General features: G+C 47.5%; 1 protein-coding gene across 1 annotated transcript; it reads right to left on the reverse strand.

The window, feature by feature from the left end:
* Positions 1–11,225: 11,225 nt before the first annotated feature.
* Positions 11,226–56,799, reverse strand: HUNK (hormonally up-regulated Neu-associated kinase). Its single transcript, XM_027660037.1, has 10 exons — positions 56,551–56,799; positions 39,967–40,259; positions 33,619–33,674; positions 29,297–29,432; positions 28,935–29,062; positions 25,023–25,158; positions 21,173–21,341; positions 20,323–20,406; positions 16,083–16,146; positions 11,226–13,846 (listed from the first exon to the last, which is right to left on the reverse strand). The coding sequence occupies exons 1-10, from the start codon at positions 56,797–56,799 to the stop codon at positions 13,197–13,199; spliced, it is 1,965 nt and encodes a 654-aa protein (XP_027515838.1). The 3' UTR covers positions 11,226–13,196.
* Positions 56,800–61,913: the final 5,114 nt, after the last annotated feature.

Below are 61,913 nucleotides of genomic sequence, written 5' to 3' on the forward strand. Positions count from 1 at the left end.
CTCTCCCAAGGATTTTGTTATTTACCATCATAAATAACAAAATCCCAGCCAACACAGAGCAATACTGCATGCTCCTGTCAAGGGCAGAATTAACAAAGTACTTAATTATGCCTGTATTATCCCTATCCAACTCAGGAGAACACAAGGATCTGAAGCAGAAATCATAAACAGGTTGGAGAAATCAGCCAGAGGCACATGCAGACACAGTGCACCATGGAGGGATTTTTCAGGCTTTGAGGACAGAAGACATTTGGATTTGGAAACACTTACTGGGAAGGCTGAGACCACAAAGACTTTCCATTCTCTTCCAAGGCAGCCTGGCACTTGTGTGTGGCTGTGCAAGGCCACCAGTTACTGAAACAAGTGTGGTTTACAATCCATACAGTCACTGAAATGATTTTCCAGCTTCTTTTGTGGCTGTATTATTGCAGTGAGCTCTTTGATGCTGGGGTGGATCTGGACCTCCTGCATCATCATTTACAAAGCCTGTACGGTTACATTTTGGGTGTACGAGTTCCTGTCTATTAAACAAACGTTGGTTGACAAGGAAAAGGCAGGAGGAGGTGGGGAGGAAGAGGGGCTCAGCCCTTCATGTGCAGAGAAGCTCTGAGTGCTGTGCCTGCAGAGCCTCTGACAAATGGGCTTTGACAAGAGCGAGTGACAAAAGCAAGAGCCGGGGCCTGAATTCTAAGGACTCTGCTTTCTTCCCCTGCTTGTTTCAGGAAGGCTGTTGTCAGACAGCTGCCTGATGCAGAGCAGACTGATCTGTTCCCTGTGGGGATCAGGGTGGGATCCAGCAGGATCCAGCTCCCGCTGTGGCTGCCTGTCCTCCCCAGTCACACCCCAGGTACCTGGTGGCCCTCACCAGCCTCCTGCCTCCCCTCAGTGCCCATGGGGCATCTCCCACCAGTAGAGCTCCATCAGCAAACAGCCCCTGCCTGATTTCTCCATGGAACCTGGGGCGGGGGGAAATTCCCCTCTAAGCATCTGTAAAACTAATTTAGACTTTCCACATAAATGCTCCTTTTTTTTTTTTTTTTTTTTTTTTTTTTTTTTTTTTTTGCAGGGCCTGCAGAAAACAGGTATCACCTCTGGACGAGGAGCAGACAGTTTATCACACTAACTAAAATTATCTCCCTGTTACCCTGCTCTTCTCCATTTGTTTGCTGCAGTATCCTTGGGAGAGGAACCATCCTGATCACGGGCACAGTACTTGGCACAAATTCCTCACTGCTCCTTGAGGAAGTCTTCCAGGCATTCCAGCTATCCACATACTATATTAAAGCAACAGGTTGCTCCCTCACAGGGACAGGCATGCACTGCTCCTGAAATCCTGCTCTCTTTGTTTCCTTCCAAATATCGAAACAAACACTATTTTAATTTCAGGCTCCTTAACTCTTTCCCACACCTTGTGGGATCTTCCCAGCGAAAAGTGCCAGGATTCCCAAATCCTGGTGACCCTGGTTAGCATCCAAAGGTTGGCCACCCATTCCTGCTCAGGTGAGGAGAGGATTAGGCTCAGGGTTGGGAGTGAGCTGTTGGAGAGGGGGTGCCCAAAGGAGGGCTGGGCTGTGGAGAAAGCTTGGCTGTGAGGCAGATCTATCTGGGATATATCAGCAGGACCTTGTCCAGCAGTTCCATCAGGGCTGCAGCTGAGACAGAAGGCCCAGTGGTGCTTTTGGAAAGGGGCCACCTCAGGAAAGTCTTGGCTGGAAGTCAGAGGCAGACAGCTCAGGTTCAGGTGCTCCTGCAGCACAGCCCAGACCCCACACTGAGCAACTGGTGCAAACCTGGAGCAACTCTGAACCAGTTTGTGTCCTTTTTTTTTTTGTCTGTATGAGGAGAATAACAGAAAATGGCAGTTGAAGGTTATTTTTTCTGTTTAACCTCCTCCCAGTGTCCCAAACATAGATTTGTTCCCTTATCTGGGTTGCAGGGTTGGTTTGAATATATTTACTCATTGTTTCTCTCCGCTGTGGTTTGGGAGTGAAGCTGTGGGAGCTTTATTATCAAAGACAAGTTCTAAACAATTCTAAGAGCAGCTTGTTCTGCCTCCCTCTTGCTGCTCCCTATCCCTTCCAACAGCTCCTGGGAGAGCTCAGGGGCTGAGTCTGGCCCACAGGAGAGGGTCAGGGGGTCCCAGCACAGCACTGCAGCTGGGGACAAGCCTTGCTGGATGGAGAGAGTGCCCAGGGAACTTGGCAAGAAAGGATTTTCCCAGCTGCAGCCTGGGAGCTGGTGTCTTCCCCATGCCAGTCCCTGGGCTGTGTGAAGAGTGTTTCCGTACAAGTGGAAGCTCCAGAGAGTCAGGAAAGCTGCTGGGAGAAAAGACTGCTGTGTCCAACCAAATAATTGATTAATTCACTCCCTACTTCAGCCTGGCTGCCAGCACCCCCCGTGGGGACGAGTCCCTGGCGCTGAGGGCAGGGAGGGGATGCAGCTCAACACAGACAGGGCAGATGTTTGCAGCTGTTTGCAGCTGCTGCAGGGGAGCAGCACAGGTGGGTTTCAGAGAGCCTGCTCTGCCCTGCCACCTGGCATCTCCGCTTTTTGGGAGGAATTAATCATGTGCAGAGCTTCCAGGCTCTCCTGCAAGTCAGACTTAACCTGAAGTCTCAGTGCTGACGCACTGAGCTTTTCCTCGGATCACATTACCCTGCTCTCCACTGCTCCCAACATCCCTGCTTGCCCAGGGTGTGCTTTTCACCTAAAAAAAGCAACAGTTCACATTTTTGGTGGTTTGGGTTTTCTCTTTTTTGATTTATTTTGCTTTTCCCATGGCAAAGGAAACCAGTCCCAATCCAGCAAAGCGCACGTCAACCTTAAATTCATGTCTAAAACACGTGTTTTTCAGGACTGGGGCTACCACAGACTTTTTCTTAGCAGCCCTACATCAATTAGGAGGATGTAGCAGTCCAGTAGGATCTATCTGACGGACATGCCCTGAGGTTTTAAATTGTCTTGGTCTTTTACACAATTTGAACAAAACCCACAAAGCTGCCGTGTGGCTCCTGTACTTCAGTTATTCTGGGACTGTGTCCTCCAGCACTGAAATATGTGAGACTGAGGAAAAACTTGCCAAGAGTCTGAGAAGTACGAAAAACAGGCGAGGAGAGTCATCAAAACACTTAACACCTCCCGTGAATGCAATTTGCATCCCACTTGCATTGTAGAAGGACCGGGTAATTTCTCATAGTGACAGTCAGATACAAATGAGATGCGTCCCCATTATACACATAAAGAAAAGGAAATAAAGATTAAAATAAAGAATAAAAGCCCTGTTTTGGTGCCTAGTCCCAGCACTCCTCTTAGAGATAGCGGGAGCTGCTGAGTTTGTGCCTTTGGAATCACAGTAGGAAGCACCTGGTGGGATACACATCCAGCCTGGACCCCCGAGGGAACGATGACTCAGAGTAAAACCTCTCCCGTGGCATCCCCGCTGTGTTCCCACCCTGCTCCCCTCCACAGATACAGCAGCTCATCAAGACACCGCAGGCTGCTCCTCCTCAGCATGGAAACTCTGTTCTTCAGGGGAAATCAAATTGCTGTTTTCCTCCAAGTGCCAGAATTGAGGCTCGCCCGTGTTTCCCTCATGATCTCCAGCGGGAAACAATGACAGAAAAAGCTGTGCCTGACTCATGCCTTCAGTGATTCACACCTGAGAGCTCCAGCACCGGGAAGAGCCGAGCAGACACTCAGGGAGAGATGTTATGGGTGGGTTTAGTAAGGTTTGCATTTCTCCCCACACAGCCCCCGTGTCCAGCTGGGGCCCGAATTTTCCTCTCATTCCTGCAGCCCCAGAAGAGCTCAGCCCGGTCCAGGCGTTTGCTCTGCCCTTCACAAGCCCTGCTAAGCCACACTCTGGGGCCAGGGGATCTTGTAAAGCCAAACAGGCCCAGAATGACAAACAAGACAGGAGCATGTCCCCTCAGGAGAGGGGAATGTGGGGTGATTGATGAGCAGAGGGGAAGGAATTGATTGCAAAGAAAGGTTTTATGGCAATCCCCGGCCTAATAAAACTGAAATAGGGCAATTTCTTATTCTGAAATCCGTCAGTGACCTTTGGCAAATCAATTCATCTCTGTCTGTGCCTTGAGTAAATGGGAATAATACAGCCTTGCTGTCTGGAAAACCCTGGGTAATTCTGAGATGAAAGATGCTTTATTGGTACCAGTATCATCCCTCATTGCTATTAGCATGATAACAGATCTATCACCTAGCAACAGACCAGCAACTCTCCTCGTTCTGCTTGGCCACGGATTCTCCTTGAATTTTGGCTCTCTAGCAATCTGCTTCTCATTTCAAGAGGTTTTACAGCCCATGGCTGTTCTTCCCTTCCCTTTCCCTGCTGCAGACAAGCACATCTGCCATGTCCCAAGTCCTCCTGCCCCCTTTCACTCCCCCCTTTTACCTCTTCCCCGGCCCTGCTGTCCACGTGAGTGGTGAGAGTGTCACCATCAGCTGACACAGCAAACAGCATTTGCCTCTCTTATCTAAGGCACCCCAGCAGAGGTTTTGAACTTTTAAATATATGTACAAACTTAGTACGTATGTAACCTTAGAAACGCAACTATTTATCAGATGTGCACAAATTACAGGGGGAAAATGTGGTAATCTGGAAAAAGTATAAAACTTTGCAAAAGCAACCATTTTCCCAGACATTCCAGGCATCAGTTTTAAGGACAAAGTTGCACATATGTAAATAACACCAACCACTAAGGATCAGGAGTCCTGCCTAGTCCTATGATGCCTTTAGGCACATGACAGGAGCGCTCCTTCCCCCCTCAAGTGGTACACAGAGCAACTTAAACCACTAAAACCAGCATCAGCAACAAGCTGGAGAGAGGATCAAAGGGAAAGATAAGGATAGTAAATGCATTGTCCTGTTTTGTCCAAGAAAAGCCACTCCTAACACCTCCTTTTTTGCCTAAGGCAGTTTTAACATCATTGCTTAGGGGAAGCAGTTTACAGCAAAAAAAAACAGAACCAGAATCTCCAGTGCTTGAGTATGGGCCAGAACCAGAGTCCAAGGTCAGCCCTGTTGGTTCATCACTGTTCACCTCCCCCTCCCCTGAGCGCAGCAAAACATCACCATCTCCTTCAGCTGGGGATCTGAGATAAAAACACTTTTAGTTATTTTCCTACTCTCTCTCTCTCTCTTCCTGAAGTTCCCACCTCTCTGATTTGAAGGAGGATGCTGCTCCAAAAAGCCTAAAACAAGGAGACTGCACCAGTTGTGCTTGCGCAGCAAGGTACTTCATCCCAGTGCCCTTTGGGGGTGAGAGACCTGGGAGATTTGGTTTCTCCCCTCGGGAATGACTGCTGTAAAGGAGCACTGTCCCTGGGCCATCAGTCTGACACTTCCCAGCAGGACAATGTGCCAGCCTGGGGCGTTGATTGCCCAGCACGCCCCGTGCTGTTCCCTCCCGCGGCTGGAATGGAGTGATTCAATTCCTTTCCAGGAGAAGGGGCAGGAGGGAGCCCGGCTTTCAGATGTTTCTGGGCGACAGTGCTGGGGGAGAAATCCCCCCTTTCTGCCTCAGAGGATGCCTGTGAGGAGGAGCACAGATCATGGAGCTGGCACATCCATCATCATTAGATTTCCTTTGAGAGAAAACTCCGTTTGGACCGTTGCTTTCTTTTTCCACAGTGTTTGTGCTTTGGAGTGAAGTGGGTTTTTTTGTGTGTGTTTCTTTCTTAAAGGTACTCCAGTCTCGTGTATGGAAAGAAATGATGGTTTTGGTGTCTCAGGTGACTGTCAGGTTCCATTTCCCCAACTTCAGCTTCCCCGAGCCCCTGCAGGCTGCTGCTCACAGCAGCTCTTGTGAGTCCTGGAAACTTTCTCCTCTTCCTCTGTGTCCCAGAGAAGTGAGAGAGGAAAAAAACAAAGGAAGGAATCTTCCCTGGCTAATTTAATGAGCCCAGTGCAGTGCAGGAGTCAGGGATGTCTGTGCTGGTCAACATCAGCACACACATCCAGTGACCCACCCGATGGGCAACAGAGCAGGAATTAGTTAGACTGGGTCTCATCTCCCTTTCCAGGGCTTTCCATGACTCTCCCTCACTGGGAACAACACCTCTCTGGGACACATCTTACAGCCTCACAGTTGCTTGCTCCCTGAAGAATCGTTTATATAATACATGTAGACTGGAGAGAAATATGGAGAAGGTGTGCACAAGGATTTTTAGACCTGAATTTAAAGAAAAAGAATGGGAAAAAAGGAATGGAAAAAGGAAAAAAAGGAATGGAAAAATGAAAAAAGTCCTTGGTGCTTGCCGTGGATTTGAGAAGGATTGCGATGCCAAACTTAACAGCCAGCTGGGAGGAGATCCTTGCATTTTAAAGGAGGAGGGAGGGGGGCATCATTGCAGGACAAAGAGCAGTTGCATGAGCAGAGGGAGTGATTGAGCCTCCCGCGGGGGAGACAAGCAATGGCTCCTCTACCTGCCTGTGTATTCCCATGGAACTTCCAGGAACAATGTGATTTCTGCAACCATTTCCTCCCTGTGAGATGTGGCTGAGCTTGGCCAACAGCGCAGAAGTGGCCTGGGCAGACAGACACTGAGGGACAGAAAACATTCAGTGATGCTGCAAACCCTTACCTGGTGTGAATCAGCCAACAGACACTCCCCTGTGAGTTGGATATTAATGAGCAATAATATTAATGGATATTAAAATGCATGAGTGCCACCCTAGGTTTACGTGACTAGTTATTAAAAACTCTCGCAGAGTCAGTAGCTCTTTAAGATTCTGAGGGCACGGCAGCCGCTCCGAGGCATCAATTACCTTTCCTTTCAAAGCTCAAACACCCCCACAGAGCTATATCGCGTTTCCAGGTCAGTACCTGGGCCTGAGCAGGGCTGTCACCATGGTGCTGCTGGCACTCAGACACGCGGCGACAAGAGGAATTGCCAGCAGTTTGCCTTGCTTGTCCCTCATCCCCCGAGCACAAACCACAGCGGGTTTAAGAAACCGACTTTAAAGATTTCATTTAACGTGCCTGAAAGGCATTTGGGGCGAGGACGGGCAGCGTGAAAGGCCTGTCAGACTCGTTTCCGAGATGTCAGCAAACCTCTCAATAAACTCAACCTGAGCTTCTCTAATTGCCAGGTAATCCCATCCTCCCAGCCTGGGATGCACAGGTAACTAATCGGTTCCTAACCTGGCTGTAACTAGGGATTTGGTGTCTTCATCCAAAGGGGATTGCAGGTAACTGAATAAAGATGAGACAGGGCTGCCCAAGGATGACACTGTCCATGCCAGCTGCTCTCCTGGCAACCACAATTCAAGAAGGAGAAAATATCCCAAGGAAGGGATGGGCTGAGGAGAGAAGCAGCTGCCTCGGCACACAGCATTAGGCTCCTCTCTGCAAAGAGAGGAAAAGTGGAGGATGGTTGTTCCATGACATCCTTTCTTCCCTGTAATGTTTGGCCATCCTTAAATCAGGCTCATAAGATGATTTTTTGGAAGGAGCATTTTTCCACACTAGTGTGCAGTGCCTGAGGGCAAAGGGAGATTTTTCCCTCTGGACTGACACTGAGTGTGCAGGCCAGGTGCTTAGAGGGAAATTCCTGAAGCAGAAGAATCCCTATGACCTGGATCAGGCCCCAGTCACAGGCAGAGATGGAGGGAGTCAGGGCTGCTTTGTCAGAGGAATGCTCGGATTTGGATTGTTTGAAGGGTCTCCTGTCCTTCCCCTAATGGAGGGGTTTAACTCACAGAAAACCCTGCACTGTGTGTAAAGCCCTGGCTCAGGGCTGAGCTCAAAGCCAGGGAAATCAGAGGGAGCTGCAAGTCTGCAGGATCCCAAGGCAGGTCTGTGGGAGCAGCACATCCTTCCCGACCCTGGCACAGTCGGGAATGAAATGTGGGATCACAATCCAGGAAAAAAAACTGGGTTGGGGGCGAGGAAGGGAGCATTCTGCTGACACTTAAAGATGTGGTAAGTGTGTTACATGCTCTAGTCCCAGCCCCAGGCCATCTGCCAGCCTAGCTCCTCACTCAGAGGATGGAGCGCAAGCATCTCTCCTGGCTGTACCCAGCAGCATGGTGCAGGGGTCAGATGCCAAGAACACGTCTTGGAGCTGAGACTGGCACGTTTCTTAGCCATGCAAGTCCTTTCCTGGCGCCTCAGCACAGGCGGGGGGGACTGCACTCGGCTGTAGGCAGTTAAAAGTTGCCTTCTGCAGAGCAGACCTAAATGTGTCATCTTTTCTGCTTGGAAAAGAGAGCACAGCTCTGAGAAGAAGAAAATTTGGAGCATCCACGGGATTTGCCAGATCAAACTGCTCTAAAGCACTGGCGGCTCCTCGAATTCACACAGGCAGTGCTATCCCGTCCCTGCCCCCTCATCGGACCGGGAGGAGAGGGGGGATGACAGCCGTGGCCAAGGAGTGCACGGATTTATGCATCCAACCCCCCGTGCATTCAGCAGCCTTGGAGGAGCTGATTCCCCGCCAGGCACGCTGGGAAACAGCAGCAGAACAACTGCACCCTGAGGCACCCCAGTCACTGGGAAAGGACAGGGGGGTCACATCCAGGTGCATCCGTGGGTGAAATATGGAAATGCAAGGCTGTAAAAGGGACGTGGTAACACGTTGTCCTTGCAAAGCACAGGACAACTTGCTCTGTTCTGGGGCTCTGCTTCGCCCCAGTCCCATTTCTGCAGATGGACAGTAAAGGCAGCTGGCACAACCCCGGAATAATTGCTCCCTTCCATTTTCCAGTAACTTCTTGATAGAACAAATACACTAAAATACCTGTCCACAGGCACCTGGGAGTGCAGTTCTGCAGGACCTGGGACTGGCAGGGGGACTGGCAGTTCCACTCCACCTGTGCTGTTCCCGTCCCCTCCCTGATGCAGGAAAACACATGGGGGCTTAGGGGAGCCGAAAATCAGCCTGGCAAATAAGTCACTAATTTTCCAGCCCAGTCCCTGCTCGTGAAGTGTTGCAAAAACCAGCCCCGGGGTGGGAGAGGGCAGAACCAGGTCAAGCAGAGCTGGGGGAGCCGGTGGCGGGCGCAAGAAGAAAGGGATGGGTGGTCCAGGCACAGCCTTGGTTTGGGAGGCTCCGGCTGTTGGAGAGCTGCCCCTCCCCTACCCCTTGTCTTCCCGCGGGTTTCGTTTGCCTGAGTTAATAACCACGGTGGGGACCCTCGGGGAAGCCAGCCCGGCTGTCTTTGCTGGGACGGTTCCTGCCGTGCTGCTGCTGCCCGGGGCAGGCAGAGATGGGAGGGAAAAACCCCATTTTTGTCCCACAGCTGTCCCTATGCTGCAAGCACAGGACAACATTCCGCCCTTCAGAGGAACAGAAAGAGGGAAGCTATTTGGAAATAAAGCCTCTGGTGACCTTTCCTTGTTTTAGATTGAGCCTGTCCTTTCTGGTTGTAGGAGAGACAAGGAACTGGAGGATCTCTACAGGTAAAGGAAGAAGAGTGCTACTAATACAAACATTAATAAATATATTTATGATCTGTATGTCAAAAATGCCACAATTCTGTTCTTAGGTAATAACCAAAAATTTAAAACAAGCATAGAACCTCACGCTTAATCAATAAACATCTCATTTCTCCTCTCTTGGGCTTTGAGTGCCCTGGCATCAGCAGGCAAGATGCTCCGCAAAACTCCAAATCCCACTCCAGGCTCTACCCTGATGCCCTTTGTTCCTAACAACAGCCTGTACCTCAGCAACAGAAAGCATCATATTCCGGGCTTCTTTTGAGATTAAATATTGAAAAGACTCCTGATGTTTTCACCTCCCTCATACAAACATCCTCAAGCCATCTCTGAGAGAGGCAGTTAAGGCAATGCAAACACGCCCCACACCGATGTGGGGCTGGGATACAAAAGAGAAAACTGTCTATTTTTGGCCACAGAGGATTAAAAAACCAGGGAAAAGCCAGGGAAAACCCAAACTCCTGCACACAGCAATAATGTCCCTGAAGTTCCTGCTCACTTTGTGATAAGCACAGCCTGTAATGAGCTTTGGGTGCTTCAAACAGCGAAGTTTAAAGCTGCATTACAAAGGAGCAAATAGAGGGCCAGGTTCCTCTTGGGATGGAGGTTTTTCTCCATCCCATTTTTCCGGGGACTCGCTGACAAACCATTTTCCTGGTGCATTGGGGACTGAAAAGTCTCCTGCAAACCCGACCCAGCCCGTTTCCAGCTGCACACCAAGGGATTTTATTGCAAAGATCAAGTGATGTCAAGTGCAAAAGCAAGAAAGTAACTGTTATTTACTTTTAGGATTTGTAAACCTCTACACTCAGGAATTTTAATATTCAGCAGCCCATTTACAGGAGAAGTACAAAGACACAAAGACCAACACCTTTAGGAACAGCTGCTGATTTCTGTTCCTTCTCCCTGAATAAATTCAACACCTGTTTTTCCAGGCAGAAGAGCTTGAACAAAAACACTTCTACCACTACAGATCCTGAACTGCTGCCCAGCCATCAGTTAGTTTGCAAAACCCTCTTCCAAGTGTTTCACAGCTGCTCCATTAACTCCACTGGGTTCTGCACTCAGAGAGGCCCCGCAGAGGCGCTTCCCTCTCGCACCCAAAGCTCAGCACTGCTCCTTCCCTGATGCACAGTCTGAAGTGTAAAAAGGTGTATTTTCAGCTCTATCAAACAGGTCTGTTATGGGCTCGGTGCCAAACCTCTGGCAAACACCACAAAAAGAGCTCAGCTGATCATGGAGGTCTCTGGATCAGTTGTTCTGGAAACAGATTTGCATGAAGGCAGGAGGAGGAAAAAACGGTACTTACAGGAACAGCTTCGCTCCCTCCCCTCTGGACACGGCGAGGCAGCACTCAGGAGAAATTCAGTGCCATCCTTTTGGATCTCTGCTTCAAGGCAGGAAGAGCTGGACATTCCTACCAGGCTCCACTGGTCACAGAGGCTGGATAATGCCCAGAGTGGCTGCACAAGCTGCAGAGGGTGGGCAGCAGCCAGGTGCAAAGGATACACCTGGATGGGTGAAGGGATAGGTGCTGCCAATCCTTTCCTCTCCTCACCCTTCTGCTGCTTGTTTTCATGGAATCACACATGATTTGGGTTGGAAGGGACCTTAAATCTCCAGTTTCCACACATGCCATGGGCAGGGATACCTTCCACTACACCAGGTTGCTCCAAGCCCTGTCCAACCTGGCCTGGAGGTTTTTTGTGCTGAGATTATCCTTTTTTACACAGTGACCTGGCAAACAGAGTCGGCAGTCCATGGCAATCTTGTCCAAAAAGTACATGTATTTAATAATGATACCAAATACAGTTTTTCCCCCTGGAATTTCCACTGTGGCATTTCAGGAAGTCCCTTCTGTGGTCACTGCAGTTGGACTGTACAGAGCTACTGTCTACGCTGGATACATGGTTATGTTTTAGCAGTGTAGTACTCATATATTCTCTATAAATATAATAAAAGATTTAACATTTGCTTTCATTCTGATTCTTACACATATTTACTGGGTCTTCACAAAAAATACGGGTCTCTTTCCTGCCTCCCCCAACCTTTTTATTGGGTTCCAAATAAACCTGAGTTTGCAATTCAAGTCAGCATCTGCCATCTGTTCAGGTATGTGAGTCTGGCACACAAAAAAGGTGGGATTTCAGTGGTCCCTGATCTCAGTGGTCCCTGCTCGCTGCCTTGGCAGCACAGATATGTTCTTATATATAGCATGAAAGAAATGACAATGCTTTGACATTTCTAAATGAAAAGAGCTAAAATGGACCCCCCTGGGATACACAGGTGCTCTGTACAAACAGAATACAACATTTTTTGATGTGAAAATGAATAAAATTATTTCAGGGCTGTCTTTCTCATCCTTTTGGGATGCAGACTTTGGTGTAAGACCCGTGTTATGCTGCAAACCAGGAACACATGCTCAGCTGTGGGATCTGCTGGGGACCTCCTCCCTTTCCTCTGCCGCAGCCCCTGAACATCTTACTCATGAAACTGGAAGGAAAACACCTCAAACAGGGGTAACTCTCACTCTCAGCATTTGCCTGGACACCAAACCAAGGGGGCAACAAAATTGTTTGCAAAAATATGGTTGTAAATAGGGCTAAACCTTCTAATTTATAGGTAATGGGGTTGAAGACAAAAACAGAACCAAAAAAAATGTTGCCAACCTCTCAGATGTATTGTTTACTTAGAAAAACATGACCAGTACACAGGACATGGTGTCTCTTAAGAAAGTTAATTTTCACTGCTCATAATAACACCCAATTTTTGGTAACCACTGCATTACCAATCCTGGAGTATAAAACAACCTTGGTACAGGTTCATGTGTCCTTTATTAGCCATTTTAATTCACTGCAGTCTCTCAGAGAAGCCTTCAGGTGTGTCCAAAGCTGCCTTGCTGTAATAGGGACTACTGCAGGTGTGGGCTGGGTTGTTCAAACACAGCCTTCTGCAATCTGGATTTCTGTTTGAAGCATCTTCTTGCAGACCCATCATATGAAAGGAACAGGCCTTTAGTGAGGTGAATTTCCACATGACAACACTTGTTTTTAAACAATCCTCTTTCTTGTGAGTGAGGTGATTAAATCAGTGGGGATTTTTAGGGAAAAAAATTATTCTGTTTTTAGCTCCTTTATGCAACCAACAGTAAAATCTGCTTTGACTTCCACCATTCCCACTTTTTCTGAACGTTTAAATCACTTGTGTCTTCATTCAAGCTCAAAGCACCTTCATCTCCTCGGCAGTGCTCGTAAGCGAGCTGACTTTGGACAGAGTACCTGGAGTTTCTCCTCTTGCCCACCCCGTGACCAATGCCTGAGTAGTGCCACAGGCAGGAGGAGCAGGGACAGTCTTACCACAGATCCTGGACGGAACTGGCATTCCTGGCACCACACAGATCACCTTGAGGAAACCAAACCCTCGGCGCCTCCAACCAGCCCTGCTGCAACACCAGGTGAGAGCTGTGAAAATACACACTCACGTGGCTCTTTCAGGACATGTTTTACTGTACAGTCGGGTGCCAAATGCTAATATTTCTTAACAGCAGGAGCAGAGCCCTTTTCTTTCAACTTCAATATGTAGGACAACGCCTTCCTTACGAGCAAACCTCTGGTTTCCTGCTGGAGCACTGTGGTGTGTTCCGCAGCGACAGTAACATGCCTGTGGCTTTCCCTTCTTGTTTAAAGTGGAAAAAGGTGAGATCCCAGAGCAGAGCAGAGAAAATCCCAGGATGTCAGGCTAACACTGGCCGCTGACAGCATCTGCTGTGCTGAAGGAAATCTGGGTGGGGCTCATCTGCTGCAGCTGAGGCATCCTGGCCTCCAGCGGCTTCTCGCTGGCCGACTGCATCGTCTGGCTCCTCTTCCTCAGCATCTGTCCGATCCCCATCATGGGGAACCTGCCCCTGCTTTTCACACAGTTGGGGCTGCCCAGGGGGTTGTTGGACACCAGCTGGGTGGGGGACACGGCTTCTTCCTTCGCTGGATACACTTTCTCCTCGTAGGTGAAAGAGACCTGGGTGGGGTGGACGGGGGACGTGCTCCCCGGGGGGAAAAGTGGGGACAGTGTCCTTTCACTGGAGCTTTTGTAGGGGAAATTCATTGGGGAGCCTAAAATTCTGTACTGGTGAGAGGGGGAAACCTGGTCTATTTGGTCCTCTCTGTCAACTGACTCGAAGGAGTGCACAATGTTGAGGATGAGGGGGGAGTCCTTGGCTCGGCCCCCGCTCCGGGCCGGCTCCTGCTGCGGGGGAGATTCCTGCCTCTTGAGGAGCCGAGGGGTCCTGGGGGGTGGCTGCTGGACCTCGAGGTACTCCAGGGAGCTGGAAGTGACACAGCCTGTCTTGGTCGCCAGGGGTTCGTGGAAAGGGCTCACCCCTCCGCTGGAGTCTGCAAAGCAATCGGAGAGGGAACCAGGAGAGCGGGTTGGAGTCACCGGCACTGCCTTCCCTGGCAGGCAGGTCCCACATCCCCTGGGACACACTCCACAGGAGCCTGACATGCACCAGCCACCACAAGCTCTTGGGGACACATACTCAGAACCTCATTGCCTGACTTAGGGACACACTCAGAACCCAATTCCCTGACCCTCACTCAATACTTATGCTGTTGTTCCACTGGAAATTCATCTGCCACCTCCCTCAAAGGCAGCAGGAGAGCTTAAACTGAGTGGGACAAGGACTTGAAAAGGAAAACCACAGGTGTCTTCAGCTGTTTGTATTAATTATATCCTCTAAGGCCACGCCTGACAAACCTCACGTTTCTCCTCTCTTAGCACAACTTTGCCTGGCTCTTACTGGATCTTTGTCCTGTATTCACTGCCATACCTAGAGACACAGTGAGTTAATCCCTGGTGTCTTCCTCGCATTTTGGAACAGAATCTGCTCTTGGTTTCACACATGTAAATATGGAGTAGCTGCACTGGCCAGATTCAGGCTGTTAGAGTTGGAACAGATTTGCTGCAACGACTTCAGCAAGAACCTTCCTCCAGCAAGGACTGAAAATAAATGGAAAAATCTTTGCAGGATTTGGCCCAGTAAAACAAAGCAGCTTGTGGAGAAGATCTGCTCAGTTTCTACAGGATGCTGGCACTGGCTCATGCCAAGCACGTTTTGCTGCCTTTATGGAAAGCTGTCCAAGGAGCCTGATTGCCAGGTCCCTCTAATTGAATTAACCAGCAGTTAATCACTGTCTGTGAGTTCCCTCAAACCACCTAAAAGGTACCTCAAATAATTTAGGTCTGCCAGCCCTCAGGTCACAGCCACAAATCTCACACGTATTTCCTGTGAAGGGATGGTCTCATCAGGGGTTGAGACCTGAATGGATGAAGATGGAATCTCACACTCAGAGTTGTCTGGCAAAAGCAGACCAAGGTTAATCTGACCAGTTTCTTTCTAAAACCAGTCAAAATTATTTGACCATTTCATTTAAGATGTGTCAAAATATGGTTTCTAGAAAAGAAATGCTTTATCTGAGATCTGAATGATTTTCGGGTTTCAGATCAAAAAAGCAGGGAGAAACCTAAAGAGGAACAAAACCTAATAAGTTGACTTCCCCCTATGCCTTCCTCCCAAAAGGGACAACAAATGGGAGCAAAATGGGCTTTTTTTTTTTTTTTTTTTACATTTTTTACAGGAAGTATGTCCCATTTCTGACCAGCTCTCTGGACTCCTGCTACCTTGCAGCAGAGGTGCCTCTGCTGCCACAAAAACACCATTTGGACCTATTTTTTTTTCAGGGTGACAGCACCAAATGATGAATTATGAAGTCATGAGGACGAACATGAAACCACCATGAGCCACCACTCTAAATAACCCCCTGACACCACAGCAGATGCTTTACATCACTCTATTTCCCCACACTGCTCTGTAGTGATCACCCCTTATTTAGTTCCTTATTTAACAACCAGCCATATCCCCCTTCCTGCTCCTCAAGGTCTCCCATCCATGTGTGCACTACCAACACTCCCCTTTCCCTCTACTCCTTTCTCCCACCTCCTTTTGCCAGGAGCTCTCACCCATCCCTCCCACCCTGTGTGATTAATGATCTCCTCTGGCTGTCATGTCTTTTCCTTTCCCTGTTCATGTTTTTTTCCCCCTCCTTTTGCTGCCTGAAATGTGCTGAGCTTGCCAGTCCCACCTGCCTTTCCCCTTTCTCCATCATCAGCTGCTGCCCACTGCTTCTCTCAGGGATGCCACTGCTACTGGCACATCCTCAGGGTCAGGGATTCTCCGTGCTGCTCCTCAGCCCCCTCTCAGGAAAACACATTCTCTGGTAGGAAGAAGCTTGTCTACCAGCTCTGGTTTGTCAGTGATCTGGGGTGGGTGTTGATGCTTTCAAAACACCAGTGTGAGTGCAGATGATTTGGTGTAAAAAAGAAAGCTTTTTTTAAAGCACTGTCAAACACGAGGAGAAGTAAAAGTGAGGGCTCATGACTGCTGAGCATCGTTCAGGATGTTTTGCTCCATGTTTGATGACATTATCCAGTCCTTTCCCATACCAGTTCCTGAGCTGACAGCAGCGCAAGCCCATTTTTACTCACAAACACACAACACACACAGGACAGGCTCATTAACACTCATTAACATGCTCACAGGGATGCACCACAGGCGCTTCTCCCACTGACCTTTCTCAGGAGCCCCGGCCTTGGCACCTTTCCGGTCCTTCAGCAGAGCCTTGGTGTTCTGGATCTGTGAGACAAGACAGGAAGAAGGCTGTCTATATGAAACTGGACTTTTCTCAGTTTTCTCTGGGGGCTGACGGTGAAGAATCTCCCCTTTCTTTTCTCGTTCTTTGGGTTTTTTGTCCTTTAAGTTGTAAAACAAACAAGAACAGTTGGGTTTACTCAAGGGAAGGTTCAGTGAGGCACAAGCACTCCGCTTACCCAAGCTGGATTAAGAACTTCACATTTACAAGGAACTTATCCTGACTACCCAGAATAACTAAATCTTCCACGTCTCATTTTTCTCTGACACGATTTCATGGCTCCCATCTGCTCTGACATCCGGGCAGTGAGAAAGACGGCTTTGGAAAATTAAAGGAAAAGGGAAGTTTTCTCTTCAGAGGACATTTGTCATATCTGGAGGAAGCAGATACAGGTGTGTGCTCCTCCATACCTGAAATACCCTATTTTAAGCACCAAAAAAAGGCTTTGATTTCTCCTTATTCCACTTCCTCTGACATTTAAAAAGGTGAGCTGCTGAGCTTTAAATAAGTTTAAACTCTTTAAATAATTTATTTTCTGTCCAGACAAGATCTGGAGGAATATGGCCCTTGATTTTACAGCATCTCTGCAACTGCACAAGACATGGAGGGGGAGAAAATTCCTGGCCCAAGCCTTCTCTGAGCCGTAACTCCTAATCATGAAGGAGAAGAGCTGAAGGTGGGAGTGCAAGAGCACATATCCTATATAGGTTTGATCTCCAGTCATGACAGAGGAAAAACAGAACCTGGGAGTAGGATTCTGAAAAGGAATCCAATTTTCAAAGCACAGTTTTACAGTGAAAATTCACTGCCTTTTCTTTCCATCACTGCATTCAGCACAACACCCCTTACCTGCCACTGATTTCTGGGGGAGCCAAAAGTCTTATTTCACGTCCAAAAATTCAGGCATCAAATTTGTAGCTTTATTTTGCTACCCCTGAAAAGCTTCAAGGATCTCTTGCCTTTCTGGGACAGAGCAGTGTGGTGTGGTTTGAGACATCCCTCTCAAAGAAGAGGGGCTTTTTCCTGTGGTCATAATTTTCATTTAAGCAACATGTTTTGCTGTGTCTTATTAAAAAGTCACTGTGAGTACAAGTCTTTTTTAAAAAATGCAGGAAAGTTCCTTCCCCCAGTTATGTGTTTCCATCCTTTATTTCCTCCAGTTCCCTTCCCTTTGGCCAGCTAAAGCTAAAGCTGGCTGACCCCTCCATAGCCATGAGCACATCACAGAACTGTTGTCACTCTGCATGACACCTTCATCCACCCGATGCCTTTGGTGCCTTTAGAGGCTGTAAACACCTCTGGCACCAAGCATTTATTCCTGCCTGGCCACACTGTGCTTGGAGCAACATAGTGTTGGATCAGGCCCAGGCATTGCACAGTCACTCCTGATGAGGATAAAGGAGTAGCAACAGCAATGATGATGATGATATTAATAATAATATTTCTGTGAGAATAACCTGCCACAATATAGTCAGTGGCCTTCACCCTGCTGGTGTGTTTTCTCAGCCACCCCACACAATTAAAGCACCCACAGCAAAGAAAACTCACATATCCGGTGTTAGCAATTAATTAGTTCACACTGGATGAACACTGCAAATGGTCTTAGAAGTGTTTTTAAAACTATTAACGTTGCTCCTTAATGACCAAGGCTGTAAGAGGGGAAATGACCGAATCCCAATAGTGTCACACACTATTCTATTTTAAAAGGGAGGGAAGATTTCATTCGGGCGAGTTACAAAAGTTTGCTTGGCCATGTCATGCTGCCCCACAATGCAGGACTTGTACCGGTACTTTATACTTGATAGGTTGGGAATTACATCATCCTCTGCTATTTCCTGTCCTGACCTCGACCCTCAAACCTACCCTTAGTCCCAGCAATGAATTTGAAAGACAGATAAAGGGTGTTTGCCTTGGCCATGTCTGAAATGGTGATAGGGCAGTGACACAAGCTCCTAAAAACTGCACATTCCCCGTGTCTGAGCCCCCCAGCTGCCCTGGGGGAGGCAGGTACCCCCTGCCTGCTCCCCTGGGTGCTCTGGAGGGACAGCCACTCATCCCCTGAGACCTCTCCCACTAAAAGAGAGATGGAGAGAGAGACACAGACTCCTGCCTGCCTCCCTCCTCCCTGTCCATGCTGAGCGCTCCAGTGAAACCAGCCTGCAACAGCCTGGTTCCTTGGCACTGCCAGCAGCTCCTAGCACCCCAAAAAACCCTAATGGAGAACAGGGGCTTGGCATGACCATTGCCCCCATGCCCCCTGCCTGCCCCAGCTGCTGGCAGCCCCTGCCTGGGGCCAAGTCCTTATTTCACACCCCTGGAGTGAGGTGGATAAAAGAGTCCTCAGCGGGAGCCGTTGCTGACCATCCCTCCCATCCCTCTCCCTGCTATTCCCATGGCAACACACAGCTCTGCTCTTGTGCAGTGCCTGCCAGGGGACCAGTGCCTCCCAGTTCCCACTCTGGCAATGGCAGGGAGGGATAAAGGGACTCTCTCTCTCTAGCTCATGAAACTTCCTGAGCTTACAAATCCCCTGCCCCTGAGTGCTGGTGGTACCCACTGATCCCAGTGGCATGAGCTGGGCACTGCCAGGGCTGTGTTCTCACCCACATGAAGGCATTCTAGGGGAGTTTCTACCTTAGATATAAATGGCAGTAGCAGCCCAGCACCTGCATTACCCTCCCTGTGCAGCTCCACTTGTCCTGGTACAGTAAGAATCACATAATCCACTCATGGAAATATAGCTGAAGCAATAGAAAACATTGTACAATCACTGGTTTGGGTTGGAAGGGACCTTAAAGATCATCCAGTGCCACCCCCTGCCATGGGAAGGGACACTTTCCACTAGACCAGGTTGCTCCAAGCCCTGTCCAAGCTGGCCCTGAACACTTCTATCCTCAGCTGTGCCCATGCAGAAAGAGAACAGACTGTGTTATTATTATTGCAGAGTCTGCACTGTGAGTACATCCTGATGACTATTTCAAGAAAGACATGACACCCCCTCATCCTCTAAATAGCTACCCTGGGACTAACTCTGAGTGCAGGAGAGGCTTTGGAAGGAGTTTTATCCCTAAGCATGCCCACAAACCAAACTGGGGCCAAATACCAGCACTGCCGTTGGTTTCCAGTTATCCTTAGGGAACTCAAACATCGGCTCCAGGCAGGCCCTGCTGCAGCCTCCCCTGCACAGGGTCAGTGCACAGAAGCCATGAGCTCATTCCTGGATGGCTGGCAGAGCCATCCCTGGCACAGAGAAGTGGCACCAGCAGCAGGAGGAAGCCAGCCCAGGGAGCAGCGAGATGCTCCATGCAGCATCCCGGTACCTGCCTGTGTTTCCAGGGAAAGGCTGCTCTGCAACAGCTTGAATAAGCTGTCAGAGCATTGTGAACTATTATATTCATTGAGTCTACCCACTACCGATACATTTTAAATAAGATGGTTTTGATTGATGTAAGAAAAGAGTAAGTACTTTGCCCTGCTATTTCCATGGCTTGCAGCTCAGCTTGTCTTGCAAGGAGTCTTTGTGACAAACAAACCCAGCCACGACACAAATCTGCCCCTGCAATTAGATCATCAATCCAGAGCTGAGGAGCAGCTTTTGAAGCAGGCAGACTCCTCAAGAATGCTGCTCTTTGTGTTGGCAGGGAAGACTTGCACAGCTCAGATTACTCTTGTAATTTTAGTGCTTGGCAAAGAATCAGCCAGGGAAGAAAAATCCAGCCATGGTTTAATAAAAAATACCTTCTCCACTCACAGGCAGAAAGGCTGGAGACCAGAGTTCTCTGCCCTACACCACCAAGGTCTTAAGACTCAAGGAGAGTCTCAAGAAGACACAGTTCTGATGTTATAACACCAGCAACTTGCACCTCAGAATGAAACTATGGAGCCCTATGATTAAGTTCACATTATTTTGCTGAACAGAGCCTTAAAACCTTTTAATTTCTTCAAAAAAACTCAAAGTCACCTTTACACTTCTACTCTAGAGGGTTGCTATTTGTTCCTTTGAAAAGGAATTGAGGGAATTATTTGTCCTGCACAGGAATGACCATGGGTCTTTATTTTTCTCCACAGGTCCACAAATCCATCACCTTGATCGCAATCACCAAGGATGCTCAAATTCAATATGTTTTCAAAGCACTTTAACAAGCTTTGTTGAGCTTTACCTCATAGGAGTCTTTATTTGCCTTGTATTTTTCTATCTGGTAGAGCTGGTTCTTGTGGAAAACATTGTCCTGGCCTTCAGCCTTCTGTGGAGAGAAAAGCACAGAAAAGTAAAATATGTGGGACAATTAGAGAAAATTAATGTTCAGTTATTGCTTAATGTACTGTATCCACTCTTGGCATTCAGTGGAGGAGCATCAACTTACAGAGCTGATGATTTTGATCCACCACATTTTAAATGCCACTGGTGGCATCATCAAGAAAACATTCTCGTGAAAAGAACTGAGAAAGATAAAAAATTAAGAAGCTGTTGTCAAACTGGAAGGCCCAGGACATACTCAGGGGCCAGGAAGGTCAGCAGGAGGTCAGATCACGTCAAACTTTCAGCTAAGTTTTCACTTAAATGCTAAATAAAACCTTAATAAGCTCTTAAGCTTCCTCCTGATCTCCTGAATCAAGTTACACGGTGTTATTGATATTTCAAGCAACAGAACTATGCTGACACAGGGACACAGCACATCACAATCACAGAATTACAATGGACACGTAAGGCTCTGCATGGCAACAGTTTGCTTCCTGCAGGGTAACTGCCCTGCAGGAGGGGATCTCCTATGGAAACAGGGAGACACAAAGCCTATCAGCAATTACCTTTGCAACCTGGGGAATTTTTACTTGGAATAATGTTAATAATTTGGGGAATACTTCCCCTTCGTGCTACAAAATAAGGAAAAAAATCCCCACCCCAAAACTCGGGTGAAGCCTTGGGTTTCCCAGGAAGCAGGGAAACTTTCGGGCCTTTTTTCCCCCCTGATCAGCCACTCGTGTAGAGAACCAGAAAGAAGCAGGGCTCACCCTCAGGCTGGCCAGGTAACGCTCCAGCTTCTTATTGAGCAGGAAGTAGATGGCGAGCGTGTGGCTGGCCCTGTTGGAGAGCACGGTGTTGATGACATCGCTGTTCTTGTAGCCCAGCTTCTCAGTCATGTGGAGCAGCACACTCTGGCTGAGGTCCTCCAGGTGAATCCTGCACGGGGAGAGAGGCAGAGCACCGCGCTGGAGCCGTCCTGGTGTTGGAACCATCCTGGCATTGGAACCATCCTGCCGGTGACGGAGCCTCAGAGGCGATGGAGCCTCGAGGGGGGACCAGGCACAGCCTGAGGGGCTCAGGGACGTGGGAGTGATTATCTCTCTCTTCCCATTAAAAGGACAGGCTTTTTGGGAACCACTGGCATTGCAGGAAGCTGTGATAGCTGAACAAACAGGACTCTGCCCACCGTGTCCATCCCTGGTATGAAAGGGCACCGTGGTGCTCAGGATGTGCCGTTTGTTACCCTACACCCGACCAGTGAGGACCATCAAGATTATCACAGAATCACGGTATCCAATTGATTTTGAAGGAAAAGAGGTCAACTCCAACCCAGATGGCTCCCTGAAAAGTCCCTCTCCTTGCAATCAAACAACCCTGGCATTCAGCTTCACGCCTTACCTGTCGCACAATATCCGTGCTCTGAGTAAGAGAGGGAATTTCCTGCTGGAAAAGGGGGATGTGCAGGGTTATTGCAGCAGGTCTCAGAGTGGTAACACTGCTGTTATACCCCTGTCAGTTAAAAGCACGCATCCAAGCCATGTTTATGTATCTGCTCTTCTATAGAGTCTGTAACAGGCTCAGCCAAGGCGAGAAATGGAGTGGAAATGGCAAAGCATCATCTCGGTCTAAGTTAAAACCAGATTTTCCAAAGAACACTGCTCCTATTTAGGCCTCTAAGTGTGCTGGCCAGATTCCCAGATGTACCTGTCAACTCCCATCCATCTCCAAAGAAATGCTGGGTTTCACTTGATTTCTAAAGGATATTCCTTGCTCCTAATATAAAGCCTAGTATCTGGCTAAGGCACAGTGGGGGAACTTAGGCTGTGGGCATTTTTGCCAGCTGCCTTCCCCCTCCCAAAGGATCACTCCCAGCTTTCCCACTCCTGCCCTGTGCACCTGTGCTGTGAGGAATGCCCAGACAGCAGCCTGTGTCTGATCTGCAGCACTTAAACAAGATGTAAAACAGCGTTTAACAGAAAAAAACCCCCAGTCTGGAAAATCTCAAACAACTCTTTCCCTTTGTTCCCCTTGCTTATTAACAGTCTTTCTGCCCCCAAAGAAATGCTTGGGGTTGGGTTTTTTTCAAGTTCAAAAGCAAAACTTATCTTGGCCATTGCACGTTGAGACATCTGTACAGCAAAAGAAATTCAAGCAATTTCCACTTGAAGTGCTCAGCAAAACGGGAAATTTTTGCTTGCCTCCAGGGAATTTCTTTAACAAAAGCAAGCTTATAAAAAGCCTGGGAGAATATTCTCCTGAAAATGCAGTTTTTGCCGTTCTTCCACCTTATCTCCATGTTCTTCCCTTTCCTACCACGTTCCTGTCTTTGGAACAATGGGTGTTATGCCCAGAATAGTGCAAGAACGTAACACAGCTTCTTCTGTGTTGATTAAGAGGAACTGATTATTTGCAAATTCAGCAGTGGATTTTTCGCACACTGTTTCAACACACCTTATCCATATCTGCACACTAAGGAAAACTTGGAGAAATTCCATCGAAGCTGACTTCAGTGGTACTTCCTGAGGCAAACTCAAAAGGAGTCAGGCCACATATTAAAGTATTTCAAACTTTACAGATTATTTCCCCCATTAAGCTCCAGTATGACAAAGTCTAGGTAGGTCAAGCTTGGGGCATCAACTAATGAAACTAAAGCAATATTATTACCAAAAAAATGAAGTGAAAGAATCTCTGTGGCTTTTATCCTTTACAGCTTCAAATGAAATCTGGGTTCAGATAGAAGGAGTATCTACTTCCCTCTTAATTTCTGACAAAAGGATGGGAAAATCAGTGTAATGAGAAAGAAAGAAGGGAAGAAGTTGCCCACCTCACTGCACCAATAAGTAAACTCTGGAAGGGACCCACAACCTCACAAAAGCCTGACAAATGCAAACCAGGAATTAAAAATAGAGGCGTGAAAACACACCTACAAATGCAAAAGAATTGTGAAAGCACATTCAAGCCTTACTTCTGTATTTCTTCCTCTTTTCTGCAGCTAAGACTCAAACAGACAGAGAATTAAATTACCCCTCCAGGTCTCTGTTACACTTACATTGACTTAACAGATGCCACATTTAGTGGATTGATTGGGCTCATTATGACAGTGATTTCATTAGCTTAATGACTCATTCAGTTTACACTTGTTTTCCCTTTCTTTACCACACAACGTTCACATGTACCACACTCAGCACAGTCCAGTGCACGACAGACACTCAGATCTCCTTTTGCTGAACACCACACTAGGCAAATTAACCCAGCTGCTCTTAAATTTGCAGCAGGAATGTCAAAAGAAGGGCTCTGCCTGCTCTCATTCCTCGTGAAACAATTCTTTGTGGGGGTCACCTTTACATTCTGTCCACGAAGGTCTGGGCATCGCAGGCCCCACACGTGCCCTCCCCGTTTCAGTGGATGGCCCTGGTGATGTCCCCTGGCATCCAAGCTGCTCAACACCCATCCAACACAAACTTTGAGGGTGCAAAACCTGTGATTCTCCTCAGGTCAAAGACGCAAAGAGATGGCCTGGCTGGTGAACACCAAATCCTTTTTGGGCGGAGGACAGCATGTTCAGGTAAAAGTCATCACACCTCCAGGCAAACACTACATCTGGTTTGTAACAACTGAGTGTGGGGAAATTATGATCTTCACTGAGGGACTCTCCTCTTACTGAAGTCAGGACAGAAATTTTGGAGCACTATCAAATTTTAAGCACCAAAATTAGGCTTTAATTTGCTGTCTTTGCCTCAGTGTTGCCTGACCTGCTGCAGGTACTGGGCTGTGTATGAGGCACAACTGGAGGGCTTTGATAGAGCAAGGAGGTTTTATCTGATCAAACACAGACTTGTATTTCCAAGTGAGTTGCCTGAGGCTCCATTTACAGTCACTGGAGAGGAACTGGTGTCTCCTGGGCACAGAGTCATCCTAAGGCAGAATCAAAGAGAAGACAGATGAATCCTTATGTAAAGAGCGCCCTTGTTTCTCTGCACTGACTGCAAGGAGAGCCTTGCCTGGCTGGCTCATGTGGCAGCTCTGCACATGTTTAAAGTCAAACAAGATTATTTCTAACGCCAAAGTGAACCACAAGTATCTTTCCTTCTTTTTCTTTTTCCCTGGGTCGATGTTTCACTGACCGTGAGATTTGTTCTCTTCTTGCATTTAGTCATGTATTCAGCAAGGTTCAAGATGAACAACAAGGTAAGATCACTTAACTCTGACCTTTCTTTTCACTTAAACCACAGAACCTTGTGGATATAGCACAAATAGGCAGAGCCTCTGTGGGGAAAGTAGCTTGGATTTTACTGAATTACAAGAAGATCAGAAACTGCCCATCACACATCCCCATTCCCATGTCTGGAGCCAATTAATCCCATGATCTGCACCCCAGACCACCCTGCAAATAATACACTGTATGCCAGCTTCTAATTTAAGGTATTGCTTTTGACCATTCCAAGCAACACTTTACTCAATCCTAACAACTTTCATGATGGAGTCACAAAAGCAATCCCAGAAAAAGCACTGGGATGGTGTCACAGGAGTGGAACTGAAGCTCCAGAGCTGTTCACATTTTCACATACATGATGTACAGACACCCTGGCAGGCCTTCTCCTCCCTTCCAGGCAGTACCTGTTTGGATAGGTGACATTTGGTGGTGCTCTTCCGGGGTAATTCTCGTTGAGCCATCGATTTGCCAGGGCCTGCTGGATGTTTGGTCTCTTTGCAGGGTCTGGCTCCAGCAGAGATCGTAGGAAGTTTATGGCAGCTGGGAAGAAAGCAAGGAAAAACCCCAAACAATAGCTATGCCATCTGCTTTATGACTTATACAGTAGTGCAGTTACTACAGGTGTGTAGCCTGGCCAAGAGTGTACTAAAAAGCAATGTTTTCCTTACAGTGTGCTCTGATGTCCTTGGGAAAATGGAAGTACTGATAAGGCATTAGTAAGTAAAATAAACAGTGATTTATAGTCACAATGATTTATGGAGTCATAAAGGAGAGGAGAAAAAGGTTTTTTGTCTCAGAGCTCGTTTGAAGTTTTGGAGCAGGTGAGACAACACTTGATTTCCTTGTGAGAGCAAGAGGCTGGAGCAGGGTCAGAGAGAAATCACTGTGTTTAAAGCAGGAGGAGATGGACCAGGGGGAGTGGAGGGGAAGGGAAAGGATGCAGAGCTGGGAAGGAAGACATGGCAAATTTGGCTCCCTTTGACATTATGAGGAGAAATTCTCTCCTGGCTTCCATCCAGCCCACAATCAGTTGCAGAAGGTTTCAGCCCAATTAAGAGTACAGCAAAATTAATTTTCATTTTGGTTTCAGGTGCTGAACCTTTAGCTTTCAGGGGCATTCAAATACTACCCAACATTTTTGCTATTTTCCTACAACAACAATGTTCCAGAAAAGTAGCAGGAAAAGTCTACATCCAAGTTCATAAACTTGCTGGAAGCTGTTCCCTGCGTGCCGGAGTGCCCCCTCCTCATCCTCCTGGGCACGGAAATCCCCATTACAGCAAACAACAAACCCCTTGTTCTTCCACTTCATCTCTCGCTCCAGTAGTTCCCTTATCTCTGTGTTAGAAACCACACACATCCCATGGGCTCAGAGCAAAACAAATCACCCCTTCCCAAGCCAACACCCTCCTCCTTCACCACCACCACCACACTCAGCCCCCAAATCACCTGATGTCTCCTTAAATATCTTACTTCACCACCACCCCCACCCCTGCCAACAGGCAGGCTAATTAAATGAAGCTTGTGAAGCACCACAGATAACAGATTCAGACTGGGAGAAACTAATTCCGGAGAGAAGATCCCCCCGGAGGCTCCCTGGACCCAGGAAACACGGTGGAGATGAGTAACTGTGCTGGCTTTGGCTGATTTGAGCTGTCAGATGGTACAAGGAGGAGAGAAGCCTTTCCCAGGTCAGCCACATAGCTGTGGGATGACAAAATTAGTGCCCCAGGGAGCAAACATGAGCAAACATGTTCCCCGTCATGAGTGAAACCAGCTCACTGTCTCGTTCCCTCTGGGAGGCTGTGCCTGGTTGTAACTGGGTATGCAGGTATGGCCTAAAAATATCTCTGGAGAAAATGCAGCAAGGTCATTCCACAAGCCCCACCTAATGAAATGCTTCCTCCAAACCACGGGCATGAATAAACAACAGCTTTTCTTCTCATCTCCACTTAATTCCTCTGTTCCAGAAGGAAGAACATGAGCATACGGAAGAGGGAAGGAAAGGAATGTGTGCAGGGTGAATACCAACCTCCTGAGCAAATGACCTCTGCTCACCTAAAATCAGTAACCAGGTAGCTGTGTTGTTGTGGTTTCCTAAGTGGGAAAAATCAAACAGTAACTCCAAACTTCCCCTGTTGCTACACAGGTTGCTTTGGGTGCTCACGGTCACCCAATACTCTAACTTACACAAAAAAGTGTTTTATTGCTTAGTGATAAGACTGACTATTACATGATGGGTCTGCATGTTCAGTAACTGTGAAAAAAAACATTGAAAGACAATGTACTGAACAAGCCAAACAGACTCCTGTAAAAACTCTCTATATATGAATTTTATGGAAAAATAAAACCTGATTAAAGCAAAAGGTCCATAAACCCAAGAGGTTAACGACCACTACAATTCACAGAGCAGAGAAGCAGAGTTTCTACCCACTGACCCAATGCTTAATGGTGGCAGGAACAAATGTCATCTTAAATCAGAGTGTGCCATGTCAGTGAACGTGCGAGGCCACTGGCTCAGATCAGGAACTGATGTGTACCTTTGTTCCCAGTGAGGAAAGGTTAACATGCTTAAATCTAGTCCATTAATTTGCCATCATCTCTCCAAGTTCTCACAGGATAAACAAAATACTGCTTTCCCTGGAGACCAGTGTCCAGTGAGCTCCACAAATGCTACAGAGAGGCATTGGTGAGAAAATCTCACTTCCATTAAAAAGGGGAGGCTGAATGAAACAGTAAAGTGAAGCCTGTGAAAAGTAACGTTATCTTTTTTTGCTACCCAGTGTTTGCCTTCCACCTTCCACAGGCCTTTTCCTGGGTGGTTCAGCCTTGAGTTGTCCCAGTGAAGTTAGTAAAATGTCCCACTTAAAAGAGAATGGGAAGAAAACAATGATTAGGGAAACAGTCCATTGGTTCAAAGACACTCCACAGCCATCATATAACTGCTCTTTATTGGTAAAATAATTTACCTCAGTCTAGGAAGTAAATTTTTTGCCAAACTTGGAATATGTTGACCATACCATGCAAGTCCCTGAATGCAAAGGTAATTTTGCAAATGACGCGGGACCTGGCATCTAGACAAGTGCAGCAGGAACCAGTCAGTGTAATCTTTCTTTTAATTTATTCAGTGGGGCTTTAAAGCATGTGCTAGAGCCTTAAAACAGCCATTTTGTGCAACTGAATCCTAACGGGAAGTGTCCAGAGTGGAAATTCCAAACACTCTAATTGCGCCAAACAGACAGCAAAAAGCAAACAAACAAAACCAACACCAACAAAACCCAACCAAACAAAAACCAAACAGAAACCCCCAAACAAACAAAAACCCCAAACAGAAACCTGCAGCATCCCAGCTCACTTATAAACCCTCCACTTTACAACATGCCACAATATGAACTGCTGGCAGGAAAAGGGTCCTTCATACAGGAGCTGAGTGAACAAGGAACAACAGGTTACACAGGGATAAAACCCAGGTGATAAAACCCTTCCCTCCCCACTTCTTCCACAGGTAAATCTGTGCTTGGAGAATTCATCTTGTGACACAACTCCCAAGGGCTTTCTCTCACACCCTGTAACAATGGTTTCCTTCCTCAGCTGCCCTTTTTGCACTTGCAATCTTTTCATTTTACTGAACGTCCTTTGCAAACAGGCTGCCAGGGAAGGAGACAGAAGCTCTCCACGAACCACCAATTTGGCACACGAAAACAAAACCCAACTGCCAAACAGAGCTCGTTCCAAATGCTGACAGTGGTCTTGCTACAAGCTGAAAAATGATTCTGTTGCCTAGTGACACGGCTCTGAAGCAGGAATTAATATTTCTAATACTAACACATCAACAATTTTGCATTTTGTGAACACATAAAGGTTGTCCCAGGTCACTGTCCCAAAATAGCTTTCTGAGAGCATGTTGTTACTACTCCATAATTAATGTGAGGTCATTTGAGGCAGTTTATCACTCAAACCTAGTCATGGTAATGCCCAGGAATCTGCTGCTCCAAAATAATCTGTTTGTCCATCCATACACTAAAATCTGAGAGTGCAAAACTGATCAACTACTCTACAAAAGCAGTTTCACAGAATTCCACAGGTTTGTCCCTTCTCTCACACTCAGCACAACTTGGTGTTTCTTCAGCTGCCATACAGAAGTCAGAGCAAAATGAGTTCTACTACAGCAACTCCTGCAGTTCTTTCGGAGGCTAAAATGAAAGGAAGTGTTTTTCCCAATTAACACAACACACTGGCAGCAGGAGCCACAATCATTCCATGCAATGGCTCTGACCAGCTGGATCTGATCAGGTCCCACACACTCCTTTGATTACCTGAAGAGAGCTGGGTGGGAAAAGGGTTCATCTCTTTGTCCACCATCTTCTGGTATAAGGCTCTCAAGCTGAACGGCTCCACGGTAAAGGGCAGCGTTCCAGTCAACATGGCATACATGTTCACCCCACTAGGAGAAAACAGGGAGAAAAGGAAACCAAAGTGATCAGGAACAACGAAAAAACCCTTATTCTTAGTGTTTAGAGACTGTACTTCATCTTAAAGGCCTGACACTATTACATTATTGATGCCCCATCTCTGGAAACGCTCAAGGTGAGGTCAGATGGGGCTCTGAGCACCCTGATGGAGTTGAAGGTGTCCCTGCTCGTTGCAGTGACAATTATAAAGTAGAGAAGTAACTCACATGGACCAAACGTCTATTTTGGGCCCGTATTTCTTCCTTGCCAGAAGTTCAGGGGCTGCATATGCTGGGCTCCCACACTGGGTGCTGAAGGGATCAGAATAACCCAGGATGCCTGCACAGTTGCTCAATCCAAAGTCTGTGAAAGGCACAGAGACAGAGTTATGAAAGACAGCCACAGTCAGACCGCCCTAGAACACAAGTGAAAAAGAAAGAACGTTTTTTCTTTCCAAAAGCCAAGGAATGGACTGCCCGAGGAAAAACAAAAATTCATCCACATGCAAAAATTTCATGTAATTGGTTTCTACGAGGTGCTAAATAACCAGAGATTTCCACAAACAGGAAAAAAAAAGTCTTAGAATATGCACAGTCATCAACTTCAGACACAAAGCAACTCCATTTCACTGGGAACTGGATGGCAACAGCCAGAGCTGAGCTCGGCCCGGGCACTGATTTGCAGAGGGCCACCAAGGGCTGCTGTGGCTTCCACACTGCTGCAGGATGTTATGGAGAGGCCAAGTTTAAGTGGGACTCCCTCAACATTCCCTCTAAATCGTGTCAATGAGCCATCAGATGCAAGGGGGGGGATGACTTTCTGGGCAAGGCACGAGCTCCGACGGGTGGAGAGGCAGCGCTCCAGCTCTGAGATAACACAGGGAGGTCCTGGAGCAAGAAGGGGAATGTCTTGACTTGGCTGCCCCCTCCCTGACTTCTGCCTTGAATTGTTGCATTTCTGGGAGTATCTGCCACTCTTTTGCTGGCAGTAACAACAAGGGACTGGCACAGGCTGGCACCGGAGACCAGAGGGAGCCTCTCAGCAGGAGGAGGCTGAGGCTTCCCAAGTGCTCTCAGGCAGCCCAAGACCAGGCTGGCGCCGGGAAGGGTGTTCCCAAAATCTCCCCTTGTCTGCTCTGCAGGCTGAGCTGGGCTTAGGGAAGGATCTTAAAAATATAACCACTAAGCAAGGAAAGGAATCAGGGTCACACTGGTGGCAGATGTGGATGGTGGCAACCTGCAGCCAGGGGAGGGCAAACCCACCCTGCCCAGGGGCAGCCACGGTTGGCTTGGGAGAAAGCAATTAGGAGAGCTAGCAGGGAAGGGGAAATCAGTCAGGAATCCTCAGGGTATTAAAGGGCAGACACATAAGCCTTATTCCCTTACAAAACCAGGCAAAAATATAAAAATGCTTACCAAAAAAAAAAAAAAAGGCAATTATCAGGCTGCCTGTGTGAGCTGGAGTGCCCAAATGATAGCACAGCGCTTTCCACTCGACTGGCTGCATCTCTGAGAGCCAGACAAGCACAGGGAACACAGGAATCACCATATTTCACACGTAAAGAGGCTCAAGGGGCTTTCCTGGAGAACACTGTCAACACTGAAGGGGGAATCAAGACAATTTCCTTGCCTCTGATGGAAAACAATTGTCTCTGGACACTGCTTAATCACCTCTGTTAGATATGTATTATCCCTGGGGCTTTTCTAAATACTATTGAGGCTCCATTAACTTAATTAACATATTCATTAGCTGTGGCCCGAGATGAGTTATGTCAACTGTAAAATACATTTAAAGACTCCTAGAAATGATATCTCCACACAGCACCATTGCTGGTCTTTACCCTAGAGTGTCATACCCCCTCCATATTACTTCTCTATACTATAATGTCTTGCAATCAAAGTACATAAGGGCTGCATTCTGAAATGGTGTAAATCAGCATCTCCTCATCAGTGGCAGTGGAGGTTTTCATTCTCTTCTTTTATAAACACCTTCTCTTCAATTATAAACATCTTATTCACTCCCTACAGCTCATTCATCTGAGCTGCCATACCTTTTTTTCTCCCTAGTGCCTGCTGAAATGCAGAATGTGTGCCAACAAATGCATCTTGAGGACAGGGATTTCATAGCCCTGGAAATGAGAATATTGTTATTAACACTGTGGCAGCACATCGTGATCACAGTGTGTTTTTTATTGAGGATGCGCTGCTGAGCTTGGTAAGGACGGTGTGACCACCAGCGTTGGTAATTCCACTGCCATTCCTGCCTCTGCCTTGGGCTCCCTTTCAATAAGCCCAGCTAATTACAGAATTCAGATCAAAGGCCACCCTTGGTTTTCCAAAGTAAATATTATGACATGGAAACTCCCCCACCCCCACTGTTCGTGCTATCGGAGTATCGCGTCGCACGACTCCTCTGCAACGCCTCCAGGAAATCAGCAGTAATCCATGGATACACAGCCATCTCTGGAGCTGTGGCAGCCAGAACAGGGAAAGAGCTGTTAGACAGAAGCTCCTGGACAAGATGGACCAGCAGAGCTGAGTGTCACAGGTGCCCCAGCAGGACACCAAGGACTTCGCGTGGCCTGCGAGTGGCTTTTCACAGCACGAGGTGGGAGATGAAGAGAAGTGAATCATTTCCAACATTCCCAGTCCTGATGTTCTTCAGTCTGATTAACAGATTGCTAAGAATAAGTCCTCTTAAAGGGAACTTTTCTAAGAAGAATATGTAAGAGCACATCATAAACTACCTTGTCACACAGCTAAAAAGAGTAACAAAATCCAGGTGCCATTGAGCAGCTGGGTGAAGAAAGGGACTTGAGGCATTCAGTTCCCACTGAAATGCATGAAAAAGCAGGGACTTTGAATGTCACCCCCTGGCACCTTTCAAATCTTCATTTCACCTTTTCTTCTCTCTTTATGGTGGGTTTTCTTCATTTCACAGCTATTACAAGAACCAGCGTTGCTGGTGAGATACAGCATGAGCTGGCTGCAGTGTTAAATCTGGTTTTACTTACAGCAGATTTACTACTACCTTTGTTTTGCTACAACATACCCAGTTGGATGGTGGGATTTAATTGCTTTGTTTTAAAATACATACTGTGTGCAATCTGCTTTGCTTAAAAACATCAGGCTGCAGACCTGAGGACAATCTATTTCAACTTCAGTGAGGCCACAGAAGATCAAACCATCTCTTTTCTCTATTCTTCCCACACCACCCACTGCAGGGAGACCTTTCCATGCAACCAAAGCCAATGAAACTGCAGGAACAGTTGTGAAGTACATTCTTTTTGGCACAGGAGTTTTAACTGTGCATGTATCATCTGATTAGGTCTTGCTCTGGATGTCAAGTTCACATATTGTTGTGTAACCAAACACCCAATAACAGGGAAGCTGCAGAAGTTCTTTAAATCCATCAGATGCTCACACAGCACTGTTGCAAGCCATCTGGTCTCACTTATCTGCTAAATCAAGATAATGGGTGGTATCCACCATTACTGGTGAATGATTCATGGCAACATCTCAGTCTCCTCTTGACCCATGGCTGAGGTAATGCAGAGTTCTCTCTGCTGTTATTTTCCCAGATTCGGCTGATTTGCTACAGGATAATCACCGAAAGTCAGAGCAGCATTTTCAAAAACTGAATTCTCCCAGTAAACTTTGAATATTTCAGATTTCATCAACCATCCTCCTCTCATTTGTCTGGAGATGCACGTGCTTTTTATGTCAGTGAGTGTCCACTTGACCCGAATGCCAAGTGTTTTTCATCACTTTTCAGTCCACAAAACCTTTTGAAGGAAGTCGGTTGAGTTCTGAAGTCTGCAGCCACAGACTCTGCTGCAGGCAAAAGTGTAGGCATGGAAATAAATATAAACAGATGTTGGGCGCTTATTTTATGAAGGGAAGATTTTCTTTTCAATGCCCACATTAACATTAATGGGAGTTATGCAAGGCAGTGAGAGACTGTACCCACCAATGATTAATCTAAAATGTCTGCACAGCTTGAATGAATCGAGCCCCACGTACAGCTGATACCTAAACACAAACCAAGACTCTATCGCTGATCTTTTTTATTTTTTAACAGCCCTCCGAACCAATTTCGCACTGGGTGCTGGAAGCAAATTTAACAAATATAAATATAGGACCAAATTTTGCCAGCTGCTAAAAATGTGCTCAACTCCCACTGACTTCAGAGGAAGCATATGCATACGGGGGCAGGATCCAACCCTTAGCAAATATGAAATGATCAGGATAATAAAATAAATTACTTCTGTGGTGTCAATTCTTGAATTCTCTACAAAGTTCCCAAGCTGAATATGAAAACTGTGGTTTAAAGATGCAAGATTATGCCCATACCCAGTTAAAGCTGAATTATTTGGATCATTTTTTTCAGGAGATGCTGTCAGGAACAGCTTGATTGCTATCTATACTCTCCCAGCTCCTCTCTGCAGCAACATTAGCAATTGTCACATGGAGGATTATGAAGTCTCAAAAAACCTCTCTTCATAAAACTAACAATTTTAATTACTGGAATTGCCAAAGTGGTTTCATACCAATGAGCTTGATATTGTTGTCTTCATCCAGCAACAGATTTTCTATCTTCAAGTCTCTGAAAGAAAGAAAATATTTTGAGTGAGTCTCCAAAATAATGAAGCAGCTTTCCCTTGCTCTCATCAGTGTATTTACAAGGCTCATGTATAATAACTTGCATAATGAAAGCAGCACACACAGTTCCACATTCAAAGCAGAAAGCCCCGTGCACCCTCTCCAGAATTAACAGAGCTTTCACACACGGCTTCACACCTATTCTTCAGGCACAAAAACGACTTTAGAAACATTTAGAAACGTTTGTCAGTACATCCTGCAATTAAGCAGGCTCTTCAGACTTCTCACACACTGAGAAAGTTTGCAGAAACCTCACAGACTGGAAACCTTTCAAACACGTGTTTTTGGAACGGGAGGTCGCTTTCTCCTTGCTCTTCACAACCAAAGGCCACTGGAAGGAATGAACTTTCCTCTGCAGGGATGTGAGGGGTCAAATGTCCGTCCCCTGCCCTTGCCTACACGGGAGAGAAGAATCAACCTGCTCTGAGGGTGAAGCATCCAAACTCTTCACAGGGGTAGTCAGCACTGGTACTGGTAAAAACAGAGTCTACATCTCTGTCACAGGAGTTTTTCCCCCCTCCCAGACATGAAATATTTCTGAGATATCCACAGCAGTGATGCTTCTCCCAGCACGCTCCGGAAAAACCTGGATGATAAAGCCATCAGCTGTAATGATGGGAAGTCAGTGATATCCATGGTATTTTGCCTCTGTGAGGCAAAGGGAGTGATGAAGGATGCCTGTACTCCAGATGAAGATATAAGGCTTAATAAAATAAGACAAGTAAACCAACCAAGCCCAGCTAAGTACTTCCACAAGAAGGGATCTGTGAAGGAAAGAAATAGCCATGAGCTACTCCAAGCCTTTCCTGAACTGCTCCTCTCCATTTCATTTCATGCTCATGCTATGTTTCAAATAAAACTGAGGCAGAAGAGGACTTGGAGGTAGGACGACACTCACTTTACCAGTGTGACCACAAGGACCTTCTCCAAACTTAAACTGAAATCAAGAGAAGCACGTGGAGCTTTGGGTCACACATTGCAGTGTCTCAAAGCAAGGACAAAGACCATTTGGAAGCTCTGAGTATATTAAACATCAGTGAAGAAGACTTTAAAGACAAGGGAATGGAAAGATGAAAGCTGTAAGTTGAGGAGAAAAGACATGCAGGTAATCAGAGTAACAACTGAGAGACAGGAGGACTAGTCAGGAACACGAGACAAGATATTCAAAAAAGCATTCAAGGTTAAAAAAAATAAATTAAAAAAAAAGGTAAATATTACAGGGCATTTTAAAGCTATTAGAGGAAAAAATAGCAATGTAAATATCAGCCCAGTATAGAGTGCAGTCAGCCCTGGTTAAAGATGTTTACCCATCTGTCTATTCTCAGTAGATTTGCCAGTGAGTGGTAACTGATCTAATAGTCCATATGCCCCATATTTTTTGTCAATCCCAATATGAAAGCACTGTTTTATGGAGTGACACCGGGAGCCAGGACACGAGGCTTTTACTCCTTGATACAACCTAAAGAGAAAATTTAATTATCTTTTACAAAGAGAGGCTTATCTGAGTTGCTCATAAGACTTGTGCTCCAGACCCTTCATTGGCTGTCTTAGTTTGCTTTTATTTTTTAAACCCTTTGTAATACAGGGCCTGAAATTCAGGGCTCCACTTTTGGGACTTTGTCCATTCCAATGAGATCATGTTAACATCCAAACAAAGCAGCAACTCTGGACACTTTCAAGTTCCCTCCTTGAAGTAAATCTGATCTTGTTCCTTGCTGTCACAGCTCCTCAAAAAAAAGAGGACCAAAGAAACGTTACCTTTTCCTGAGGGGTTAGTTCCATGATGCTGAGAATGTCTCACTATGGCACAAGTTAGTGAAATCTAGGAATAATGAAGACACTCAATGCATTCCCACAGTGTGGAGAATCAGCAGATATTTATGCCTTTGCAGCCTGTGAAGCTGTCAGCAAAGAGGTAACATTCCCTGGGTCTGAAAATACACAATCTTTATGGGATAAGTTCATTTGGGAGTTTGTTGATGGGGCTGATTCATCCCTGGCTTTGCTTAGAGCTTCTCAGACCACTTTGGAAACCTCAACTCCAGCCAGTGCCTCCAGTGAGGAACACAAGTGTAGTCCCAAAAGCAGTTTATATTCTGTGCCATGGCAGGCAGCAGGCTGCAAATAGGAGTTTTACATTTCACACTTTATTTCTTGTCTGGGGGAGGAAGGATGAGAAGGAAGGTTTTACCAGCAAGCAGCTGCAAAGCAGAAGTTGTTGGCTGCAGTCTCCTGCATCTTATTTTTAATCACAACAGCACCGCAAAAAAAAAAAAAAAAAAAATCACTCCTTAACTAGCAACCCACAAGCCCATTCTGCAGCCCTGTGCAGGAGCCAGAGGTAAGATTTGGGTTCAAATTTATTTATTTATATGTCAATATACATTTCAAACGGTTTGTTATCAAAATACCACTTATTGAACCCAATTCTTCTGTCAGTAACATCCCTGAATTCCATGTGTCTGCCTCTGTAAAAGAGGGATTCGGTCTATTGTCTTCACTAAAATGATGTTTAGTTTGTTTACATCAGAGCACTCCAAGAGAATGCCCAAAGGTAATTTTGAAATCTGACATAAAATAGAAAGAGAAACCAGCTCTGCACTTCAAAAGAGGAGTTTGTTCTGTGGTGCAGGATCTGTCATAAATATTGCATCAGCATCTGGCACTTAAAATTAATAGGATGGAAGTTATCAAAGCCAATATGTCAAAGGAGCAGGTACCAGAGCAGGAATCCTGTGCCACCCTGAGCATCTGGATTGTATGGCATCACCTTACTCTGCTCAAAACCTCAGGGCCTTTTTTGTGTCTTCCAAGCTCCTGATCTCCTTTTAATCACCAAATGGCAGTGGAAGGTACAAATATGCTGCCAGGAGGACAGAAAAAAGGGGGAACACAGAAAGCTATCTTTGCCACCAATACATTGTTAAATTCCTTTCTTTGACATTCTGACAGTAATTGTACTGAATGGGATTGAGTTTTGTTAAAATGACTTTAAAAGGGTTGTTGAGAATTTCCTGTGGGATGCAGTGGCAAGCACCAAGGCTTTCACTTCATTTTCTCTGCTGTCCTTATGCTCCCTAAGGGCTTATTGTTCATCCTGCTTTTTGACAGCGTGAAGGGCTGTGTAAACACCCTCTGCCAAGAGAAAGCTTTACCAGATCCTGCCATTTGGGTTTGTTTTCCTCTGTCAGAGGGAAAGATAAATATTCCTACCTGATTCACAGCTGAGCTTGTTGCAAGTATATTTTTAGCAACCAGCCAACCCTCCTGATAGAGGGAACGAAACACAAATGATTACATGAAATTATATATAGACTTGTGGCATTTTGCTTTCAGCAAGCAGCCAAGGAGTTCTCAGCCCTGGACAGCCCTCACCAAAGATGCAGCTTCTGCACTCAGGAACTTCTTCATCCATCTTAGCACATGAATATTTATAATTTTAAACACATCTATACAGCCAAACATGAGTTTGGAGGTACTTTTACATCTCTAAATAAAATGAGGTTTCCTAAAGTTCTTTAATTTTAGGCTTTTTGCACATCAGTGCCTCTTAACAGAAGCATTTCCATTGAATTCTGGATCCCTGGACTTGTTCAAAGACCAGAGATCAGAGTGCTTTTCTGCCATGCCAAGACTGCAAGCCATGAAGCTTTCTGAGTAATATTCATGGAATAATGTAAGCAAATTATATGCAACTTATTTCATCTGGGTGTTTTTTCCATCCTAAGTTACAGAACAGAGTAAGTCGTCTCTATTATTCCCTGAATCATGCAGACAAACCTAATGACCTTTTTGCAACAAAACAGCCAGGGAACACTTTTCAGTGTGAAAAAGTGAATGGTGAAATCATATGGAGAGACAAACACCAGCCCCGAGTTCTGGCCCAGGTTTGTTCCCCACGCAGCGAATGCAAACACCCACAGATCACCAAGCACATGAAAGTGCTGGTATTTTTACCTGCTTTAAAAATATAAACAACAACACTGCCATTTCATCCAGGGACAGAATGAATCACTGTTTTTTCCCCCCCACTCTTCAGTAGCTGGTTGAGTGGTCTGTTTTTAGAGCTGCCACAGTCAGAAGCCTGAGATGCTGAAGGACAGCTCCTGGGGTAATTATTAATCTTTCTTCCTCTCTTGCTTGCAGAGAGCCAGGAGAATAAATCTGGATCACGCCACCAGAGCTTCTCCTGCGTCTCTACACTGCTCTACACGCTTGGTTTGCAGAACAGGTCAAGACATCGAACGGGTTAAGCCAGAGAAAATACTTGCAGATACATTGCCTGTGATTCTGTCAAATTTTATCAGTTTAGGCAGAATTAGACCTGCTCATTCACCATGTGGAAGGCTCCCAAGAAGCAGCTCTGTGCTGTGAGCTGAGAACCAGAGTGGATGGAGTGGCTGCCTTTGGGGCAAGGATTAAACCAGTGCCACAGGGCTGGGCGGGCAGAGCTCAGCTGCCAGACACAGCAGAGCATGGCAGAGCTCTCAGAGCTGCTTCCTCCCCCTGCTCACTCATATCCCTCACCCTCCAGGGTCTGGGAGCTGTGCTGTTCAGAGACAGCAGGGAGGGAAGGGGTGAGGGCCAAACCTGCAGCATCCGCATGGGAACTCAGGCTCCTTGGGCCCCAAAGCCTTGCCTTCCTTCCCACCACAACAGCCTGTTGATTCCAGCATGTACTTAGGGAACAAGCTATTTTTGTACAAAATGTGGGTTTGAATCCTCTCTGTAAGAAAAAGGAATCAAAGCCAAGCCTACCAACCCCCCTTAAGTGCCTTGGCCACTACAAATTTTTCAGGGAGAGGAACTGCTGCTGCTGAACTCAGTCCTGCTGTTAAAAGCTGAACATGTTCATCTGCTCCTGACGTGTTTTCCTCTGCTCATCTCAGAAACTTCATTTCCTTCATCTCTCTCTCTCAATACCAGATAGCAATTGATCCCTTAAAGCAATAAACAGATTTCCTTCCTTGTCCATGCCCCAAACTGTGGGGTTAATAATTTAAAGAGATCAGCAGTCTTGTGGCTCATAGACAACCTGCAGAATGGACCTGGTGGCTGCTCAAATGTTTATATTACAGGGGTACCTGAAATTTAGCTCGAGATAAGACCTCAGCACTCCTGGGCTGCACATAGCACATAGCACCTTATCTCTGATGGATCACAGGGAATATAGACAAAGACTCCAGACAAAAAAAAAGCAGGTTTCAGAGCATGTGGAGTTCCACCAAGCCAGATGCACCCACGCTGCACAGCTCAGCACACAGCTGGGCACAGCTGGAGGAGCTGCCTGCACAGTGGCCCTGAGCACAGCCCTCCATCCTCCACACAGTCAGCAAAGCCAAGGAAATGAAGACCCAGATCCTCAAAAGCATTCAGATGTCTGGCTCCTACAACCTGCCTACATAACCTAAGAGGATGGGGCCTACACAACTTGCTCAGCATCATATGGGAACTGTGTGGGAGTCTAGACTTAACACCAGCTGGCCCAAATTTAGAAAGCAGAGCCTCCTTCTTAGCACAGTGCCCTATAAATACACCTAAGAACAGGAGAGGAGATATACTGGCTCGGACCAAAGGTCCATCCAGCCCACCACCCTCCTGTCTCCATAGCAGCCAAGAGCACTAAGTGGAGAAAGGCACCACGTGTGATACCTGCACCTGCACTCTCCCAGCCTCTTCCACTTGCTGCTTGCTCAGGAACTTCAGAGGCAGCTACTCCTGATTCATCAGCCCTCCACAGGCTCCTCTTGGATGAGTCCTGTTTCCCCTGGAGCCCAGGTGATCTTCCAACTCCCCACACCGCTGTATTTCCACCAGGAAAACAACAGCCACAACCACCTTCTCAAAGAAACAGCAAAATGATTCACCAGCTCACGCTGGTCCAGAGCTCTGAAGAGGCAAAACAAGTGCTTGCAGGGAAAGGGCCTTTACTTTTGGGATGCACAGGTTATCTCTATGGACACAGAACCACAGAATATCCTGAGCTGGAAGGGACCCACAAGGATCATCTCTTGGACATGGAGTCAGCAGGTCTCCTGTGTGCCCACTTGAAGCCACACACTTGCTAAGGTGCTTTCTGCAGATACCTTCTCGTGTCTAAAACACAAGCATCTAAATAACTCTGTGAAGAGCAGCCAAAAAGCTCTCAGGAATATGTTTTCACGAGGAAGTGAAGACAATACAAAAAAAAAGGCCAAAATATCGCTCCCCTCACCAGGGAGGGTCTTTAGGGTTACCTGTGGACCACCCCTGCCCGGTGGAGATGTTCCACCGCCAGGATGAGCTGCCGGATGTATTTGCGCGCCTCGTGCTCCTCGAGCCTCTTCTTCTCGTAAATCTTGTGCATCAAGTTGCCCCCAGGGCACAGCTCCATGACAAGGTAGTAGCTGTTTTCGGTCTCCAGGATATCCAGCAGCTGAGCAATGTTTGGGTGGCGGATCATCTGCTGGATCTGCCCTTCCCGTCGCAGGTTCTTGGTGACATAGGTGTCCTTTTTGGCTCTTTTCTTGTCAATGACTTTCACTGCCACCTAAGGAAAAAAAACCAGGGGGTGGGGGGACTGTTAGCAGTCATATGGGTGATTTATTGCTTTAACCTTGTATAAACAACCTCAAAATAATGAAATTTAAAGGATGTCCATCTCGGCTGACACACCACGGTTTCAAGCACAACTGCACAGGTCAGAGAAAGAGATGTTTTTCCAACCCCACTGACCAGACCTTTATTTCCTTGTCCAATGACAGTCAAAAATTACAGCAAGGAAACAAGTAACAAAGCAGAGGAAACAATCCCACTATCTACACACAAGCACTTTGCACACCAAACACTGGGCACTTCTTTTAGCTGTTTACTCAGAAAGCCTCCAAGCTAGTGTTTACAGGTTTTAAGTGCCATTTTTAGCTTTTCCTGGCTTTGAATATGCAACTTGAGATGATGTGCTTCCACGACAATTTTCTTAGACTATAGTCAAGCATTAGCTTTGCATGATTAAGCAGGAGAAAAACATACTATGAAAAACAAAATAATTTTGGTAACCACTCTTGTGGCACGTTTTTTTTTCCCTCTTTTTCTCTCTCTCTCTCTGAAGAGAGCTGGACAGGGACTTTGGACAAGTGCATGGAGTGACAGGATAAGGGGGAATGGTTTCAGTCTGAGAGTGTAAATTCAAATTAGAGATTAGGAAGAAACTCTTCCCTGTGAGGGTGGGGAGGCCCCGGCACAGGTTGCCCAGAGAAGCTGTGGCTGCCCTGGAAGTGTCCAAGGGCAGGTTGGAGCAACCTGGTCCAGTGGAAGGTGTTTATAGATAGATATGTATTCATTGAGATTTCTTATTTCATTTGGGTGCTGCAGGTCATCTTCCAGGTCATTTGCATCAGAAAAAAACCTGAACAGCTTTTGCCAAGCTCAGCGACAACAGGCACCACAAAATCCTCCTCCTGGGCGTCTCATTTCCTCAGAGCTCTCTGCCTGTTGTCACCCAAGTGACAGCTGTCTGGTATTCCTGCAGGATACTGATTTTTACATGATGTGAAAGAGTCTTGTTTGCACGGGTACAGGTCAAATAAAACACACAGAAAATGCCACATCTACCTCCTCAGGGGGAAGGACAAAAATGCTGCACCCAGATCTTTGCTGTCTGCCTGGATTTGGCCTTGGAGGAGTTCCTGCATTACCTTAGTAGTCCTACAATGAGCAGGAATAACAAATATTGGGAAAACTTCAGTTTTATTTACCCTCAACTTAGAGAGAAGCCTCTGGGGCTTGGGTTTTATCTCCAGCTTGCACAACATCCCTCCTCACAGCCAACAGACCAACTACTCCCAGCAAACTCTCCTCCCACCCTGGCCAACTACATCCTGACAACCCACAGCTCTGCAGCCTGGTGGGTTTTACCATAGGGAGATAGGTTTGGAATAATTTATCTGGCCTCCTTCCCAGCCTGAGAAAGTGCCAAGCACACATCAAGGACATAACAGCTCCCTCTCTGACTGGCCTTACCTTTATTTTTTCTGCAAGCAAAGCAAAGGGTAAATTAGTGAACATTTTGGTTTTCCTGTCGAGAACAAAAGCCACAAAAAGCGCGGTCTGGAAACATGACAACAAAAACAGACCCCAACCCTTTGACTCGAACGCCTTGAATCAAAGTCAAGTTTTATCAGCAGAGGAACTGAAGAGTAAAACTACAGGAATTAGGGCTTCATAGTCTGTCCTAAGAGCCAGAAGCCAATATTGCTGAGCGTGTTATGAGCTGGATACATTTCTGCTATGAAAAGATCACGCTGATGACAAACCCCTGATAAAGAGATATGGCTGAACACCACACACAGACAACTGCCTGGGTGAAGCTCGGGGCAGCATCAGGACCACAAACACCTGGAAGCCACATTCCTGACTAGTCATATTAAAGAAAGATCATTTAGTCATCAGATAAAACAGCAGGTAAATCAGAGCTCAACTTCATCATTTTTCAAGCCCTCAGGTGGATTCACCAAGGAAACAGACTTAAATTAGTACATTATTTCATCTAATAAGATAAAACTGAGCACAGAGGCTGGCAAGGGTTATTTTGACAGCAAACCACACAAGTTACTCTGGTGAGGACAGACAATTTCATGGGTTACAGAAACATGAAATACCACACTGTGCACTGGCAGCACACCACCATCTCTGCAAAAATAAATAATAAATAATATAAAAAATAATATTTTCCACTAGGCACAAAACATGGAATGTTAACAATATGGAGCAACAACCTGTTATTCATAGTGGTAAGTCACCCCCAATTTATGGATCAAAATAAAAAAGGGCACATTATGACACATGTCCACATCTGCTGCCCAGGCTGAGCTCAGCTGGTTCAGGGCAACCATCGGAACCCAGAAGACAGAGCCAACTATGTGACTACTTGAGGACCTTTTCACCATCACAAAGAATTAACTTTCTATGCCTTAAGGACAAATTTTCTCCTTGATTTTGACAGACACTTGGTCAGGCACCCCACCCATCCCAGCCAACAAGCAAAGCTACTTTCAGACTCACCCCGACTCCGAGCTATCCTTCCCCCTTCAAGACTCTCTGCATCAGGTACAAGAGACCCCCCAGCACAGCTAACAAAGGTGGAAAACACAGATTTGTTCCAGCAACAGCTTGATCCAGGGATCAAACTCTGCAGGCAGTTACTCCGGGGCTGACTTAGCTAAATATCCCTGATTTTGAGTTCTTCCTGAATTAGACCGAGGCAAGTGAAGACCAAATGTGCCCCGACACATTTAACACACACGGCCTCCTGTGCAGGGTAGATGTGTGTGCATGCACCTGGAAATTTCATTCATGCAGAAGGAAAAAGCATTCAGCAGAGAAAATACTGTAGATGTTGGGTAATCATAAAACAAACACATTTGAGCTCTCACAGCCTACTCAAGACATGCCAGTGATTCAGCTCTGCTCTCCCAAGTTTCAAGTAGGGGCTCTTTGTTTCTGCATCATGCCTATCTCCTGACTCGAATTCTTGGCCAATATTGGCACAGAGATTAAAAAAATAAATGATAAAGCAAGTAATCACTCCGAGTATGTAGCAACAGTGGCTCTTGACATTCAACACTTTGCTTTCCCTAAACCTCTGCTATGTAAACAGATAAATGGTTTAGGTTATTCTGTTTTATGAGATACAAAGATGAGTAATAGCCCATATTTTTGGTTCCTGAGTCCTAGAATTACACTGTTGGAATGAATTACTTTCCTGAAGTTTATGGTGTGACACATCATATGAGCAATTGCTGCTTCTCTCGATCGTCGCACTAAAATAGTTCAGGTTGGGCTAAAGCACCCAGAAGTGGAGGTGAGGCAAGTGCAAGCACCACTCCTTCTCCACAGATCCTCTTGGAGAACCAAGCAGCTACATCACCACCAGCAAACACGGGCACGTGTCATCACCCAAACAGAGGCACGTGTTGGACACACACGGGTGGGGGGAGGATTCCTGCCAGCTCTGCTTTGGGAGGGCCTGTGAATCCGCAGCAGAGAGGCGGAGGAGGGTGAAGCTCACTGGCACCAAACTGCACGAAAACACTCACAGCACGGCCCCGAGGGAAAGCAAGAAGGAACAGTTTAAAGGACAAAACGTTGCCAGGAGAAACCCAGGAGCCTTTGGTTGCTGGATCACTGCTGAACCCTGAGAAAACTCATTTTGCATCCCCTCTGTGAGCACTCGTGCCTTGACACATGGAATTACCACAAAGCAGGGAAGGTGGCTCACACACACCCCAGGCATGTCCCAGCCTAAGGCTGCTTCCTCAGGCTGCTGCTCAGTCCTACCAAGACAGCTTCTTTCTGTGAGCTGACCCTCCATAAATACTCCTTGGTGCTGGAATTCTGCTTTGAAAGCTCCCATTTTTCAACTTCTGCTGTGCTTCACTAAGAGATTCAAGGCATGGCATGCCTGCTGTGTGCTGCTGCTGGGAAACCACGTGCTGGGTGCCAGGATGAAGCTGAACACAAAACCAGAATACTGCCGGGTCAAGAGGGGAGATCCAAGCTCACCAACACACAAAACTGGTGGAAGGCCAACTGGATTCCTGTTTTTTTGGTTGGTTGTTCCCTCCCCAAGATGCAAAGAGCTTTATTCAAGCCATTACTGTAAAAACATCGATCCCCCTACCTGACTTTCCCTGGTGAATCTCAAACTTTGCCTTGTTGACACATCATGATTCCACCTGAATCAAAACCCAGTGACAACCCCGTGACCAGCAGTGATTTTGGCACTCGGAGCACCCAGGGGTGAGTTCAGCCTCGGGTTCCTGGTTCTCCAGGTCTCTGCACAGGCTGTCTCTTGGCCTGTGAGATGCCCCTCAGCATCTGCCTTCCTGTTTGCCAGAAAACAGTTTTTTTCTCAAGGACCCGTTTGAGGAGCCGAGGCCAAGAGGCCCCGAACAATGACTCACGTCACACGCCTGCGATAACAACCAGAGGAACAGTTTCACAGCAGTGGCCCCAGCTTGGCAAATAATGTTAGAACATGTTTAACTTTGCAGGGAACAGAGGATGGCACGTGACCTCGCAGAGCCAGGGTATGACATCTTGGGGACTTTTAAAGAGCTTTCTCCACTTACCCAACCACTGGGATTGTTTCTTTCTGCAAATTCCCTCCTAAGTTCGACTGCGAGGGAGGCAGTTCCTGCTGGCTGCTGCCAAAGGGAGCTCTGGCTGAATGGAGAGGAAACTGGTTTGAAAAGGAATCCAGCAGGCGCTGTGGGATTTGGCCAGGAGACCATAGACCACAAGAGAAGCAACTTCAACTGTTGAAAGGAGTATTCAGCTGTTGGAGGGACAACCATCCAGCCTTTTTTTCTGTCTTTTTTCCCCCTTTTTTTTTTCCCTACCAGGGTCTATTTTGGCAGACGTGCTGGAGATAGCACCCTGACCACGCCAAGGAGGTTCAGAGCCATGGGCTACAGGGCATAAGCAACAGGAAGGCCTGAGATCTGGACTTGTGCACCTAAACTCACAAACTTTTACTGTTTAGTTTAAGCTTTGTCAGGAGAATGAGACAAAGAGCCAGACCACAGAGATATTTTACAGCCATTAGTACTGCAAGTCCATCTCCAGTTTTTTGGGGTTTTTTGGGGTTTTTTAATGTGCCCAAGAAGGCAATGAATTGAGTTTCTTTTCTCCCTCACTCCCAGTGATAGCTGTCTGGCATCACTTGCAGCTTGCTTTGAATTTACCACTGTTCTCACCACAAAAATCTGAGCTTCGTTTTCAAAACCAACTGGTGATTTTGGGTGGCCAACTCAAATCATATTACACAGACCTAACTTCGAAGCCTGCACAATTGTCAGCAGTCCCTTCAAGGGCACCTCAGTTTGGGCAACCAACCAGCCAGGCATGTAACAAGTTGCTTTTCACAACTCAATCCAAGGATTGGAAAATGCCAACTTCATTCTCTGGGTAGCATTTATTCTTTCCTTCAGCTGTTACAGCTTAGCAAATTTTACAGTGCAGTAAAGGAACTTATATAGGAAGTTTCAGTATCTTAAGGAATAAAGCAGAAAAGAAAAGGATCATCCAAGCAAATGCACACCAGAACTTGACAAACTGTGCCCTTCAGCAAGGACATAGAGAAATCACAGCTCTTCCCTCAGGACTGTCAGGCACAGGTGACACAAGACAACATGACAGGAACACAAACTTAACTCTCCCCATGAGACTGAACACATTGAAACCATAAAAAAAGGTAACATGCTCCATGTTAGGCCTTTGCTAAATTACCTTGCAGCCTGTACCACCCAGTTCTGAGAGACTTTTACATCTGCCTTGTCTGCTTGCCACGAATGGAGCAGGGGGACAGAGGCTAAGTTAAACATGTGCACACAGTGTGAAAAGGATGCTCAGCAGCTACACAGAGAAGTGTTGAGGTTTTATGTTAAACAAGGAATATAATCTCTTGATATATAAAATATATGTAATGTAATATAATAACATATTATAACATTGTAATATATTGTGAAATAATATATAAAATATAATATATATATAATAGTTTTATATATAATATCATCACTTGAGTGGCAAGATTCAGTCTTTCATAGATTTGTATCTGCTATTTGTAGGATAGCTGAATATACAGGTTTATTTTGGCATTTGCTCTGATATTTAGTAAAATCAGCAATCAGAAAAGGTAGCACTTCTGTTAAGGTATTCTCTTTTCTTCTGAGCCTCTGACAGTGCAGGCCAAGAGTTTTGGGCTTAGCAATACACAAAACCAGCTGTAGAGACAAGTACAGGATAAATGTCTCAGCAGGCAGAAGGCCACTCTCTCTGCTGGCACACCAGACAGTCAGGAAAGCCTGAAATCAGCCCCTGATGAAACAAACTCTTCCAAATCAGAAAGCAGCTCTGAGTACACTCCCTCACATACTTCAGATCCACAGCAGCCTGAACAGAATGAATCAAATGGCCAGGGGATAAAAAGAACATCTTCCCACTCCCTACAGCCTGATAATGACAGTATCCAGCAGTGCAGAAAGGTATTCAGGAGCACTTGAGATAAGCAAACGATCATAAATCCTCTTGATGCCACAGCCAACTTAAACATAATCCCTACAACCATAAGCAGGATGTATTTCTTAAAGCAAGAAAAGATATTAATTACACCTGTCCAAGGCACTGGGGACTATTATTAGATTACTGCATCCAGTTGTGGTGCCAGTAATTCCAAAATGATGTTCAAATTTTGGGAAGAGTTATGAAAAGAGCTTCGGAACAGTCTGAGGTCCAGGAACTGTTTGTTGCAGTAGCTGACTGAAGCTCAAAATATTTAATTGGGAGAATGCCAACGTGAAGCTCAGGAGGAATCATGCAAACAGACACATCCCGATCTGCCAGCGTCTGTGCCACCTGGAACAGCTGGACCTTTAGAGCTCAGGGATCAGTGGGAGATGGTTTTGGGGCAAGGGGGGTGCCACAATCCTGCCCCCACCCAGCCACCCTGAAAAGAAACCTCCAAACCCCACATTTTTTCCTTGGCCCTGCATGTCCAAAGCAGCAGGATTTTGTTCAAGGCATGGATGCCACAAGGTCAGATCACAGCCTGGGAAGCAGGAATACAGAACAGCCTCATCCCTGGGAAGGAACACATGGCTTGTCTTGAGTGGGTCACGGTGGGGAACTGTCTCGCCTTGGGCAGAAAGAAATCAATTCCAGCAACCCCTCAGTGCTCTCCTGGTCAGCTAATTAATCGGGGAGCTATAACTGCATCTCCGAGGGAGAGGAGCACATTTTTACCTCCCTGGCCTCCAAGGATATCTGCACAAGTCAAGAGAGATTATGCAGAGACTGATGAAAGTAGAGGTGGCAGAAAGCCAGACACAGAGATGCACGAGGATGCACCAAAGAGGTTCCAAAGGACATACTTAGGAGCCTCTGGGCTGGAGACATCCCCTGCAAGGAGAAAGTGTGTCTCTTGAATCTCTGGACAGATGGGTTTGCCTTTCCACTGACATGGAAAATATCTATTAAGTGTCGTTTTCCAGATTCTCAGTGTTTTCTAGAAAAGGGCTTTCTGACCCCCATTCATAAGGCAGGACTGGCATGCCCAGCTCTGCAGAGGAAAACTCTTTGAACTCGAAGTATGATGAGCCAACAGGGAAGACATTCTTCAGGGCCTGTCACACAGGCACACGGAAAGCAGATGGAAAACCCCTTCAGAGCAGCAAGGTCTTCACCTCACATCCATGGAAATCCATGGCTACTCACAACTACTCCCAGAGGCGGCCAGTGTGGCAACTGCTGGGAACAGGAGGCTCCCTCCACCCAGTGGGACAACTGCTGGGAAGGGGAGGTCCCCTCCACCCAGATGTGCCCCTAACAGGCTGTCAGGACAAGAGGCAGCCATGGGACCTGAGGCTTGGAAGGGCACAGACGATGCAAGCAAACTGTGTCCCATCCAGCTGCTTCTGATAAACCACAACTTGCCTTCCCAAGGCTGAAAACTTCTCCTGTCACAGGGAGACGGATGAAGATCTCAGGTTACAAGTGGGGAAGCAGAAGGAGAGGACTGATACCCAATGACACTGCTCCAGCACCAATCCCTACAGGAGAAACCTGGCGGCTAACACGGCTTCCCGTTTTCCTGATCAGGGACTCGGGATGTGTTTCATATTAAACAGCCCCTGTTTCACATTTTAGTGATCTAATGCAGAACTGGACTTATGGAAGGCTAAGTGTCCCTGATTTAATACCAACAGCAGCTTTCTGGCTTTAAGGAACAGAAAAACCAACAGCCAGAAACCCCAGAGCCACTGCTTTTGAGGCTCAGGTAATACCCTCCTTTGTAGTGATTTAAAACACAGCAGATGAAACATTTACAACTGCTGGGAGCCAAGGAAAACATGTCTCCAATGAAGTTTTTTTATATATATATATATATATATATATATATATATATGTTCTCTCCCTCAGCTCTGTGGACATTATTCACAGAAAATAAATTTATTCTCTGAAAAAAATGTTTCCATGACAATCATCCACAACAGACAGAGTGTAAAGGAACTTTATTTTATATAACTTAGCTTTTTTTAGTTCTCTTTGTTGCAGTGATTCTATCACTGTGCCAGTAGCTCTGATCCTGCAAATGAGAAGAAGCCACACCAGGTGTAGCATCAAAGGTGTCTGAACCCAGAGCTCAGCAGGGCAAAGCACTGACAGCAAAGGGGACTTTGGTCAGGGCAGCACCAGCTTCCTGTTAATTTTTTGCAGGTGGTTTCCCTGGGGAACCACAGAAACTCCTCCCAGGCTCTTTCCATGAAGGTGAAGTTTGATCCTGTTCTCTGACAGCACCAAGCACAGATCAGCACACAGGTTTTGCAGGGATTCACTGCACCAGCTTAGAAAGGGGGACCTCTGTTGCAGTGTGTGCCCCAGAGCTATGTTTGTGAAGTTGGCCTCTCTCTTACTCCAGAAGAGCCATCCTGTCTCTCTCCATCATCATGACCTCCATCAGCTCACCAAAACCACCCACAGCACCAGGTTCATACCCTCAAGGAGATCAGACAACTCAGCGGGGAAACACAGCAGGACCTGTTTTAGAGCCACAGATTTGGGAGGTTTGGGTTTTTTTGCTCTTTAACTTACCAGAAAATAATGGCTGAGCCAATGTGGAGCTGAAGGAAGGCAAAGTGCAGCAGCCCTGCAAGCAGAACAGCACTGCCAGGATGGCCTGAGCCCAGCCAGTTCACTTTGGTGCAGTTGTATCCCATGCTGCCAGGTGAGTACCAACACTGCAATCCACCTAATTCAGCTTCTGGCTGGTATCTCCCCAGTTCCTGGCTTTGGACAGCTTTAGATGCTTCCCCATAACCTTGAAGAACAGTGCAGTCAGCACATAAACTCTCATCTCATTTTTATGCCACCGTTCATACAACACAACAGCTTGGGTTTGAGGCAGACTGCTACACTTCAGTCACCAGAAGGTTTGTCACACCATCTCACGACTGCTTCCCTGCTGGGGTTATATCCTTGTGAAGAGCAAGTGCTGCTCATTAATACCCTGCATCTTCCCCACTGCAGGCAAACAAACAGCTCAGGAGGGCAGAGGGGCACAGACGTGCTGCATCTGCTGAAACCAAGAGGCTGCAGTAGCGTTCTCCGGGTCACTGGTGTGAGAGGAGACACTGCAATCCTTAATTACCAGAACATTTATGGGTAACACATGCCTACAAGAACAGGCATACAGCTTTACATATCATTAAACACGGTAAAAATTCAAAACTTGCAGGAACAAACACACGGACCCAGATGGAAGAACCACACCTGGTATCAATTCAACCTAAACACTCCTTCCACCCTGCATATGCCACTGAAGCTGGGAGTCTGCAGGAAAAGAAGCACATTGCTGACACACACTGTTACCAACATCCTTAAAACTGCTGAATGTAGACTTGAAAGCAGATTATCTCAAGAGGATAAGGAACTGCCACATGTGCATCCATTCAGCTCATCCCAGAACAAGTTGCAAGCCACAGCTGGAAAACATTAAGGCAATCTTCCTGGAAGCCAGACTGCATTAATGAACAGGCTCTCTGGCCTTCCCAAGCTCATTCCTGCTTACACCCAGTGTGCAACACGGGACAGGGATAGGGGGAAGAGTGTGACTTTATAACCAGTGCAATTGGTTATTCTCCAGGTGAACCATGAGCAGTGGAAGCGAGCAGGTGGGAGCACATCAGCAGTTTAGCTTCACTCTGCCTTATGCCAAACTCCTGCAAGCTCCATAACTTCTCAGGGAATGCTAAGATGACACAGCAACCTGTCTCCTGATCCCACTCCCAGCGAAGTCCTCAAGAGTGCCATTGCAACCATGACTCTCCAAATCATTTCCTGGAGCATCATATGTTCACAACAGCCTATGTTTAGTAGCTTCAGTACAAATCATGCATCTGCACACACAGACACAAACCTCTGGGAGAAGAACAGCACCAAAGCTGTGAGAGCAAACGCTGGGCAGCAAGAAAATGGCAAAACTCAGGCTGCAAGAAACACCCTCCTTTTCTTTCCTCAGCGCGTGTAATTAAGAGTGGCACAGCATCCAGGTGCAACAGTTGGCAGCTGTTAATGAAGGTGAACAGCATTCGGGGAAAAAGCTACCCTGTGGATTTGCCGAGCTTTTCAAAACAAGATTTTTTTTTTGTTTGTTTGATAGAGATAAATATTTGAAAGTATGTAGAGAAACAGGTAAGGAGAGAACTACTAACTAAACATTTAAGAGTGACAGAACAAACACATCCAGGAAACTGATGTACAAGTATCACTGGTGGAAGAACATAAATAACAGATCAAATTTCAAATTAAAATCCTGCAGCTTCACCCTCAGAGCCCCTGAAAACAATGAAGGAATTTCAGGTCTCCCAGTTTTATCTGCAACCCTACAATACCTAGGGGAGGAAAAAAAAAAGGAAAGGTTCGAAGTGAAAAACCAGCAGGCACCTTAGAAACTCAACTTTTGTTTGCAATGAAGTGACTTGGGGGCCCCCAAAACTCAGATCTCTGACAAAGGTAAAAAACCTAGAACTGTACATGAGTCTGTACCCATTTTCCCAGGTTTTAAACCAGGACTACTGCTGGATTTTGGAATACACACAGGGCTGACAGCCCCAGCCCAGAAGCCCTTAATAGGAAGCCCCCACCAGAGTTGGTTTCCCCTATTCCCCCAAGGGAAGAAGGGTTACCCAGGGCATCAACAGGGCAAGATCTCCCCTACCAACACACCCAAAGGCCTTTGGCGACCAAGTCTCCATTCCCTTAAGTCCCAGTGAATTTATCAAGGCAAAATTAACACTGTGATGCAAAGAGGCATTTCCAGCTCTCTGCAGGGAGGCTGCTCTGCCCACCCACCCACCCCAGCTCCTCCAGGGGGCCCAAACATACCTCTTCTTTTTATTTTTTCTTCGCTTTTTAATACAGGAACACATTCTGAATGCGAACTCTTCTATGAAAAGGCCACTTTTAATATTAATTGCTTTGCCTTCATAGAAGAAACTGGTAAAATTGTATTTTTAGCCACTGCTTCCCACTGTTGCAGAAAGCCACTTGATTAACTGTGACTAAAAATGTACCTTGTTCCACCTTAACAATAGTGCTAAAAAAAGTGATAAACAAAGCTTGCGGTGGATGAGAAATCAAACGATCCAATTCGCCTCAAGGACTCTTTTTTTCTAGTGCCAAAGATTACACCAAAAAGGGAGTTGAGTATAATCTTGGCTCGGGTTTGTTTACAGGAACTTGGGCTCAATATATTGTCAATACATTGTCACTCCACAGTGCTGCACAGTTATTGGGATCCACAGGAAATAACATAATAGATAACACAATTACTCATTCTGCTGACAGAGCCCCCCCTCACCCCACCACAGGGATGGCAGCATACTCTCAGCTGCCTAAGAGTGCAAAAAATCACTATATTGTGATATCTGCCTTTGCCTGATTCCCTCTGCCCAGTGACTGACCCTCCTGAGACACCAGCAGAAGGCTTGGAACAATCCAAGGGCATATTGTGCACAAGCTCCCAAAGTTACCCGAATACAGCTCACTCAGCAGGGCTCCAGAGCCACAATTTAAAGCTAAATTGGCTTGCTCTTCGCAGAGGAACGATGTTTCCTTAGGATTAGCAATAAAGACTGCCTGAGCCAAGCTGACAAATCAGCCCTTTACCCCAAAATGTCAGATTATAGGCTGCGATATTCTATTCAAAAGCCACGGAAAGAGTAATCTGTTCAACATTCCCGTGTGCTCAGCTAAAGTACACTTAATTGCATCAGTTCTGCAAGCCCAGAAAATAATAACACTGTGGCAGCACAAACCACAAGCAGCACCGGGAGGGCCGTGCTTTAAAGCCCACTGATAAAAACCTTCACCGGGAAGGTTTAAACATCTCACCTCAGCTCACCCCCCTGAGCTTGCGGGAGCTGCCGAGTCCCGTCCCACACAGGTCACTCAAAGGGCATCATCCATCAGCTGCCCCGCTAAAGCAACCAGCTTTTGGCCCACAGAATGTACCGTCCCATGCTCTCTCCGAGACCCTTTTAGCTTCTAGTAATGTCAGGGTGAGGTAATGGCAGATTTTTGGCACCCACCCTGCACTGCCTCGATTCTGTACAATGCATTGTGTCAGTGCAGTGGATCCAAGCCTAGCTGGGGACTCATTAATCCACGGATTTCATTCCTAAACACACCATTTTCTGAAACAACAATGCACATTAACTCCTGTGGAGTTGCTAAAGTCTGCTGCAAATCAAAACCTGTTTGGGCTCCCCTCACTAAAGTCAGACATTTCAGTGACCATAGGGCCCAGGCTCTGCCAGAACAGCTACCAGACATCAGCACTAAGACTCTACTTCACATCCGTAGGGTAATTTTATTGAATTTCGGCAATGTTCTTGGCTCAACAGTGGCTTTACAAGGTAAAAAAATCAGATGTCGATTGTTTTTTTTTTTTTTTTTCCTTTTCAAAACACACGCAGGCACTAATCCTGGAATAACAGGCTCATAAAGCATCAGCTTAGAAAAATGCAGCGACCCCACTGATCCAGGGAGCTGTCGGCAGGACACGGTTGTGCTTCCACCCTCTGCTGTGCTGAACTCCACTTGGGAGAGCAGTGAGTGCACACTCCTGCAGATCAACTTTCCCTCAGCGAGTGACTGGGAGGCTGCACACAGCCAACTTGTGACTCAGGGTATGGAACAGGGGACAGCACCAGCCCTTATGGAGTGATATTTCCAGCCTCGGGAGGAGCAAGAGGGGGGGATTTTCCCTCCTGGTACAACACAAGTTTAGGGATGGAGGGATGACAGAACTGTCACCTGCAGCTGCTGCTGCCATGTCTCAGACAGCTCCCTTAACTCCAGGCTGACTCCAGTCACCTGATGTCTGAAGGAGGAGGTGTCTGTGCTGAGCATCTCTGTCACTCAGGCTCCGACCTGGCACTGTCAGACCCATCTCCCAGCACCCTGGCTGCTTTACACCGAGATTTCTCAGAGGCTACAAACACAGCTTAGTAATGGATGTGGCCCTGCATGTACCAGGATGCTACTCTGGAAATAAAACATTCCTTATGTACAAGGTCCTGTTCCAACAGAACCTGCTGCCGACAGACAGTCCCCACTCTCACAGCGCCTGGCACTTTTGCTCCCAATCCCATTGCTACACCCTTTCAGTCCCAGCCTCCTCTCCTTCCAGCAGGAAGGAGCCCGGGTGAGCAGATGTTTTCCTTCTCTCCCCCATCTCCCAGGCAGAGCTCCGTCGCCTGTGGTGGGCTCCATGTGGGCAGAGCTGCCGGTGGGCAGAGCTGCCGGCAGCCGCGAGGCAGAGCCCAGAGGCAGAGCCAGTCTGGGCACGTTTCAGCTGCCTTTGGCTGGGGGCCACGTGGAAGCTCGGCAAGGAACATGCCCAGGAGAGCCCAATGTCCATCAGGGGTGAAATCCCCATGTGGGATGGAAAGCATTCACCCCTCCACCGAGAGGGAGGATCATCACTGAGGGAGGACCTCACCCGAAGCAAATCATTGATAACCCTTATCTCCTACCCATTATCTCAAACTAAATTTTCTGGGAAGCCGGACCTTTGATTAGTGAATTTGAAACTATGTGAGTGATCTTTCACCCACTGACAGCAAGAGCTCCCTTTGATGCTCAGGTCAGACACAGCTCTGGGACCATCCTGCCTGTCCAGAGATGGACACGGCAGCTCAGCAGGAAGGAAGCGTGACTCGTCTGAGTTTCTGCTTGTCACTTTGTCACAGTGTGTGTTATTCAAGAGATGGAAGGGAAAAAAAACCCCAACCCAAGCAGCAGGCCCGGGAGCTGAGACAGAGGGGCGTGTGGTGAGTCTTTTTATTTTTTCCCCTCTTAACAGACTGAGATAAATGTAGCAATCCCAAAACGTGGAGGTGGGGAGGACGTGTGTGTGCATGTGCCTTTTATCAACTGGCGGATCATTGGATGTTTCTGTTGCCAAGGAGAAGCACACGCTTGGTAACAGAGGACAGCAACATTTTTTTTTTTGCATTCCTATATGATAACATTCACCAACCTTATCATTTTTCTCAAGATGAGATTCAGAGCTCTATATTAATTCCCACTCCGTGACAAATTTACTGGAATGAAAAAAAAAGAAGGAAATAACTACCAGAGAATACAAGAATGCAATTGCCAAGGTGCAATCTTGGCAGCAGCACAGTGCCAGGGCTGCTGGAGCTGGAGGGAGTTACATGTGCACAGCCCCACTGGTCCAGGGAGCTTTCAGTAACAACCTGCTTTGGGGACAGGACACCGTTGTCTGTTCAGGGGCTGATACAGGAGAAGCAGAATTCAATAGCTCACAGAATCACTGAGGTTGGAAAAGCCCTCCAAGGTCACTGAGTCGAGCCTGTGCCCGATCCCCACCTTGCCCCCAGCCCAGAGCACTGAGTGCCATGGCCAGTCGTTCCTTGGACACCTCCAGGGATGGGGGACTTCAAACCTCCCTGGGCAGCCCCTGCCAATGTTTAGCAACCCCTTCCATTCCTCCTGATGTCCAACCTGGACCTCCCCAGCACAGCTTGAGGTTATGTCCTCTCATCCTCACTTGTTCCCTGGGAGAAGAGCCTGCCTCCCATTTCACTAAAAACTCCTGTCAGGGAGTTGCAGAGAGCAAGAAGGTCCCCCCTGAGCCTCCCTTCCTCCAGGCTGAGCCCCCCCAGCTGCTCCTACAGGACTTACAAGTTGTGCTGCTAAACAAGAGCAGCACAACTGTTCACGAGGGGACCCCGGGGGGCTTGTCCTTGCTCTGTTTACTGCCCAGCCAAGCCCCTTCTACTCCTTATAACGCTGCGCCACGTCCTGACTGATGGGCAAAACCCTCCATGGAAGGGCTCTGTATAACAAACTAAACGCAGAGACTCTGAGCAGACTTTTCTAACCAGCACTCCGGGAAAAACCCATCCAGTGTGCATCCCATCATCAGAGAGATTTGCCGTGCACTGTGCCAGCAACTTGCGACGGCCGGACCGTGCCCCGTCCTGCGGGCACCGCAGCATCTCCCATCGCCCCGGTGCCCGACGAGCACCCGTGTGCATGTACCCACACGCGACATGTCGCGACTAAACTAAACACAGCGACGGGTCCTCAGCAGCACGAGCCTCACCACGGAAAACACATTTCTCACCCAAAAAAACCCAACACCGAAACCAAGCCAAACAAAAAAAACCCCATAAACAAGCGGGGGAAGGGGGGGGGGGAAGGGGGGGTGGGGAGGGGGGGAAGATAAAATTAAAATTTAAAAATGAAAAAAAGAAATAAAAAAAATAAAAAAAAGGAAGACGAGTCAAGGCAAGCGAAGTATTATTCCAAGGGGAAGGCGAGGTTGCAAGTGCGGGGGGAAGCGCCGGTTCCCGCCGGTAGCGGGAAGTTGGGGGACGGCGCCGAGGAGAGCTCCGGGGGGGCTCCTCCATCCTCCGGGGGCTTCTCCAATCTCCTCCCGGGGGGCTCATCCTCCGAGGAAGCTCCTCCATCCTCCAGAGGGGTCCCTCCGTCCTCCGGGGGCTCACCTTCGGGGAAAGGTCCTCTATTCTCCCAGGGGGGCTCCTCCATCCTCCGGGGGGTCTCCTCCTCCCCAGGGGGCTCCTCCGTCCTCCGGGAGGGTTCCTCCGTGCTCCCCAGGGAGCTCATTGTCCCGGGGGAGGCTCATCCATCCCCCCGTCCGGCAGGGACCCAGCACCCCCACTCCCATCCCCTTCCCACCCCACCCCCTACAGCATCCCCCCGGAGGGTCTCCCGGGCGGGCGCGGTACCTTCTCTCCGGTGAGCACATGCAGCCCCTCGCGGACCTTGGCGAAGGATCCCTCGCCCAGCTTCCTGCCGATCAGGTAGTTGCCGACCCTCTTGGTGTGCTGGAAGTCGCGGAGCCGCTCCCGGGGCGCCGCCGCGCTCAGCCAGGCGGCCAGGAACGAGCCCCCGTCCGCCGCCGCCCGCCGCCCCTCCGCGCCCGCCGCCACCGCCGCCGGCTCGCCCAGGAGCCCATCGCCCGCCGCCGCCGGCATGCCCGGCTCTGTCCCCTGTCCCCCTGCCCTTTCCCCTGCCGCTGCCCCCGGCCCGCGGGGCGGTCACCCGAGTTGCTCCGGGCAGAGCGGCGGAGGCTCCGGCGGAGGGGCTGAGGTGCCCCGGGCTGCGGCTGCTGCTGCTGCTGCCGCCCCTCCCTCCTTCCCTCTGTCCTCCCTCCGTCCCTCCTCCTCCTTCTCCTGCTGCTGCCCCGCTGCCCGCGTGGAGGAGGGACCGGGAAAAGCAGAGGGAGGGACTGGCGGAGGGAGGGAGGGAGGGGAAAGAGTCTCTCATTCAGTTTGAATTTTGCGGTAATTTAATGCGCTCGCACGCGGCGGGAGCAGCTGCGACCCAGACCCGGCGCATCTGGGTGTCTGCAAACCCGGCTGCCCCCTCCTCCCCGCCCGCCCCCGGCATCCCAGCGCGGGGCTGCGGAGCATCGCCCTCCTGGGAATTAACCCGGGGCTCCCCGCCCCCCGGAATTAACTCGGGGCTTCCCGCCCCCGGGCACGGCCGCAGTTTCGCTCTGTATGTGGCTCTGCTGTCCGGGAGTATCTTTTGTGTTGCTTTTCCCCACCTCCCTTCCCCGAGCACGTCCGAGTCCTCCTCGGGGAAAGGCGCGACCGCTCCCGCTGCTCCGGCGGCTTCGCTCCGCGCCCTCCCCGCCCGCTTCTCCATCTCCTCCCTCCCGGCTCTCGGCTCCTCTCTCCCGCCGCCGGCTTCGTCTTATTTCTCCTGTCCGGCAGAGCCGGGATCCCGGCTGAGCACCACCCCCCACCCCCCCCATCCCGCAGCCTGCATCCCCCAAATGCTCCCTCCTGGCAGCGAGGAGACGACCTGGGCTCCCATCCGCGTCCATGGGACTGTCCTTTCCCGACTGATCTTCCCTTTCCTGGCCGATCTTCCCACCTCTTGGGGAGGGAGAAGGAACGAGTACATTGCCATTGTCACCTCGCAGCCTCGTTCCACCCAGCTGGAGGCTGCACTGGCAAACGGCAGCGGAGGAGAGCAAGGATGAGGGATAATCCACGTGTTCAAGTTTTGCCCGCGCATAGTTGCGTTAGGGAATATTTCGAAATAAAAAAGGAGCCAAGTGCACCCTTAGCAGATGTGAGTTGTGTCAGCAAAACCTTCCCTCGAGACGCAGCTTTACCTGACACCAGCCTGACACCAGCCGGCCTAGGGCTGTGCTCCCATCCCATCCCGCCCCAGGCAGAGCCGCTGTTCCCACCAGAGGGCTGGCAGACACACTTCTCTCTGCTTTTTAAGCTCTTCTTTGGCTCCCTTAGTTTCCCACTAGCCCCTCCAAAATGTACTCCTGGTTCCTAAATACAGCATGGTTCCAAGGCTGAGAACCCTGGGACTGGCTCCACACCACCATGCTCAGTGAAATATATGTTTTCAGACGAACTTTCAGACAAAACAGAAATCCAACACTGCTCCAGTAGGCAGAAACTGGAGAAGGGAAAGCTTCAAAGCCCATAAATAATAGTTTGGATTGAAAATTTCCACTCATTGCATGCACTGGATTCACTTACAAGTATTACAGCACACAGCCACCTAAGACAAGAGTGTGCATGTCCTCTGACCAAACACTATCCCAGGAGCAGTTTGGTCCCCTGTGGGAAGGTGTAGGGACACAGGACCATGTCCCACTGCCTGAACTGATGGAGCTGGGGTGATTTTGGCATGACACATCCCTAAGAGCTAAACTGGAGCTGCCACCCTTCCCTTCCCCTGTGCAATGCCACGGCAGCGTGGTTGTGCTGCTGTGCTATGAACAGGGGCTGGGAGGGAACCCAGAATGTTTAAAAGTACCAGGAAGTTTAGGACAAGTCCCCTCCTGACCTGGCCACCAGAGAAATTGCAGTGTGAGCACACGGTGAGGCAGTGCAGGTGACCTGGTATCTCCCTGTGCCACGCAGATCTCACCCTCAGACAAACCACCGCGGTCATCAGGCCTTCCTGAGTCAACTGGAACTGGTAAATCTGGTTCCAGCTAGTCCAAATGGTCCCAGAGAGAACTGGATTGAGGTTTCCTAAATCGAAGCTGAAGTGGGAAGGTGCCAGGAGCATCCCTGTGTTTGCAGGGAAGGTGACCCAGCCCGTGCATAGCTCAGGAAAGTGGCAAGGCAAGATCATTCCGTGGTGAGTCTGGTCTGTGTCACGGATTCTCCAGTCTGTGTGACATATATGAGGGGTCTAACAACATTGCTGTATGGGAACAAGGGAAAAAAGGGGGCAAAAAACCCCCCTCTGTTCTGCAGACTGGAAGAGTAAAAAGTACATATTGTTTTCAAGTTGGAAAGAGGCTGCATCCTGTCTTACTGAAATATATGACTGTGCTGAGGGGGTTTGGAACTGGACCCTTCCCCTGCCCAAAGGAACATTCCTTCAGAGAGACAGGCAGGCAGAGCTCTGTGCCTTTGTTTGGGCTCACAGCTCCTACTCCCCTGACAGAAACACGGGTTTGGCCACTGCGAGATGTTAATGGTATGTTTTCCGGTCCAACACCTGAAAATCAGCCTCTTTTAAAAATAAAACTGGCAAGAAACATCCATTGCAGCAAACATTATGAGAGTTCTGAAAGAACCCAGTGAATATATTTTTTTAATTGACTCAACTTGAGGACTTAATGAGTTGACAGTATCCTTTTACCCGGCTGAGACCGCTGCCTTCTCTCGATTTCTGTCCTGTCCAGCTGTGCCCATCAGGGTGCAGTCTGGATGGAAAGGGGATCAAAGGCTGCATTCATTTCTGTCCATGTTCTAATTTGAATTTAACTCCAGTGTGCTTTACTTTGAGCTACAGTCTTTCTAGGTAATGACATTTGCTGATTAACTGTTGAAATTACTAATGAATTAAAGGCAGTAGTCTGTCTTCAGGTTGCAAAAACTGTAACAACAAGCTACTAAAAATTTAAAACTCTATTTAAACCCATGAAAGCAAAGAAATTCAGCATTACCCTGACAGCATTGTCCTTTGCCATCTCCAGCTCTTTAAGATATTGCAGTAAAATGTGTTATTGGCTTTCAGAATGGAACCCATCAGCAAAACATTTCACCTTCCTGTGCTGGTGCCTCTTCTGGTGCAGCTGGTGGTGGCATTTAACGTTTACCTGCCACATCAGCAGGTCCATGGTTAACTGCTGACTTCAGTCAGGTCATAGGAGAAAGCCTGACTTAGTGCTGATAGGCTAAAAAAAGAAAAAGTCAGCCTGTTATTGCATATGCTTTCCTTGGTATTTCAGCCTGTTTTAAAATAACTGGGGATTTTGCAGGTTTTTTTTGTGTGTGCTTGTGGTTTTTTGTTTGTTTCATTTGGGGCTTTGTTTTGGGGTTTTTTGTTTGTTTTGGTGGGGTTTTGTTGGTTTTTTTTTTTTAAATTTTTGTTGTTTGTTTTTTATAGTTTTATTTTAGTAATATTTGGGTTTCAGATATTACAGGGCTGTTATTTAAAGGAGATTTTTTTGAAGTGAGAACCTGTTTGTGTTAGCATAAAAATCCAGATGGGGGGGCTATTCTTAACTTGCAAAAAGAAAGGGGTATAAAAGGAAAAGGATGCTCTGCCAACATGAAAATAATCGTGGGACCAACTCCCATTCTCCTTATTTATGACGTTTATTTGTTTAATAGCACAGCTCACACAAGGGAGAAGGCAAAGATCTGACTTTTGATCCCTGCTCCCAGGGCTTTGCTGGGAAGGGAGGCAGAGGCAGGTGTGGAGGATGAGTGGTGGAAGCAGGAACAGCGTCCGGAAGGATGTGATGGTGCCGCACAGGATGTGTTGGTTTAATCCCGAGCACGTCACATGTGCCAGTCTGCTGTCACAGAAGTACTTGGGATACACTTCCTTTGCAGGATCAAGAACTTCAGGGTGGCCTGGAAGAGACCACTTTCTCACTCAAGCACAAAGAACTCTCATGGTACAGCTACCAAAATCTGAGAGGTTTGTTCATTTCAGGAAATGTATTTATTGTAAAATGCCTGGAAGGTAAAATGATTTTGTTTAGCTTGTTTAATAGCCTGGACACACGTACATGGTTTAAAAACCAGAGACATACCAGGCTGGCCCCTGTTCATCTCACAGACTCCCACGGGACGAGTTATCCATGAGTCCCCCTGCCAGACCCCCAGGCAAAGGTTTGAGAAAGCAGATGGGCCTTCCACTGTGCCCTGAAGGTCAGTGGACGTCGGCTCTGCGAGGCCACTGGGAGAAGTAAATTCCTGAGCTGAGGATGTTTCACGGAGAAAGCAGAGCTTACACTCTCCAGATGTTCCAATTGAGGGTGTGTCAGCAAGAGCTCTCTGGCTGGGCTCAGCTGTCAAGATAGTGCTTAGAGGAGGGGAAGAGGAAATTCCTCAGGCAGCCTTAGTCTGCACTGTGCTGTTACACTGGTCCAGACCAGTGGGTTTGGACTCACAGCATCAGAATCTATGGGGGAACCACCCACCCACCTGGAATGCACTGGCTGTGCATTTCATAGGGAGCCTCTCTGTCAACAGTGCACCTCATACACCCTATTCTTGGGTAATTCTTTCGTAAATTACCTCCAAGTTTCCTACAGGACGAATTGATTTTTCACTCTGTACTGGTTTTGTTTTCCTTCCCAAAGCTTGGGGATGCGCTGTGCAAAGCCTTCCTCCCACAGCTCCTTTGTTTCTCACCGTGTTTTAGTCCACAACAGAATCTCTCACCATTGTACAGTTCCCTTTCCAAAGTGCTACACCCTCAAATCCCTGCTCCTGCCTTGGGTGCTGAGCAGCAACTCCAGAAGCTGCCCTCAACTCCCTCCCCAAGCTCCCTTGGGATTCTTGGCCCAAACCAGACTAGCTCAGCAATACTTGTTCCATGCTCAAAGGGATGTTTGCTCTCATTTATTTTCTGTTTCTTTCCAGGTTATTCATCTTTCTTGCTTATTTTTCAGTTTCAGAAATGTTATCAACAAGCTCGAGTCCCCTATCACATTGGTTCAAAGAGCACAAAGGAGGAGGAGCTCTGGGAGAAGTGATGGTTTAGACCATTTGCCCTTGACTCCAACTTCCCTGAAGGAAAGGAAAGTTCAGGAAAGTTCAGAAAGGGAAGGGGAAGGGGAAGGGGAAGGGAAGGGGAAGGG

The sequence above is a fragment of the Corapipo altera genome, unplaced genomic scaffold (genome assembly GCF_003945725.1).
Source record: "Corapipo altera isolate COAL_440 unplaced genomic scaffold, ASM394572v1 74, whole genome shotgun sequence".
NCBI lineage: Eukaryota > Metazoa > Chordata > Aves > Passeriformes > Pipridae > Corapipo > Corapipo altera.

Excerpts from the sequence above, each read along its gene's own strand:
- HUNK (XM_027660037.1), bottom strand. The coding sequence starts at position 56,799 with ATGCCGGCGGCGGCGGGCGATGGGCTCCTGGGCGAGCCGGCGGCGGTG. Across the intron at positions 33,675-39,966 it reads CGGGCAGGGGTGGTCCACAG|AGACTTGAAGATAGAAAATC; the intron begins GTAACCCTAAAG and ends TCTTTCTTTCAG. Across the intron at positions 13,847-16,082 it reads GGCCGGGGCTCCTGAGAAAG|ACTCCAGCGGAGGGGTGAGC; the intron begins GTCAGTGGGAGA and ends ATTGCTTTGCAG.